A 72089-nucleotide genomic window follows, 5' to 3' on the forward strand; every position below is an offset into this window, starting at 1 on the left:
TCCTTCACATAGCAGATTTTAGAAACTCGTTCCCTTTCAAAACCTAAGTTCCATTAAAGGACCAATCATCAGTGATCTCCAAAGGAGAGGTTTCTTCAACACATCTCCGGTGAAGATGAGTACATCATTTATTATATTTTCTCAACTTTTTATCCCGCACCGAAGCGTTAAAAAATACTAATCACATCATGTCCATTTGCAAATACATCATCCTTGGTGTTGATTTATTAGGTTTTCAGGCGCTTCTGACTTTATGCACGTGTCATTTTGTTTGACATGCAAAGATAACTCTTGTCATAAAAAGATAACTCTTGTTCGTTAAACGTGCTTCATCATGTGCATCCTTGACATTCGAGTCATCCAGACTGAATCACTGACAATTACCTGCCTGGTTTTATACATTTCAGACATTTTCTTTTATATTTAAAAAATTATGAACGTTGCACGAAATTCAAACGTAGGCATTCCAAATGTGCCAGTTGTGAAATGACCAAATAGACTGAGCCATACATTTTAGTATTTTATTTCATGTTTGCTTCAACTTGAGTCATGTCTAATGATCTATGATCAGTATTATTGCACCTATAAATCAGCTCTTGTAAAATGTAAGCCCTATTTCTGGCTTTATTTTGAGTGAAATCTATTCATATCCCTGTAGTTACATGAAATTTTTCCACTAGAGTTACATTTGTGTCTGAGTAAGTCAATGTTTTATATGTTGTCTCTAATTATGTACACATGTGAAAACAACTGGGTATTCTGGATGGTAGAAAAGATTTCGTAACTGCTCTTCTTCGTCGGTCGTCTCCAATGCATTTTGGCATATTATTTACAGTGAAATACAACACCCAGGGAATACTCTATGCTTAATAAATTGTCTCCTGCTGTTATTAACAAGCCACCAGAACAACCATCTATGACAGGTACTTTTAGTGTTAGAAATATGAAACGTTTCGTCAATGCTCTAAACGCATACACGATTTCAGATATATGTCAAACTTTGCCATTTTTATGGATGATTCAGATGATCCATTTCATATACCTAGACACCACGTCGTATTTAAATCGAACTTTATTTTCGCCAATTTATGTCTATATTTTTCTTTCTTTCTTATTTTCGGACTAGTTGTAGATTTGCTTCGTAAAGTTGAAGAGGTCTTCGGGTTGCGCTGTAAATTTGTACCGGATATTTGATTTCTTGTATAAGAACTATGTAATTTATTCCTTCTTGATACAGTGTTGTCTTAGCCATCTTGCATTCAGGCTTGATGCTGACTGTTTCCATGTTATCGTCGTTGAATGTAATCTTAACTCTCTCCCTCTCTCTCTCTCTCTCTCTCTCTCTCTCTCTCTCTCTATATATATATATATATATATATATATATATATATAGTTAAACATTGTGGTAAATCCTTTTTTACTTGATATCTTAAAACTAACAATTTTGTGTTCTTAGAAGGTATTCTACAGCAGTACTAGCCTTGAGCACAGAATGATTCCGTCTAAGCGCAAAAACACAAATAGGTTTTATATCTTCATAAGGATTATATTTCTTTCATGCTATCATCATAAAATATTTATAAAATCTCTCTAAAAATTGTTGAAATCAATATAATGCAGATTTCTTCCAATGTTTGTTATAGATTTGTCAAATTATACCTTTGCTGACTAGAATTTGTTTTATTATTTATTTATTTCAGTGGTGCCTTCGTTAAAGAGGTGTGTTGAAGGAACATCATACTTGTACCAGAGTGGGTTGCTTTACAAAATTACTGCCCGCTAGAATTGTCAATATAGTTTTTGAAAATAGTTGTTGTATCCTGAAGCTACTAATAGTTGTAATTGTCATTTTTTTGTCTTGAGTTATTGTATGCCAACACAAGAAGCTAATGTAATACAGACAAGTAACTTCCAACACTGAACGTTTTTCTACATGGTTATTTTGAAGATATCGAATTGAGCTACTGATAAGTAAATGTTCAATTTAGGCAAATGAATTCAATTTCTAATAATTTTAATAATATACATTTATACTGGAAAGTAGATGTTAAATTTAGGCAAATTCAATTTCTTCTACATTGACATTTAAAGGAAGATAAAAAATGTAACACGTAGCTTGATTATTGATACATCACCCAAAATATACATATACAAGCATTTGTTTCAGTTAGTGTATATTTAGCGTTTGTTTTTCAAAAGCTATCGCGAATCAAATTATACTAGGAAATAATGCGTACGAATACATTCTATCGAGTCTCCTATATCATTGTGGAACAAAATTTTACACAGAATGAATCTCTTCAGATCTATATTTATCCTTTTCGGTATCATTGAGATTTATTATTTGTACTTTTCCCAGTATCTTTTGACATCTATATTTGTACTTTTCCCAGTATATTTTGAGATCTATATTTTTACTTTTGTACATTGTCTTTTTTGACATCTATATTTGTACTTTTGTACAGTGTCTTTTTGACATCTATATTTGTACGTTTGTACAATATCTTTTGCCTTCCATATCTGCACTTTTGTACAGATTCTTTGAACTACTGATACTATGGAAATAACATAATTAAACAAGAAGGCTTCCTTGATAGTGTTGATGTACTTCTTTCTTCCCCCATCATGAAACATTAAGGGGAACTGGAGTGTTAAGTCTGGAAGATCAATTGTATATAATCTGCCATCGATTTCAGATCACCACTCTTCCTTTTCTGCATGGGGCAACAGTGCTTGCATTTTCTGGCATGTTTATTTCAACCGTAATCAACATCTTTGGAAAGATATAAAAACGGTCGGCCTGGTGTCAGGATAATATGGCTGGGTGGGACATCATGCTACATGTCTGCGGCACGATGTCCCAGTGCTAAGCATCACTGTAAACTGCCACACTACAATTATCGTAGCGATATGACTAAAAAATTGTTAAAGCTACGTTAAAAATCAAAATCGCACACACACACACACACACACACACACACACACACATATCTTTGGATAAGTTTCTAAACAAACCAGAAGTAAACAGACGGGTACAGTGTGTGTGTGTGTCTCTGTGTGTGTGTGTCTGTGTGTGTGTGTGTGAGAGAGAGAGAGAGAGAGAGAGAGAGAGAGATTGCTGCATAATTATCAGGAACAACTTGGTCATTGAGCAAGTAGAAAGTTGATTTTTAATTTTCCTGATTGAAGTGTTGGGTATCATAAAACTTGCTGAGATCTAATCTTACTTTTAACTAAGATATTCTAAGTTTTCATATCTTGCTTTTGGAAGTAAAAAATTATACCAAGCTTGGAAATTTTTTGCCACAATTTGCTTGTTTGTGATATTAAGTTAAAATTCAATAATTATTGATTAAGCAGTTGTGACAACTACGTGTTTTCGAGCGCATTTACGAAATCAATATTGTGTCGAGTCACAAATATCCACGTGGACAGATGTTTCATCGACTGATGACACACATATTAAATTAGAAGAGGACGGGACATATATACTTAACTCTGAAACAAGTATCAGCATCAAACGATAAGTACTGTTAATATCACACATAACAAACCAACAGGACGAAAGTCGAAACAAAGAAGTTAGTTTGAAGGCATCACCATACTGAAGTATTTGAATTATATTTAAATATTTTGGAATATTTAATGCCAAGGATAAACTCTTTAAACAGAAGAATCAGGTTTCCATAGAGTAAAACCAAATTGATTGACCTGTTGTTGTCTGGTAGATTCTTATTCATCAAGACATTGTATAGACGACATGATGTTGGCAACTATGCACATAGTACTATTGTTGTTTATGTCTAATGTCTTCGGAAAAGCGACAACAGGTAAGTATTGAAAAACAGCTGCTACTATCACCCCACCCTACCTCTCTCTCTCTCTCTCTCTCTCTCTCTCTCTCTCTCTCTCTCTCCTTAATTTATATTATTGATAATCATAACAACTTAGCACTTTTTAAAATAGTAATCCCGTTCCAAAAGCCAAAAATCTAGATTTGAAATGTCAGTTTTGCAGAATTGAAAAATCCGAGATCTTTACAGGTGTTGAATGCGTGGAATAGGATACCAGTATTTACGGGTGTTTACCTCGCAAAATAGGATACCAGTCCTCAATATGCCATTTGGTAGAATCGGATACCAGTTCTCAACATGCATTGGGTAGAGCAGGGCACCAGTCCTCAATATGAATTTGGTAGAATAGGATACCAGTCCTCAATATGCATTTGACTCCAGGTGGAATCTCCTCGAATGTAGCTATTTCAGAGAACAATGAAATCAACTACTACCGGAACACATCTATACCAGAACAAATGTACGAAAGTTTAAAGAGTTATTATGTTCTGAAAAACTTGATGTTTTAAGAAACCTATCTCAAATGATTGATATTATTTCATCAAAATTTCGTTAATTTAAAATAATCATTACTCGATGTGTTCATTGTTTGTTTTTGGTGTTTTCTTCTTCTTCTTTTTCTCCCGTTTATTTTTTTCTTCTTCTTCTTTTCTTTTTTTAAGAAAGAGGAAATTACCAAAGGTTCGTCACTGTAAAATAATGAGATTGCTATAGATTAATTTGTGTCTCATATTTAGTAATTATGACCTGTCTCTCCAAATATATCAGTATCTCATTTGTTTTATTAGTTTCAACATGATCTTATTTCATTGAAGTAGTGACTGTAATAACGATGTCAATCTGAGTTACGTTGCATTTACTGTGAGAGAAAAAATTAAATCCTCCATGGCCAATGTACATGCATGAAGTGAGATACACGTATTGTACCCAATATGTTGCATATTGTAACCTGAGTGTACTATAAATGTTTGTCTTCTCTTGTCTCGAGGTGGAGGCAACTAATTGCTTGAAAGATGGCCAGTGTAGCAAACATTACTAACAGGTAATGATAACACGTTTTGCCCGATATTGTCTTTAACAGATTTTCTCCATACAGCATTTACAAATATTTCAAATAATGAACATCAACAACCATAAACTTACATAAGTTGAGGATGATATGAAGGCTTAAACAACAAAAAGTAATTCGCGATTATTGTAATTAAAAGTCAGTCAAATAACAGCTTACATCAATACGTGGTAATCTGCTCCCTCCTTCTGACCACATTCATATGTATATTCCCGCTACCACTTCCTCCTCATCCTCTGTCTTTTTGTCCCCCCCCCTCCTAAACCTTCTATTATTATTATTATTATTATTATTCCCAGGTCCCTGTGAAGGGATGAACTGTCTCCATGGGGTTTTAATGCACGATGACAATGAGCAGGGTGACAGTCACGTGGCAGAGGACCAATATTTGCGCTTCAAAGGAGTCATGGATACTCAAAAGGAGCAAGCTGGACCTCTTGATGCCGAGGAAAACTTACATGGAGTTCTGATGCACGGCGACGAAACACCTGGAAAGCATCACGAGGAGAAACAGGATTTGTTACCAGAGCTTACGTCCCAGGCAGGCCCGACTGATTTGAACGACTATATGCATGAAGTGTTAATGCACAACGAGGAGGAACCAAAAAGGCATGCATCAGACAGTGAAAGTGCAGAAAGCAAGGGGCCACCAAGTCCACCCAATGATGAACAATTAATGCACGGTGTTCTCATGCACGGTGATGCCGCGCATGTGCATGATGACGTAAAAAGTGAAGAGGAGGCTGCTGATAAAAAAGCAGGGCCACATGATTCGGAGGGACTTATGCACGGGTTGCTGATGCATGGTGATGTTAATCAAGGTCACGATCATGGTCCAGCCGATGGCTGGGACGATAAAACCACGACAGGTAAAGCTGGACCGGAAGACAGTCAAGAACTCATGCACGGCATTCTGATGCACGGAGACGCTAATAAAGGTACAGAACACGAGCACGACAAGAGTGGAGAATACATTGAACAAAAAGAAACTGGTCCTTTCCCAGAAGATCTACACGGGATTCTCATGCATGGGGATTCGGAGCCAGGTCATGACCACACCAAGGAGGATCAGACTAAAAAACACGAGGTATTTAGAGATATTTCAAAAATTCTTGAGATGGACATTGACAAAGATCTGTTGAAAATCGTTGAAATTAAAAATATTCTTCAAAAGAACCAAGAAGAATATCAGCAGTGGTTAAACAATAACCCTGGCGACCCGAAGGGGAACAGTTACCCATATATTTCGGACTCCTTGTACAATGATATACAGCTAATGAAGAAGCGATACCTAGAACAGGAACATGACAGTTCTGACGATGACTACTTAAGTGATAAGACAAAAGAAATTCCCTTCACCGCTGAAGATGCGACCCGCCAGCTTGACCCCGATAAAACTGAACACGATCCAAGTGAGGACGCAAGACACGATCTGGAACTTATAGGAAACACGGACCCTATTAATGCCAGACATAAAATTCACCTGGAGATGAAGAAAAGGTTGCATCAGGATTAAAAGTGTTTCCCTTCTATGTAGATAAGCCACTCGGCCATATATCATCCGAAATCTAGAAGCCTTTTCGATACAATTAATGTTTTAATTTCAATGCAAAGTGTACCAACGTAACTTCGATGCAAAGAGTACCAACATAACTTCAACGCTGATACAAAGGTAATAATAAGAGCACATGAACATATCAATGTATAATGTGATATGTCTAGAATGGCAATAAGTACAATGGACAAGTTGCTAAACTTATTTTCTTTCCATAAAAATATAACAATGACCTTGATGACAATTTCTTACCCCAAGGTGTATCCGATACGTGTCATGTACATCATCATTTTGAATGGTTAAAATCTAGCTTTGTGCAGCGTACAGCTTGTACACATGAGGCGAAGACATTTAGGCGAACACTCGTCAGGAAAGTAATTATGATCTTTGTAATTATAAAGTAAATGTATAAAGCGAAAATTAGATTTAGGTACATACATACATACATACATACATACATACATACAATACATACATACATGTGTACAATGTCGTTCTACGTTATAAAGTTTACATTTATTTTAAATTTTAGTTTATCTTCTTTATCGGTTTGTGAATATTCAGCTGTCAAAAACTGTTTGATCTGTAATTGGTAAATGCTTTGTACATTGTGATAATTATTGGAAGTTGTGATAATTTTTTTCGTAAAGTCATTTTTACTTGATAAGGTTTTACAATAAAAACTCGGTAATGGAATTCGAGTTTCTACTTTTTGTGACCTCGTGGTTATATCAGTGCTCCATCATCAACAATATTCAGATCTGTAAAAGTGAATTAGGATTTAAGTGAGACATTTTGTTTTGTAATTGCAAATTTCGTTCATGCAGTCTGATAGTTTATGTTTATGAACTAATTTTTGGGGTATACAGAGCATAATTCGCCCCACCCCCACCCCTCGCTATCTCGTATGGAATTGATCAGTTCTTTTTATCTATTGATACTTAATTAGTAAATACGGAAATTTATTAATGCAATGTAACTGTTAGGAATTGAGAGAGAGAGGGAGAGAGAGAGAGAGAGAATATTTTTCGAGGGGCAGGGCACGCACCCCATGTGTCCCCAGTTTAATCAGGCCCTGACTTTTGGTCGGACTCCATTATCAATATCAAGTACTAAGTAGCTATGCAACTGGCGAATCGGAAATCAAATTTGGCAATTGAAAGCAAAAGGCGTGCAGGGTTATGTAAAATGGAGAAAATTAGAAGTGTGCATTAAAATTATACTGCACACCAGTCCCCTCGGCCATTTATTCTCATATCTGTTTGGACTTGAACACAACGTATTATTGAAACAATTAGATCACGCAATTCAAACCCTAGCTCAAAATCATGTTTTCAGGAAGGGCGACATTGCAATGTTTGTCCAAGCAAGTTTTCAGGAAGGGCGATATTGTGTCTGCAATATTATGTATAGTCGGTTAATCAAGAATTTCTATGAACATTTTTGTTTATATTTTGCAATTATCAGACCTCTAACTCATTTGCATGAAAAATGTAATGCTCTCCCCACCACCTCTGAAATTTCCACATATTTAATGAATTATTGGTATAATACCTTCATACTAAAATGGGGATGTCACCATATGTTGACGCGAGCGTCAGCTGGCCACATGACAAAGGATATGAAACAATTTTCCGTTTACATGTGTCTACTTCTTTAAACAATGCAACCAGCTGTTGCATGGTTTATTTATGTGTATGCAGCGGGCTTTTAAACATGTGACGTCAGCAGAGCAAGCCCATTAAGCTTAGGATGTATAACAACACGTGGGATATACAATAGACCCCTTGAAAACACCAGAGGGCATCTCGGTGCAACTCACTTCTGGGTAGTTCAATCAATTAAGATGGCAGATGTAGATCAAGAAAATGTGACAGACCGCTCACACTATGCAAGCAGGATCGATATCTCACTATCTTAAAGAGAAATTCTATCAATATTTGATTAATTGTTTTACATCCTTTTTTTTTCTTCACTAACTTGCGCTGCTTCCCAGCTTTCAAATAAATATTCTTTGCCCATTTCAGAACTTCATTATTTTTCCATTACTACCTTATGCTCTAGTTTGTATTATTTGATCGTGCGAAAGTGTATCGCTGCGTAAAAAGTTCTTGCAATTTATCTCGCTTGAAGAATAATGAAAATATGTTTATTTTTTTACATTTTCAATCATAGCAGTTAATGGAGGTTGAACGACAACGAGAAAAAAAATTCTAACTTCTTAAGGTTCTTTTATATTGATTTAGACTGTTGCTTTTCTATAAATGTTATTTATATTTTTCATGAAATAACTTGAGTTTTTTTTTCAAAATGCACAAATGTCAACCACGCTTGAACAGACAGGCGCACGTACGAGTCTCCTTGATGATTATTTTAATTTTATTTCCTTGAACGGTTGGAAATTTTAGAGTATACAATTTGGAGAAATATCGATGTTAAACATACTATGCATGTATAGGACATGTGTGGCTCTCACCTATGTGCCTGTCTGTCTGTATGTATGTCTGTCTCCTTTCATCTGGTGCATGGGTATGTATATCCTCAAATGAATGTGTGTTCGCATACGTATATTACATAAACATACTTCTGGTTAAAAACGTGTATAAGAAGATGCTAAGGTAGAAAGAGTGACTGATAGATAAAGACAACAAATATGAATATTTGGGAGTATCCATTTATTACTGACTTGTAGAATATGTTCTTACAAGCAGTCTCTTTTTTAAATCATACTGTTTGTAATTTTACATCCGGTCACGTGGATCAGTATTGATTTAAAAGGCGAACCAAAGTAATATGACGGAATCTGTGAAATAATTGGATCTTTAAAACTTACATATTTGATGCAAGGAAAGTTAAACAGAATTAAACTAATTTTAAGAAGGCTGTTTTAAATGAATTTGCTGATGGCAATCATATATTTTTTTCTAAAGACCCCAGCAAATTTGAGAGTTGTTACATGTCAGCATAAGCAAAGAAAAATCATGCTGAAAGTTATTGCATGTACCGTCCGATACTTAATGTTTCAAAAGTATAAAAAAATGAAACAAAATATAACGTCATTGGGCATGTTATTTAATTATTTATCTTTATGATAGCTAATATAATTATTGCTTTGTTAAGTTTCTCTGAATACATTCAAATACTGTGTTCCTTTTTTGTTTTTTAAGGAAACTTTTCTGGTTTAAAATATTCAACATTACAAATCAGCTGACGTATCGAATTCGTGTTATAATTTTCTTATCGAACTTGTGTTATAGCTTTCTTAACTCGTGTTATAAACGAACTATTAGCCTTGCGAAAGTAAGTGAGAAAGAAGGATATATTAACATATGAAAAATGCAAATTGTTGAGATTGTTTTCGTTAAAGTTATATAGCCAAAAATGTGCAATAAATGTGTAAAATAGGAGAGCAAAGTGAAATGTTCCTACAAATGTATCTGAAATTATGGATAATGAATCTATATTATCAGGTATGGACAGTGCATTTAATTTAATTATTTGATATCATTTAAGTATGGAAAGTAAATATTATTTAATTATCTGATATAATGTAAGTATGGACACTGAATCTAATTATCTGATTTAATGTCTATAATTATTCTCCCAGTATGAACAAAAGATGTTTGTCATATATAATTGATTCATTGGTTTAACCATAATGATCTGTAGTACAGCTAAGATTCCTTCCTTTGTTGACTTTATGTTTCGCTAACCAAGTGTAGAACGGTGAACCATCCGGAACTTTAAAAAAAATTGTGGACATGCGCATTGGAGCTAAGGGAGGTAATCTTAGGCCCTACGATCAGTAGGTATCACGGTACCAATTGTTTTTTCATATACCTCAATACTAATTTTTGTGAAATAAATATACTTTTTATCCTACCTCAGTATGCATGTCACACACTGTCATAGAGAACAATGCTAGATTGTCAATTTGACAATGACATAACCAGGTACTCCATTGCATTTAAGAGAGATAACTCTACTGGAACTATACAGGGGTAAGAGTTATCTAGTCACAAAAGGCACATTTTCAGCCATGTGTACCATATTTTTAAAAAATCATACAAAATACAAAATATGATCTAGATAGAAATTAACATAAACTCACATGTTGCCAAGAGGCTCAACTTTTGTTAATGCCTAACAGAAAGTACAACTCTTACATAATGCACCAATCACAGCTAGTGTTGTTCTTTATTTCGGAATGCAATCTTCCTGCAACTTAAGCTCCACCCACCTGGACTTGCGCAATTGGTACCGTTATACCAGTAACTCCGTTGCAACCGTGAAACCCCCTATAGAGCTAGGATGTATAACGTTTAATTTTAGGCTTGCACATGCGTCGCAAATCTTCAATGACCATCTTAAAAATGTCTACCTGTAGATTACGACGTTTTTAGAAGAAAAAAAACCAACGTGTAACATGTTACTCTGATGTTCTAATCTATCGGCCGCTATCGGCCATCGTACAAAACTGTTGTGTATGCAACTATTTCCATGCCTTTTAATGGACCGTGTTGATACTGGCAGAGGTTACTGACACCAGTTTAACAGGTTTCTGTGGTTTGTCGTCGAACTAAGTTAGTTTTTCAGAGTTGTGTCCCTTTGCATTGTAAGCAATATATACATCAGTTTATTTTATACTAGGCAGCGAACTACTGGATTTCCTAAGTGAAATGAATGCTATAATTCACTGGAGTGAAATACGATAAATATTTCGAATGCCGCGTCGATAACGTTTTAACCAAGAGTCTGGGCTATTTATAAACGCCTAATTCGTGTAGTGGCAATAAGTGGCTGCCACTCATTCAAATTCAATATAAAAATGTGCAAATCTTGTTTTCTTCCGTTTTTTGAATGTGCTGTCTTGCCTTGAATTAGGAAGGAAAATTATGTTATCACTGATATAATTATGCGAATATACACAAAATAGCAAACGTCGCGGTAGAATTGCTGCAAGAAATCCGCCATGTATTTGTTAACTACATTGCTAGCCAATACATGGGCATTAAAAAAAAGGGTTTTGCTCTTATTGATTAACGGATCGCGAGTGAACAACTCCAGTGTTTTCACCCTCTCGATGGAATATATCCGTTAATAAGTCGCTTCAAGCAAATATCATCCCTACAATTACTGCTTTTAAGCACAACATGAAACACACAGGAAAAGTGATTCGCTGTTGTCCGGCTTAAATTGCCAAGCCATGGATGGTAACTAGTACGTCCTGTGTTTCTGGTTAGTTGGTCGTATGAGGCGCCGTAGAGGACAAAATCTGGTCAAAATCAGAACGTTGCCCTTGAAATTTTAATGTCATATGTCCAGAATTCCAATTTCACGTGTTGTATCAAAAATGCTTGTCCCTAAAGTTCCATTTTCTAGGTCGAGTCTACATATTGTATCTGTTGAATTAAACAGTAGTGGTTGAAAGTTATATTTTCTATGCTGAGGTTTTAGATTGTGTCGTTTGAATTACACGGCGTTGGTTGAAATTTCAATGTCATACGTCGAGAATTCCTAATTTACATTAGGTTCAAAGAATTTATGTTGAAAATTCCATTTCATATGTTGAGTTTTTAGATTTCATGTGTTGAATTACACAGCGCTGGTTACAATTTCGACGTCCAATGTCGAGTTTTTAGATTGTATCTTCTGAAATTTTAATGTCATATGTCGAGAGTTTCAATTTAACATGCTGAATCACATTGATTGTGCAAAATGTTCCATTTGGTATGTTGGGTTTTTAGATCGTATATGTTGAATTACACAACGGTGGTTGGACATTTTATTGTGTTTGTCAGAATTGCTATTTTGTTACTATGAATTTCTTCGCTAGAGGTCGCTCTCGTGAACGGACCGCGTTATTTTTAAACAACGAGGCTGCTTCTCGTTGCTTTGAAATTCAGCAGATGAAATCAAAATACTCGCTATATGAAATGGAACTTTCATCACAAACAGTTACATACAACGTGTGAATGATCGATTCTATACATATGGTATTGACATTTCAACCACCGCTATGTAATTCAAAATATAGACTGTAAAGCGTCGACATAGGAAATAGAACTTTAAACCACCACTGTAAAATTCAACTTATAAAATCTAGAATCTCGATCTAGAAAATAGAACTTTAAGGACATACAATTTGATCCAACACGTGATATTGGATTTCTCGACATACGACATCGAAATTGCAACTGCAATTTCTCATTGGACCAGCTTATGTCCGCTATTGTGTCTCATATGTTCGTGTAACTGTACATAGCGTACAAACAAAGGTCAACTTTACATGATCTGTATCACCCAATTGCTTTTCAGTACATCACAGTACAATGCCGCCTAAGCAAGCGAGTGGGAGCAAATTTGTATTTGTATTATTTGTTTTGTCACTGTAGTGATTTCGCAGTATTCATTGCATGTCTACAGTGTACACAGTATTTCGCATTTGCTTGGATTTCATATACAAGCTTGAGCTAGAGAGAGCTATACTTACTGGTAGCCAAAAGCACTTTGTAGTATCCATATTTAAGTGATACATACATATGTATCACACGTTTATTTAGAGAGATTGCTCTTATTTCAGACTACATTTTTGGCTGTTGACAACAATTTAACTTTTAAATCAAATATTTTGAAACGAGACAGTGAAATTACTGTGTGAAAACTCATACATTATTGAGTAGTTTGGACGTGTCAAGTAATTTTAAAATTGTGGGACTCACGTTTTGAGTACAGCAAGTGAGTGAAGCTCAAAACCAAACCACAATGGCAAAAAATCTTAACAATTATTTTAAGATAACAGTGGGAGAAGATGATCAGGGAAGTGGTATCTTAGATTTGTATACCAGTCTGATCAGAGAAGTCGTATCTTAGAACTGTATACCAGTCGGAGGACATATATCGACTCTCAGAACAAAGCATTCGACGGCACCTTCAACAAACATTGTTTCAGTGCGTGCACAGTGTATTAGTGCATAGAACCTGACGTCACATGAGCAAAATAATTATAATATTATCTTCAAAGCGTGGCGTCGTTTTTCTTTACTTTTTATTGATTTGCTTGCATTCTCGAACACCATAGCAACAACTGGTTTAAAACGCCGTTCGCGTAAACCAGAGGTGGGCAAACTTTCCAGTGCAAGTGCCGCATACACAAATTTACACCTTGTCGCGGGCCGCATAGTTCATTAAGTAAAATAATTAATATTTGAAATAGCAAAAACAAAAGGTTTTTCTAAATAACATCTAATTAATTTTCAGTTGTTAATATGTTGTTAATATTTGAAAACTTAAACTTAAACTTCAAAAGAAGCACATTTATTTGATAAACAGAGTAACATAAACAGAGTCAGTGCGAATGATGACTTGTTCCTAGGCCGCATGAAAACCCTTGGCGGGCCGCATGAAAGCCTTTGGCGGATGCGGCCCGCGGGCAGTAGTTTGCCCACCCCTGAGTCGTAAACATATGGACACATACAGATAAATGCTACATCTATTTTTTCATGTATCTGAATGGAAATTCTTCAAGAGAAATAAAAGCTTTATTACTTTCAAACAAATACTTATGTTACTTTGTTCTAAGTATTACAATGTAACTACACTGAAGCAATTTGCATGGAATAAAATATACAGCTTAGGATTACAGTTATTTCTATTTTTGGAAAGTTCATGTTGGACATTGAAAATTGGTGTGTTTTTAAACGTGTTGTGTATGTTTGTGTGTGTTTCGTACGTGCTTTTGTGTGTGCTTATGCGTTTTGTGTGTTATTGTACGTGTTGTGTTTGTTTTATGTCTCTTTGTGTGTTTATATAGGGTTATCACCTATGACATCGAATGATAACTTACACTGGCGAATTATAGAAGCAAATATATATTTTGCTCACATAAGTGACATAACAACACAACAATTAAACTGACTAAAATGTACTCAACAAGTTGATATTCTGCACATAAGGACAAACAACAAATTCTTTTTATCATAAAAAACCGATAACAAATAAAAATATAGATATATACATTGTTAAAATATTCAAAACTAACAATAAAATATAAATGTGATTCATAAATAGCAAAAACAAAAATAATTTACAGTTGTGATTATTGTAAGTTTCCTTTTATACTAAGTTTAATAAAATCAGAAAAATTGCTTAAAAACTGAACGTTAGGATGCTGTTACCCAAATGTGCAAGTGATGATCTTACCGAATCATTGAACTCATGATCTTACCGAATCAAACGACTACATTTAACTCATGTAGAATCGAACGACTACACTGAACTCATGGTATTACAGAATCAAACGAATACATTAAACTCATGATCTTACCGAATCAAACGACTACACTGAACTCATGATCTTACCGAATCAAACGACTACATCTAACTCATGTAGAATCAAACGACTACATTGAACTCATGATATTACCGAATCAAACGACTACATTAAACTCATGATCTTACCGAATCAAACGACTACACTGAACTCATGATCTTACCGAATCAAACGACTACACTGAACTCATGATCTTACCGAATCAAACGACTACACTGAATTCATGATCTTACCGAATCAAACGACTACATCTAACTCATGTAGAATCAAACGACTACATTGAACTCATGATATTACCGAATCAAACGACTACATTAAACTCATGATCTTACCGAATCAAACGACTACATTAAACTCTTGATCTTACCGAATCAAACGACTACATCTAACTCATGTAGAATCAACCGACTACATTGAACTCATGATATTACCGAATCAAACGACTACATTAAACTCATGCTCTTACCGAATCAAACGACTACATTAAACTCATGATTTTACCGATTCAAACGACTACATTGAACTCATGATCTTACCGAATCAAACGACTACATCTAACTCATGTAGAATCAAACGACTACATTGAACTCATGATCTTACCGAATCAAACGACTACATTGAACTCATGATCTTACCGAAGCAAACGACTACATTAAACTCATGATATTACCGAATCAAACGACTACATTGAACTCATGATCTTACCGAAGCAAACGACTACATTGAACTCATGTAGAATCAAACGACTACATTAAACTCATGATCTTACCGAATCAAAGGATTACATTGAACTCATGATATTACCAAATCAAACGACTATATTGAACTCATGTAGAATCAAACGACTACATTGAACTCATGATATTACCGAATCAAATGACTACATCGAACTCATGTAGAATCAAACGACTACATTGAACTCATGATATTACCGAATCAAATGACTACATTAAACTCTTGATATTACCGAATCAAACGACTACATTGAACTCATGATATTACCGAATCAAATGACTATATTAAACTCATGATCTTACCGAAGCAAACGACTACATTGAACTCAAGTAGAATCAAACGACTACATTAAACTCATGATATTACCGAATCAAACGACTACATTGAACTCATGTAGAAATAAATAAGGACACAATAAGAAAACATTCACTGCGTGGATGCTTCATTGTCAATACTCTTGCAGAAGTAAATAAGAACACAATAAGAAAACATTCACTGCGTGCACAGTAGAAGTAAATAAGAACACGATAAGAAAATATCCGCTGAGTGCATGCTTCATTATCAATACTCCTGTAGAAGTAAATAAGTAACAATAAGAAAACATTCACTGCGTGCATGTTTCATTGTCAATATTCCTGTAGAAGTAAATAAGTACACAAAAAGAAAACATTCACTATGTACATGATTCATTGTTAATACTCATGGGTCACATTACTCTTCTAATGCTACAAATATCAACTCTTGTATGTTTGTAAGGCGAGACTGAAATTAGATGAAGTGGTTGTACAGTGATACTGATACTAGAATTAGATGAAGTGGTTGTACAGTGATACTAGAATTAGATGAAGTGGTTGTACAGTGATGCTAGAATTAGATGAAGTGGTTGCACAGTGATACTAGAATTAGATGAAGTGGTTGTACAGTGATACTAGAATTAGATGAAGTGGTTGTACAGTGATACTAGTATTAGATGAAGTGGTTGCACAGTGATACTAGAATTAGATGAAATGGTTGTACAGTGATACTAGAATTAGATGAAGTGGTTGTACAGTGATACTAGTATTAGATGAAGTGGTTGTACAGTGATACTAGTATTAGATGAAGTGGTTGTACAGTGATACTAGAATTAGATGAAGTGGTTATACAGTGCTACTAGAATTAGATGAAGTGGTTGTACAGTGATACTAGAATTAGATGAAGTGGTTGTACAGTGATACTAGAATCAGATGAAGTGGTTGCACAGTGATACTAGTATTAGATGAAGTGGTTATACAGTGATACTAGAATTAGATGAAGTGGTTATACAGTGATACTAGAATTAGATGAAGTGGTTGTACAGTGATACTAGAATTAGATGAAGTGGTTGTACAGTAATACTAGAATTAGATGAAGTGGCTGCACAGTGATACTAGAATTAGATGAAGTGGTTGTACAGTGATACTAGTATTAGATGAAGTGGTTGCACAGTGATACTAGAATTAGATGAAGTGGTTGCACAGTGATACTAGAATTAGATGAAATCGCTGTACAGTGATACTAGAATTAGATGAAGTGGTTGTACAGTGATACTAGTATTAGATGAAGTGGTTGTACAGTGATACTAGAATTAGATGAAGTGGTTATACAGTGATACTAGAATTAGATGAAGTGGTTGTACAGTGATACTAGAATTAGATGAAGTGGTTATACAGTGATACTAGAATTAGATGAAGTGGTTGTACAGTGATACTAGAATTAGATGAAGTGGTTGTACAGTGATACTAGTATTAGATGAAGTGGTTGCACAGTGATACTAGTATTAGATGAAGTGGTTATACAGTGATACTAGAATTAGATGAAGTGGTTGTACAGTAATACTAGAATTAGATGAAGTGGTTGTACAGTGATACTAGTATTAGATGAAGTGGTTGTACAGTGATACTAGAATTAGATGAAGTGCTTGTACATTGATACTAGTATTAGATGAAGTGGTTGTACAGTGATACTAGTATTAGATGAAGTGTTTATACAGTGATACTAGAATTAGATGAAGTGATTGTACAGTGATACTAGAATTAGATGAAGTGGTTGTACAGTGATACTAGTATTAGATGAAGTGATTGTACATTGATACTAGCATTAGATGAAGTAGTTATACAGTGATACTAGAATTAGATGAAGTGCTTGTACATTGATACTAGTATTAGATGAAGTGGTTGTACAGTGATACTAGAATTAGATGAAGTGGTTGTACAGTGATACTAGTATTAGATGAAGTAGTTATACAGTGATACTAGAATTAGATGAAGTGCTTGTACATTGATACTAGTATTAGATGAAGTGTTGTACAGTGATACTAGAATTAGATGAAGTGGTTGTACAGTGATACTAGTATTAGATGAAGTAGTTATACAGTGATGCTAGAATTAGATGAAGTGCTTGTACATTGATACTAGTATTAGATGAAGTGGTTGTACAGTGATACTAGAATTAGATGAAGTGGTTGTACAGTGATACTAGAATTAGATGAAGTAGTTATACAGTGATACTAGAATTAGATGAAGTGCTTGTACATTGATACTAGTATTAGATGAAGTGGTTGTACAGTGATACTAGAATTAGATGAAGTGGTTGTACAGTGATGCTAGTATTAGATGAAGTAGTTATACAGTGATACTAGAATTAGATGAAGTGCTTGTACATTGATACTAGTATTAGATGAAGTGGTTGCACAGTGATACTAGAATTAGATGAAGTGGTTATACAGTGATACTAGTATTAGATGAAGTAGTTATACAGTGATACTAGAATTAGATGAAGTGCTTGTGCACTGATACTAGAATTAGATGAAGTAGTTATACAGTGATACTAGAATTAGATGAAGTGCTTGTACAGTGATACTAGTATTAGATGAAGTGGTTGTACAGTGATACTAGAATTAGATGAAGTGGTTGTACAGTGATACTTGAATTAGATGAAGTGGTTATACAGTGATACTAGAATTAGATGAAGTGATTGTACAGTGATACTAGAATTAGATGAAGTGGTTGTACAGTGATACTAGAATTAGATGAAGTGGTTGTACAGTGATACTAGAACTAGATGAAGTAGTTATACAGTGATACTAGAATTAGATGAAGTGGTTATACAGTGATACTAGAATTAGATGAAGTGGTTATACAGTGATACTAGAATTAGATGAAGTGGTTGTACAGTGATACTAGTATTAGATGAAGTGGTTATACAGTGATACTAGAATTAGATGAAGTGGTTATACAGTGATACTAGAATTAGATGAAGTGGTTGTACAGTGATACTAGAATTAGATGAAGTGGTTGTACAGTGATAGTAGTATTAGATGAAGTAGTTATACAGTGATACTAGAATTAGATGAAGTGCTTGTACATTGATACTAGTATTAGATGAAGTGGTTATACATTACAATTTTATACATTGGATACAAGATTCTCACTAAAAGCTTGTAACAGAGGTTTGTTTTAGTAGAGTTATTCATTGAAGCACTGCGAATGCTATCAGAATTGTGTTTATACAACATGGCTTTGACGATTAACATTGGTAACATTAAGAGAAACCTAAACTATATCAACTTTCGCGATTTGGCGCACGAATTTAGTTTTTTCATTATTCATTAAAAAAAATCCTGTTTGTGGACAATGAATTTTTTAATCGAAATAATAACATTCGTGCATTACTTGCTGCCTGTATCAACGTTTCCAATTTACCGGAGAATATAGCTTGACAAACTCATAAGGACGACCTTAGGCCTGAAGCGCGGGGCACCCTCAAGAGCGGAGCCTGGGGCGGTCGCCCCACTTGCCACCCCAAAACGCCGTTCATGGCCATTGATATCAGGTTTTAGTGATGTCTCTTCAAGGGAAATTGCTTTTAGGCTGTAGTGGTGTCTCTACAAGTGCCATTACTATCAGGCTGTAGTTGTGTCTCTACAAATTTCATTGATATCAAGCTATTTTGGTGTGTCTAAAAGCGCCATTGATATCAAGCTGTAATGGTGGCCCCGCAGCTTACTTACTTGCAGGAAACATAGGGAAATTGACATTGGATTGTAATCGTGTCCCTACAGCTTGTTTCTTGCAGGATACATAGGGACATTGACATTGGATTGTAATAGTGTCCCTACAGCTTGTTTCTTGCAGGATACATAGGGACATCGACACTGGATTGTAATAGTGTCCCTACAGTTTACTTCCTGCGGTAAACCTGTAATATGACATTTTCATATCTGTTGTATTCATTACCTGTCACGAGAGCATGCAAAATCTATTTTATAATTCCTCACACTTACATATAAATAACAATATGTGTGTTTGGTAGTTCAGAAGAAAACAACGAATTTCAGGTTCTGTTCGGAAACCTTGTCTGTTGACAACTACAACCCCTTTGCATTGGATTAGTTAGCGAATGTCTTTAGAACGTGAGTCACTTTGGTTTTCGGTCTGATTTGCAAAACCAATCCCTATAAGACTCAAATTTAAAATTCATCTAACCAGAAGAAAGCAGACAAAAAATATTTTATACTGCATGCGTCAACATATGCGCAATGTTGTCCATGTGTTCATTACGCGAATGTAAATGTTGTGTCAAACATGTCAATGGGATCACGTGTTGAAACTCTATCATGTTAGAACTCGTAGCAATACCAGAAAACCTAAACTTTGATTTGAGAAGTTAAGTTAACGTTTAGAACAGTGCAGTCTCCCAGGGAGCTAATACATTATACAATTTAGACCAAAAATCCTTAAATTATATTTCCTAGATAAAATCAGCAATTTTTAAACGCGTCGTGTCTTTCAAGAACAATTGAACACTTTGTGCTTCACTTTTTTGCGGCGAATTATAGGACAGTTATTTTCACCGCTCATTGGCGCATCGTCAGGTTTATGATTCACGACAGGTATCGGTTTTGTGTCCTCCTGCTCAAAGATCCCGCTCACAGCGCTTGACCTCTTTGATAACGGAAAATGGTCTTGACTTGCTGATTCTGCTTGATTACTCTTTACCCTTACTAACTTGGCCTTATGTGATGATACGAAAGCAACTTTATTCTTCTCGTTCCTATCTCTATCGATCGAATAATTGGTTTCTTCCGCCATATTTGATTCGCCACCTTTCACGCCAGATGATCGTCGGTGGGCAATTGCAGTAGATCGGTTGCTGAAATCATTAATCTCCTCGTTGTTTTTCAACATTAATTCTTGCTGATCTACCTTCATTTCATATATTTGTTTGGATTCCGTTAGAACTTCTCGACTTGTTTCAATCATTGACTCTGTACGCATGACCCCTTGGTGCTGTCGAATGATAGAAGTTATGTTCTGATGCTTTCTGCTTCCAACTGAACTTTCATTTGAGTGTTCATTACTTTTAACAGAGGCAATATCTATAGATCTATCAACGATGACACCGCCAGATTGTTGGCCAAAGGACTTACGGCTGATGTCGTCGTGAGGTGCCTTTGTGCTCCTGGTCGTTTCAATTATTTCTTTCTGAGATTGTTTGGTTTCAACCACAGTTTTCTCCTGCTTTGGTAAACTCAAGGGCTGTCGGCTCTTTAGCGATTGTTGATTGGTGGTCTTTTTCGATTGTGTAGTCTTCCGTTCAGTGGATGACAGGCTGATGGCTCTAATCGACTGTTGTTTTATTTTGAGACTAGGTGATCGCTGTGAAGTGACTACGGAACTTTCTATACTGCTTCGCCGCAGAGTGGTAAAGAAAGTGGATTGGATATCGGCCGACATTCGCCTTTTCTTATTTTTCAAAAGTAATACAGAATCCATTGCCGCCCTTATTTCTTCTATTTGGGTGTCTTCATCCTCCACAGTGTTAGGCAAGCCGGCAGACATTCTCGAAGACGAAGAATCCACCTCTGAGGAACTAGTAGGTGTAATCTGGTGTGCAACTTCCACTTGTGGATATCCCAGTGGAGAATGCGAGTTTCCTCTCGATTTTCCACTTGTACCGTCTTCTAATTCCTCCAGCAACTTGTTTTCAGACAAGTACTGTGTGTGTGTATCTTGGTTTACTGACTGGTTTTCAGATTCGTTATCTGGTACGTGTTGAAAACCGTCATTGACTAACCCAGCGCTACTTTTATCGACTGAAAAATGTTCTAGATCTTGCTTCTGTACGAGTTTATTTTGCTTTCTCATTAGCCGTTTTTTCCGAATGTAGATCTTTAATTTGTAGATACAATAGATGGAGCAGCAACCACCATATACAAGAATAAATAACGGTATAACAAGGAGCATAGCCGTATTATTATTATCATCGAAGAAGGCGCTATTCTTTGCTCCATCTTTAGTTCCGTTTACGTTTCGTTTGCTTCTTCTCAGAACGTAAATTCCACTATGATCTGTTTGCCGTTGCCTCTTATCTTTTGGCCCATGCCTGTGTTTATTAACATACTCATATGTTAATTTCGTAGATGATCCATTTACTGATTTCAGATTAGCTTGATTTACATCTCCACTCTCCTGACTTTTAAAAATTTGCACCTTTCTTAAATCACGCAGTTCATCTGAAGCTGTCCTATCTATTGCGAAAGTGGTATGACGCGATGTGTGTAATCGAGTCAATTTCCGTTTGAACTCGTTGGCACCTGTTATGGCTTTTAATGTGATTGATGTTCTCCCATCATTGTTTTCAGCGATATTCGCACGTGTGGAGCGACTTGTGGCGTTCTTGGATGATGATTCAAGTTTTGTCAGTAAGGCTGAAAATTAAACAAAGTCGAAATTAATATTTGCAATTCAAAAGTTCTATTATAAACACTCACGCACAAAACGTTTAATGTGATACTATAATTTATCGGATTTCACCACAATGGCAATAAAAACAATAGAAAGTATTAAAACGACTAGTCCATAAATTTAATCTTTTCATATGTACAGATACATGAGGAATGAACACTTTTGTCGTTTCATATGCGTAGATGTTCGAGGAAAGATAAATAATATCTCTTTCTTAAATTTAAACACATCGAAAGAGGAGATCCATGAACATGCGACCTTGCTTGCAAGCCCATCACCTGAGAAACTAAGCCCCAGCTATTGAAAACTAGAGTATATAAAACAACACATAGTAATACAAATTAGCATAAATATCTCACAATAATGAGAAGGTATGAAAGCTGCACACCCAAAATAGCTTCGTAAGAGCTTAAATCAACACACCAATACCTCTATGAGAGCTTAAATCAGTACCCAAATACCTCCTTGGCAGCTTAAATCAACACACAAATACCTCCCTGCGATCTTATATCAACACTCCAATACCTCCATGGGAGCTTAAATCAACATACAAATACCTCCCTGTGAGCTTAAATAAGCACACAAACACCTCCAGGAGAACTTAAATCAAAACACCAATACCTTCCTGAGAGCTTAAATCAACACCCCAATACCTCCCTGAGAGATTAAAAGAACATAAAAGCTTAGTGATACCCCATAATGTGGTAGTTTTAACGACAATAACTTCATTATTTTCATCCTGCGTAATGTAATAGAATGATTTGTGCCATGGAAAGGCACGTGATAAGTATAGTATTCATCCAAATGCGTTCTTCACTCTGATGATAACAGCCTTTCAGAAGAAAGGAACTATAATACAACGAATCATAAGACGGTTGTCAAAAGCTTCCTTTTCTGGTATTTGATTATATTTATCGCAAAGGAAGTGTTACTTCCTCTGCAAGAAAATGAATGATTTTTTCTTCTTCAAAAGCTGCCATGCATGTAACAAACTCAAGCCTATGTTCTTCCTTCCTTTAAATTTCTAGCAATGTACAATGCCTTCTGCTTCATTGATGTTTGTCAGCAGCACAGAGTTTTACAAAATGACATTTACACACAATACAAATTAAATATACTTAATATCTTGTTGTTGTTGGCTTGACTTCGCTTACGAAGATTAGGAAGTGGTATGTCCATGTATATTGCACGTTCGCTGGTGGCTGACGAGCCCTATACGTGACAGGCACGTCTGTCTACAGAGGCTGCAGGGGAATGTCTGGGTTGTGGTGGGTGCTGCCGATGGTTCCCGGTTTTTTCTTCGCCATCGTTTTTCCTCCAAGATGGCCATTCTGACAGCGGCCTGGTGATCTGTACGTCGCCAGCTTTCACGGTCAGCAGCTTGTGATGCCCATTGGTGGTGATCGATGCCACAGGTGGTAAGGGTCCTTTTCAAGGTGTCTTTATTTCTCTTTCGATGTGCCCCTCTATCACGGTGGCCATTTGACAGTTCACACTACAGTGCGATCTTTGGCAGGCGATGATCCTCCATCCTGGACACGTGCCCTGTCCAGCGAAGCTGTATCTTCATGAGCGTGGCCTCAACGCTGGTGATCCCTGCTTGTTTGAGGACTTCAGTGTTGGTGACGAAGTCACTCCAGTGGACGTTGAGGATGGTGCGGAGGCAGCGCTGATGTCAAGCATTCAAGGAGGTGGAGGTGACGGCTGCAGGTGACCCAAGATTCGGCGCCATATAGGAGGGTGGCCAGTACGACAGCTCTGTAGACGCTGATCTTTGTATCTCTCTTGAGACTGGCGTTGTGCCAGATTCGTTTATAGAGTCTGCCGAAGGTGCTGTTTGCCCTGGCCAGTCTGTTGTCTATTTTTGTCGATCTTGGCATTAGAGGATATCACACATCCTAGGTAGGTGAACAGGTGGACTATGTTCATCTCTGTCTGATCAATGAAGATGCTTGGTGGTCGGTGCTCTTCCTTGGGAGTAGACTGATGAAGTACCTCAGTTTTCTTTATGTTGACCTCAGGACCAAAGAGCTGGCAAGCTTCTACAAAGCAGGATGTTACGCGCTGTAAGGCATCTTCAGTGTGGGCAGCAAAGGCGACGTCGTCTTCAAAGAGAAGTTCTCTAATCAGTTTTTCCAAGGTCTTGGTGTGGGCATGAATTCGCCTTTAATTGAAGAGGTTGCATCAGTCCGAAATCGGATATAGATGCCATCTTCGTCATCAAGGTCTACTGTTGCTTTTTGGAGCATCATGCTGAAGAAGATTGAGAACAGTGTGGAGGCTAACACGCAGCCCTGCTTCACGCCATTTGCAATGGGGAAGGTCTGTGACAGGTCGTTATTGTTTCTGACCTGACCAAGCTGGTCTTCATGTAGTTGGATGACCATGGTAAGGAATTTAGGAGGACAACCGATCTTTTCAAGGATTTTCCACAGTCCAGTTTTCTGATCCAAGTATCAAATGCCTTCGTCAGGTCCACAAATGTGATGTACAGTCCTTTGTTTTGTTCTCGGCATTTCTCTGGATCTGTCTCAGGATGAACACCATATCAGTTGTGTCCCTATTGGCTCTGAAGCTGCAGTGACTCTCTTGAGCATGTTCTTCTGCAATGGTGGGCACCAGTCTGTTCAGCAAAACTCTAGCAAGGATTTTGCCTGCAATGGAGAGCAGAGTTATTCCACGGTAGTTTGAGCAGTCAGACTTTTCCCCCTTGTTTTTGTACATGGTGACAAGGTGATGATGACTGCATATCGGAGGTCTTGTGGAAGTTTCCCGCAGCAAACGAAGAACTCGTGCAGTTTGGTGTGCAATGCTAGGCCTCCTCTCTTTCATATCTCTGGTGGGATACCATCTTTTCCTGCAGCCTTTCATGTCTTCAGCTGTTCTATGGCTTTTACAGTCTCTTGCAGTGTGGGTGCCCCATCAAGTTCCATCTTAGGTGGCTCTTGTGAGATGCGATCAATAGCTGCCTCCTGGTCTGTACGGCTAGTGCTGAAGAGGGTGTGGAAGTGCTCTGACCAGCGATTCCCTGTCAGTGAGTAGCTCTTGGCTATATGCACTCCGTAGGGGCTCTGTATTTGGACCATACACTAACTCAGCGTTTCAAAGAACCCTTTGTAGTCATCAGTGTCAGCGTACAGCTGGTTTCTTTCTGCAATCTTTGTCCATCATTCATTTTGTATGTCTCGGAGACTGCACTGGAGGGATCTGCAGATAAAGCGGAAGGCCGCTTTCTTCTGTGGACAGGATGATTGTGCGAGATGGGCTTGATACGCTGATCTCTTTTTGGCAAGCAGTTCTTGGATTTCTTGGTTGTTTTCATCCAACCAGTCTTAGTTTTTCTTAGTAGTGAATCCAATGATTGCTTCTGAGTTTGCAGAATGGCAGCCTTGATTGATTGCACATCTCTTCCGGAGGTAGATCTGGTGCAAACAAAATTACGTTCTTCAAGTCTAGACTGCAGGCTCTCTTGAAAATCTGCCATGATGTCTTCAGACAACAGGCTTTTGATCTGGAGCTTCCTTTTCGGGGTACCTCCTGGTTGTCTGGGCCTGGGCTTGAAGTGGAAGTCGAGCTTGCATCGGACAAGACGATGGTCTGTGTGGCACTCTGAACTGGGCATCATTCTGGTACGAAGGACATCTTTTAAGTCCCTCTGGCGTACTATGATGTAATCTATTAGGTGCCAGTGTTTTGATCAATGATGCATCCAGGTAGTTTTCAGGCTGTCTTTCTGCTGAAGTACGGTGTTTGTGATGGTGAACTGTAATTTTGCGCAAAATTCAAGAAGCAGACGCCCATTGTCATTGCTGCCACCCACGCCATGTTTCCCAAGGACGGCTTTCCAGGCTTCTGAGTCTAGGCCCACTCTGACATTGCAATCTCCGAGGATGATTATTTTGTCGCTCACTGGGACGCTCTTGATAAATATGCACAGGTCACCGTAGAATTTATCCTTTTCAGAAGGATCTGCTTGGAGTGTTGGAGCATATACACTGAAGAGTGTGGCGTGTTGTTGGGTCCCTAACGGGAGACGCATGGACATGATGCGGTCGTTGTGACCAGTGGGAAGGTTCGTTATCTTGGTGGCGATTGAGCCCTTGACCATGAAACCGACGCCTGAAAGTCGTTTTTCAGTTTTTGGTTTTCCTGACCAGTACAGGGTGTATCCAGCACCGAGTTCTCTCAAACTTCCCTCCTCTGAAAGGCGGACTTCACTAAGTGCAGCAATGTCAACAGCAAGGCGAGAGAGTTTGTGTGCGATTAAGGCAGAGCGTCGTTCTGGTCTGTTGCTGTCGGTTGAGTCTAGCATTGTTCTGATGTTCCAACAAGCCAGTTTTAGTCTGTCTAGTCTTAAGATAAATCATGGACAAAACCCAACACACATTACAAATTAAATATATATAACATACACTCATGGACAAAACCCAACACACAGTACAAATTAAATATACATAACATATAATCATGGACAAAACCCAACACACAGTACAAATTAAATATATATAACATACACTCATGGACAAAACCCAACACACAGTACAAATTAAAAATACATAACATATAATCATGGACAAAAGCCACAAACATAATATGCATAACAAATGAATTTCTTGTGTGATTCATTTCATACTTCCAATTCAAGTTTATTAAATTTCATTTTCACAATGACTTTTCTGTCTGATTCATTTTATTCTTCCATTAACAGATTGCGTTGAAGGAAAACTTTGGAAAACCTTAGATACATTTATGATTAATTATTTGAACTATATTTCGAAGGTTCAAGCGGTAGTATTAGGTCAGATCACTCCGCTATACTCGTAAAGTTGTTGTGTATCTTCGACGCAGGTCAAGCACTTCATAGTTCTTACGATATTGCTAGAAAGGTATGACTGAAGGGAGATGAACCCTGGTTGGGATTGTCTTCCATTGCTGGAATGTAAACACTATGGATGACAAAGCAGAACACGGAGTCCGACCGGAATATATTTAACTGAATCTAATACATATCACACTGAGACCAACCGGAATATGTTAAATTGAATCTAATACATATCACCCTGAGACCGACCGGAATCTGTTAAATTGAATTTAATACATATCACACTGAGACCGACCGGAATCTGTTAAATTGAATCTAATACATATCACACTGAGACCGACCGGAATCTGTTAAATTGAATCTAATACATATCACACTGAGACTGACCGGAATATGTTAAACGGAATCTAATGCATATCACAAACGTCAAATGAACATATTTTGGTTGAAATTAAACTTCAGCTATTTTTTCATATATATTATTTCATAAAATGGATGGTCAAATCGAAACAGCCTATCACAATTTGATGTTACTAGTATTTGTTCAAATAAATAAAAATGTACAAACAGCTAAATTGAGTGCACTCTCTCTGTATCTCTCTCTCTCTCTCTCTCTCTCTCTCTCTCTGTAACCTTATGATTTAAATAATGAAAATAATTTTTCTTCATTCCTATGTTAGGCTAGCTTTTTACACAAACTCATTGCGTGTACAGGAACACAAAACACCACATAAAGAAATTAAAATTCCAATTGTTACAACATGAATTATATAAGAATATATGTATTGTATGTTTTCCTTTTCTCGGTAAACAACAAAATAACCAAACAATTGAAAAGTGAGCAAATATGGATACCTGACATAATTCATTTTCTTTTTCATTAGAGTGACTACATTTGTAAACGTATAAGTAACATGCTGACTATATCTACCGTTCTTTTTGGTCGATGTTGTGGAAATACAGACAGATAAATACAGGTGTGCAGATTGACCTAAATTATATTGTGGACGATGCCATGTATGTCCAGTTCTGTAATCATTCTTAATTTTTAAAAATAGCTATGGTAAGTAAAAAAAAAAGTGTAGCAAGCAGAAAGTTGATTGCATAAACCTTAACGGTAGCTTAATTAATGTGCCATCTTAATGAAATCATTTTGAACCTGCGACCATTTTAACTTTAGAAGAAAGGAACGTTTTATTTTAAAAGATCTAATTGTATGTTTGAGAGGGAGGGGAGGGAGGGAAGGAGGATGGTGTGAGTGTGGTATTAACGGTTGTAAAAAATTCGCATTAGATCAAAACATTTGACAAATAAGTAGCGATCACATTTTTGCTAGATTGTGCAATGGGAATCGTATACGAACATAAATGCCAATTTAGTTGTTTCTTTATCTGAAGACTACAAAAAGTATATAATTGTTTGTTTAAAACTGATGTAGATTAACGCACCTGTTTCCAAGACAAGTTATAATTTAAAAAGTAAAAGAACTAATCATGTAGAAATGTATTCCAGAGACAATTCAATTTAAAACAACAAACGAAGAAAATTCTAAGCAAAAATCAATTTCATCTCTTTATTTGCTTTCGAGGAAAACGGAAATTTTTTACGTGTTGAGGATCACTGACCCATTACTAGATTTCAAGATTTACATTTGGAGATAAGTTTCATCCGGCTTTCTTTTCTTCCAAATCTTTTATAAAAGTGTAGTTATATAGCACACACTTTTAGTCTAGAATAATACATATATGAATGGTAGCAAAAAATGAAAAGAAGAAACTGCTGCAGCTAAGGGTGATAAGAAAGAAAGAAAGAAAGAATGAAACGAAAGAAATAAAGAGAGAAAGAAAGAAAGAAAGCAAGAAAGAATGAAAGAATGAAAGAAAGAAAGAAAGAAAGAAAGAAAAATCATGAATAAAACTTGGAAAATAAATAATGAATAACTACAACTTCTTCCGGAAGGAAACAATTTTAACCCGTTGCTGTATTTACACGATGTGCCGAATCACTTCGTATGGTTTGATTGCAGTATTTCGTTACTTAGTTCGTTCTCAAAAACTCCAACAAACAAATTTATCTATACCTACATTATAATTAACATGCAGTTAACAATTCATACCTTTTCCAGTTTCATGTAGGTCTCGAATTCTCCATGGAAAATTCAATATTTTAACATTCCCTACAGCTTTCTTCAGTGTTGCAAGCAATCGTCTGCCTCAACAACAAAACAACTTTCATAATGTATGGCAGCCTGGATTCCATACAATTCGTGGATTTGCTTTTGTTTTTTTTTTTATACACAACCAATACTCATTAATCCTATCCTTTCTCATAATACGCGACCGAGCCCTAATTTGGATTAATGAATCAAAAATCAATGTTGAAATAGGTTTTATTTCCCTTAGCCTTTATCATTTGCAATAATTATGAATCAATATCATTTGACATCAACGATAGATTTTGTAACAGGCTACGCATACAGACATATATTTGTCATCGTCAAATTTATTCTGTACAAGAATAAGGAATTTGATGTCTAAATTATAATTAAACGTCGTATTATTGGCTAAACATCTTTCAATAAGTGTGATATAAATACTGTCCTTGTTGAGTTAAAGCTATTCATTTGGAGCCAGTGTTAAATTAAAATTGGGGTAATAAGAACACGGTCATTTCATGCTAGTAATTTGATCTACCTTCATTCAGGAAGGAAAGAAAATTACTGGATTCCAATACTAAGTCAATAAAATGAAAAATATGAAATTAACAAAAATTAAAGGTAAAAAAAAATGAAAACAATGGTTTTCTATGGTTATGAAAGTATAAGAACACCTGAGGCAGTCACTAGAAAGCAAATAAAATAAATTACCGTAATTCGTGGGAGGGGGGATCAGGAAAAATGGCCGGTATTTAATATATAGTTGTCATTTATAATCTCTAGGTGTCTGCTTTCTTTATATGCTTGCCATGTATATAACTTTGTTTGATTGTACGATTATATCAATCACATTGGCGCAGATCGTACATCATATCAGAGAAACTCGACACTCCAAAATTGCTGGAGAAAGACAGATACATAAATTTACCCTTGTTAGTGGCGCAATATCTCTGCAGATATATCAAAGTTAACACGCATTATTGTCACAGTGTATTGATTGTATTTTTAGCTTTCTGTTGTTATCGACTGCAAATAATTATTCCCTTCATTTTGGCCAAAAAAAATAATTTCCGAATGGAACAAAATAGCATTTCCGCATGGAACAAAATAAAATTTCCGACCACGGGGTAAGTACGTTCAGCGCACTGACCTTAACGTCTAATTTTCGATACAAGCATTACAAACATGTACAAGCAAATGAATGAAATGCCTGAATATAAAAATATGTTGTGATACAAAAACAAAACCTGCTATTTTAAAATCCCGAAAAAATCAGATGCTACTTTTCCCAAAGTTAGCGAAACAATAACATATCATTGAAACATATTATTATGTAACACAAACACACTTCTAAATAATTACTTATATCTGCCAAAGCTCTGTAACAAGCATTAGGATTTGTTAAAATCTCATTACGTGACACAGAAATCTACCAGTTATTAGTACCAGAAACTATATTAATGCGCATTTCTTGTTTGCTTGAAAATATTTTTAAACAATCGTTGTACATAGTTCTGTTATTTATTACTTCATATTCCTTATTATTTTGTAACTTGGAACTAAAATACGGCAGTTCGAGCCATTTTAATCGATTTTTAAGCTTGGGACGTTTACGAATCCAGCTAAACAAGAAACTCAGCTCTTCAATTACGTCTAGGATTAAATTGCAAATCTGTATACCCCTCCCCCCCAAAAAAAAAATAGAAAAGAGAAAGCTACGGCATATAATAATTATTCAATATTGTTCGGCTTATTTGTGGAAGGGCTTCTGTTTTAGGTTCGGCTTATTTGTGGAAGGGCTTATGTTTTAGGTTCGGCTTACTTGTGGAAGGGCTTATGTTTTAGGTTCGGTTTATTTGTGAGTATAAGTCAATTTTAGGTAGACGTACTTATGGAAAAAATAAAAACATCGGTGTTTGGTAAGTAACAGGCTTATTGAGAAATATTTCCGATGTACATTTCAAGAACTTAACGGTAATATTGAATTGTATAAGTTTTGAGGAACACGTTCGTTTAATTTGATGTTATTCGTGATTTTACGATTAGATTTCCCCCACATAGTTCAAGTAATATATATTCTGAGAAGACACCAGACTATCTCAGTAAGTATACATCAATGCATTCAAAGCCTGAATAAATAGTATTAGGCACTTGTCGTTAGAGACTGTCTGACTTTTCAAAGCAAAACGGTGTGAGGATTGGAAAACTTATTTTCAAGACAAAGATTACGTTTGATGCCGAATTCATTTCAAGTTTTTATGTATTATGTATTGCGATTTGTCTTTGTCCACAATTGATAGTTGGAGTTTGACCTACCTGACTAATATTATTAGATTGTAAACAACATTATGTAGCTATTTTCTGGCTGTAGGTTATGTATTAAGATTATTATTATTTGTAGGTAGACATGTTTACATGGTTTTGAGTTCAAGACACATCTTTGATTTAAACCCTAGAGGATTCCAAAAACCAATTTTTGTTTACAGTTTGATATAAATTTCCATCATGATGACTATCATCCTGGTTCTCTTATTGTGACTTAGGTTTATATATTAGGTTTTCTTATATAGATCCGACTTGTGGAATCAGTCTATTAGCAGTGTTCAATTTCTATTTGAGAGTTACGCAGTACTCATTAATAGTTTCGGACTAAATAATATTTTTGGAATTATTGTGAATTATTATGAATTAATTTAGTGACATTTTGGATTATATCAGTTGGATTTATCAAGACTCTCAGCACATTAACACTATTCCAGGGTATTCGTACATCAGCACCTTGAAATTAGCCTTCCTTCGGAATACTATTGGAATTCATTTCGAATAACCAGATACCATTATTTCCGGAGGTATGTTTATTGATAAAAAGAAATAGAACACTCGATGGATTTTCAAAGCTTGGAATCAATATCATTCAGTATTTTTATGTTTATGTCCTGAATTTGGCAAGGTGATGTAAAAGAAAACAGAACGATTGGTGTTTATTACAGTTTAAAGAAGTGATTTTCTGGTCCTTGAAATAATGACAATTACAAACACCTTTATGACCAACTATGTGCCCTGTGCTTTTATTAACTTCGAAAATTTAACTTTTGTTGATAATCAAGTTCCCGGATGGGAATGAGATATAATAATACATACAAGCAAGAAGCAAACACTTAGTTTGAATTCACATTAAACGTGAACATCATCAAAATAATGCATATCAGAAAGCACACGAAATAAAAAATATAGCTACTTGCTATACGCATGTGTGGTCCGTGTGCAGTAATTTTACAAATCATGGACAATTTGGTTAGCATTAAAACCCATGTATCAATATACGTAATGGGTAATTTGGATAGCATGCATTACCCGTGTAAAACAGGCTTGATGGATAAACTGCGTAGCATACAAAGCCGTGTACGAACAAATATCATGTATAATTTGCGTAGCATCCAAAACCCCAGCATGAACATACATCAAGGAAAAGTATAGATGAAGATCCAGATATCTACTTATTTTGTCGAAATAAAGTAAAAACAAATTTTTCAAATATGTGTAAGTTAAAGTGTCTATCTGGTCTCTCTGTTAAAGAAATGTCAGTCCTACAGATAATGTGTGTTACAGAGAAGAGTTCTACACGTAATCTGTGTAAAAGAAACGACAGTTCTACAGTTTTATCTGTTAAAGAAACGACTGCATTACATATAGCCCGTGTTAAAGAAATGACAGTTCCGTTGATAATCGGTGTTAAAGAGATGACAGTCCTACAGATAATGTGTTATAGAGACGATTTCTACACGTAATCTGTGTTAAAGAAACGACAGTTCTGCAAATAATCGGTGTTTAAGAAACAACATCTGTACAAATATTCTGTTACAGAAAAGACAGTACTATAGATAATGTGTGTTAAAGAAAAGATTCTGCAGAAAATCTGTCTTAAGGACTCGACAGTTCTGCAGATAATCGGAGTTAAAGAAACGAAAGTTCTAATCTGTGTTAAATTTCTACAGATAATCTGTGTTAAAGAAACGAATGTATTACCAATCAGCGTAAAAGAAACAGCAGTTCTACAAATATTCTGTATTGCAGTTTTTGTTGTTGTTGTTGTTGTAGCGTTTAACGCCATTTTTCAGCACAAGATAGGCTATACATGGCGGCCAGTATTAATAGTGGAGGAAGAACCCGGGAAAACCCCGTAAAGAAACACCGACCCACGAGAAGCTACTGGCAAGCTTTCTCATATACCCACTAGAGTCTGTGTTAAAGAAACGACTCTTCTGCAGATAATCTTAGATTTAAACATCTGAATCTACCTAAATATATAATATATGACTAAGGTAAAAGTGACGAATATAATTTGACCGCTCCGGTGGCCTTGTGGTTAGAGCGTCCGCCTCGTATGCGGAACGTCGTGGGTTCTAATCCCGGTCGAACCATACAGCTGGCTCCCCAGGCGCTCAGCATTAAGTGGTTAGTGTTAGGACTGGTCGGCCTGGTGTCAGGATAATGGGACATCACTATAAACTGCCACACAGCAGACATCGAAGCGATATTACTGAAATATTGTTAAAATTACGTTAAAAATGCAAATCACACACACGACCACACTAATATAATTTAGAGTGATAATCATTTTGTTTTTACGTTTTCAGCATAAACATTTGTTTAATATTCATGCATATTTCTTTATGTGCCTGTTTTTCAATTTTGTAAAACATTTGTACGAGCTCCCATATTAAAAAAAAACCATCTTGATTAACCCAAAATCATTGTCAATCCACTGCAATTTATCCATCTTTTTCGAGTGATCTGAGGTCTTCTCGTTTTCTCCGAACCACACTTCTGTATTTTTTTCTAAATCCTGTTCAGAAAGGTAAATCACTTGCGACAATCTCATTTAAAGGTCTCGGGTCTCTCTCTTTATTTGTAACGAGTAGCTGTTTGGCGACTCGAATCCATCTTCAATCTACTGAAAACATATGACGCATTAATGTCTATGATAATATAAATATCTTCCACTGCGTATCACATATTTTCATCAGTTTCTTCCTACAATTGCAGCCTCCTCTTGCTTACCTATCACAGAAAGCTGCCTTCCAGACTGTGGTCATATTTCTTTGGATTCGCGACCATCTTAAAGTTAGGAAACAACCCCAAAATTGTAGGATATGGCAGAGAAAATAAAAAGATCAGTAAACTTTAGTAAAGTCGGCTATGATACCAGTCCAAGAGTCCCTATGGTCGACAGGGTTTTACAGTATGATCTTTGCTCGGTATTGTTACGACTCTAAAGAAGTAAACCAAGTAAAAGAAAAGAGCGAAAACCAACATGTTTTGGGGAAATTCAACAAATAATTTATTTTCATAGAATACAAAGTGAAAATTTAAAAATAACTTACAGTATTGTGATTTAAATATCAAATAGCCCTAAAAGTTATATCACAAATCCAGAATTATAGAGCATTCCAAATGAATTCCAGTGGCGTTCCTAATAAAGTCCAATCTATTGTGCTGATGTGCATATAATCTTGAATAATGTTAATATGCTAACAGTATTGATGTATCACAATGATATAATCCAAAACGTCTTCAAAAAATGTCACAGTAATTCTAAAATTATTACATTGTTCTAAAGTTTATGAGTACTTTGTAATTCCATTGACTAATTGAAATAAATAAATCCTCTCAAATGATAATTGAACACAATTAAACGATTGTCTACACTAAAGATGTTTAAGAGAGGAATAATACTTCTGTTATCCACTGCCCTATATAAAAACTAATACACAATGTCAGAACCAGGAGGAAAGCGAAATGTTCAATTCCAGATCGTTATGACTCGTATATAAAGTCCGGTCCTTTAGCAACCAGCCAACTAGGGAAAAACCAATGGTCTAAACTCAAATCTTATCGAATTCGTCAGAACATCTACACCCTTAAAGGTCAAACGCCAGAAATACATGTTTACTAACATAAAATGACATCATCCCAAATTACAAACCCACAGTGGAAAAAATTAGCTATTTAATATGTTGTCTAATACATATCTGTACATTCTACAATCATGAATCAAATTGAAACACATAATATAGATATTCATAACAATATCGTAATTGTTCTTCTCCAATATCTTGTACCTCACTATCATTTATCTATGTTACGTCACACGCATATATCTGCAGGTGCCCATTGTGCTGTGCTTGCAGCTGAAGGCCATTTTGCAGAACGTTATTTGTCTATCGATCGGCGTTATATTTATTAATACGTTTAACAGAAACAAAAAGCTGTGACCATTTCACCTACCTATCTACCTACATTAGCGCTTATTCAGGTCAGCCACTTGCAACACTGTAGCCATTATTCCCCTAGTGTCCAGTACAGTGACGTCATTGAAGTTGGAAATATTGAGACTATACCTATAGACTTGGGTTTTTTTCACAGGTCGTTGCTACAAATAGATACTAGGTTAGTTCATAAGACTCCCCAACAAGATGAGATTATAAATAGATAGTGGGATTTTCCAAGGAATGTCCTACTATTGGTGAATATGAAGAGATACTATCGTTTTTCCACATAGTATTTTTGGTAGTGTAAGAGATATAGCCTTTTTTGTGATATTTTATCGCCTTCTCTTACATTTTAAGCTAACACAGTGACGTTTGGATAGTTAGTATGATTTAATGGATGGTATAGTGGGTGTAATGCATAGTAGTTGTTGTGGTATAAGGGATTGATATTTTTTGCGATTTCATCTCCTTCTCTTACATTCTAAGCGAAGACAAGGCATTTTGGATAGTGAGCATGATATGTTGGATAGCATAGCGGTGTGATGGATAATATTTTGGTGGTGTAATGGATAGTCTTTTTGTGAAAATTCATCTTCTTCGTTTACATTCGAATCTAACACATACCATTTTGAGTGTGTATGTGTGTGTGTGTGTGTGTGCGTGTGTGTGTGTTTTTTTCCTTAACAAACACTTTGGCCATACACTCATGAGTGTTTGTGAATGTGGAGTAGTGTCACAATAAACACTAACAACTTTGCTGAGGTGATTGAAGGTGATGGTGTGTTTTGTAGATAAAAACATTCCTTCTCCACTATGTATTGATATAAAGTATGATGGTTTTGTTAGTATGAATGTGTTGTTTTGTATATATATATAAATATTTTAGGTTAGCACTCTCATCCCTGTGGATTGTTTGGCAGGTGATATGGGTAGTTGGTGAGAGGGGATGTTTTCCTTCATGTCCGTGCTTGAGACATATAAAGTGGAGCGTTCGGCATTCGCGCATTGAACCTTGAATACAAAATGGCGACAAATCACATTGATATTACGAAGACGTTGCAAGAGGCAATAGATGACGTGGGGATGGTGGAGGAATTTTTTATAAGATTGGAGTATGGTGCCTATAGTCTTCACAGGCTCAAGATGGAGATAAACATTTTAAAAAAGACGAAGGAAAGACTGAGACAGTTATTGAAACAGGAAAAGGAGGAAGAACAGGATAAATAGAATGAGAACCTGGTATGAAAAATAGAAAAAGAAGAGAAGAATGAGAAGAGGAAGAAAGAGACGGAGGAGGAGAAAGAGGAGAAGAAAAAGAAGTCTGTAGGAGAGAAAATAAAATCACGGTGGAAGAAAAGAAGAAATTAGAAAACAGAAGAAACCCAAAGCCCATTCAGGGCCACTCATATGTCTCGAAAAGAATTTTACTTTCTTTGCCATACTTGTGTGTATTTGTTTTGTGTTTGTGTACGTGTTATGTTTGTGTCTTTGTTTGTTTGTCTATGTTTGTGTCTATCCAGTTTATATTCCTCCCGCCAGGCGATATTTGTGTTCTTATTTTTTAAGAACGATCAGTACCGCGCGGAAGTCCATTCCCGCGCCGCCAAGCGTTATAGCTTTTTTCCGCTGTCACTGTTTGGTCCGACTGAGGTCAGTCACTTGCAACATTGTTGCCAATGTCCAGTACCGTGATGTCACCCCACCTGTTCCATTCCTATTGTCCGTATACAGACCCAATATTTTTTTGACACTATACAGTCCCAGTATTTTTTGTTGCTATACAGTGCCATTATTCCCCATGTAAAATTTCCCTTGTCGTTATATCGTCCCACGATCTTTTTGACTGGGATTTCCATTGTCGCTATATCGTCCCCATTAACTACTAACCTGTACTCGAATGTTATGTGAATCCTGTTTGTTCTTCACCAAATGAACATAACTGCTATAAAAATTAATTTGAATAAGCATCCAGCTTTCAAAAATAACTCAGATTAGCAATACCCCTGCTGTTATCGAGATGTGGAACATTACCTTTATTTCACAAAATGTGTAATGTACACTTTGCCCCACATTCCCAGATTAGATCATTGTAACAATTAAGATAAAATTGTCCACATTCCTAGATCAGGTTAACATAGCAAATAATATCAAACTTTTACACATTTTTGAATCAGGCCAGTATAACATATAAGATGAAAATATCCCATATTCCTAGAACAAGGTCATTATAACAAATAAGATTAAACTGACTGACATCTCTGAATCAGACTAGTATAACAAATTAGATCAAACTGTCTGACATTCCTGAATCAGACCAGTCTAACAAATACGATCAAACTGTTCCACATTCCTGAATTAGATCAGAATAACAAATAAAATCAAACTGACATTACTGAATCAGACAAATAAAATTATATAATTTTGTAAGCAAAGGGAAAATGTTGATTTGGAAGCTTTCAAATTATCCTTTAAAGAGTCTTATCAGGTTTATTGTCTTTCAAAGATTGTATTGCCAATATAAGCTTATCCCTATTACAAGGTTTATTGTCATTAGATTCTAGTGCCCTTAGACTGTATCCCTATTACAAGGTTTATTGTCTTTCAAAGATTGTATTGCCCTTAGACTCGTATCCCTATTACAAGGTTTATTGTCATACTTAGATTCTAGTGCCCTTAGACTGTATCCCTATTACAAGGTTTATTGTCTTTCAAAGATTGTGTTGCCCTTAGACTCGTATCCCTATTACAAGGTTTATTGTCATACTTAGATTATAGTGCCCTTAGACTGTATCCCTATTACAAGATTTATTGTCTTTCAAAGATTGTATTGCCCTTAGACTCGTATCCCTATTACAAGGTTTATTGTCATACTTAGATTCTAGTGCCCTTAGACTCGTATCTCTATTCAAGGTTTATCGTCATTCTTAGAGTTTAGTACCCTCAGACTCGTATCCCTATTACAAGGTTTATTGTCTTTCAAAGACTGTATTGCCCGTAGACTCGTATCCCTATTACAAGGTTTATTGTCTTTCAAAGATTGTATTGCCCATTGACTCGTATCCCTATTACAAGGTTTATTGTCATTCTTAGAGTTTAGTACCCTTAGACTCATATCCCTTTTACAATGTTTATTGTCATTCTTAGAGTTTAGTACGATTAGACTGACTCGTATCTACATTACAAGGTTTATTGTCATTCTTTTTATTCTAGTGCCCTTAGACTCGTATCTCTATTCAAGGTTTATTGTCATTCCTAGAGTTTAGTACCCTTAGACTAGTATCCCTATTACAAAGTTTATTATCATTCTTAGATTCTAGTGCCCTTAGACTGTATCCCTATTACAAGGTTTATTGTCATTCTTAGATTCTAGTACCCTTAGACTCGTATCTCTATTCAAGGTTTATTGTCATTCTTAGAGTTTAGTACCCTTAGACTCGTATCCCTGTTACAAGGTTTACTGTCTTTCAAAATTGCATTGCCCTTAGACTCGTACAACTATTACAATGTTAATTGTCTTTCAGTGATTTAACTTCCCTTTAGACTCGTATGCCTGTTACAAGTATTTTCGCTCAAAAAGTCATCGCCTCTTAGACTCGTACTACTATTACAAGGTTCGTTGTATTTCATTATTTAAATTCTCCTTAGACTCGTATCCCTGTTACAAGGTTTATTGTCTTTCAAAAAAATGCATTGCTCTTAGACTCGTACAACTATTACAAGGTTTATTATCTTTCACAAATGCATTGCTCTTAGACTCGTACAGCTATTACAAGGTTTATTGTCTTTCAAAATTTCATTGCCCTTAGACTCGTACAACTAATACAAGGTTGATTGTCTTTCAAAACTTTCATTTCCTCATTAGACTAGTATCCCTATTACAAGGTTTATTGCCTTTCAAAATTTCATTGCCCCTTAGACTCGTGTCCCAGTTACAAGATTGTCTTTCACAGATTTTATTGTCCTAAGACTCGTATACCAATTACAAGTGTTTATTTCCAAGATTTTATTGACCTAAGACTCGTGTCCCAATTACAAGGTTGTCTTTCAAAGATTTTATTGACCTAAGACTCGTATCCCAATTACAACTGTGTATAAAGACTCGTGTCCCAATTACAGGGTTGTCTTTCAAAGGTTTTATTGACCTAAGAGCAGCCTGCTCACGTATAGGTATGTTAAGGTGACTGTTACCATGAGGGACAGCCTCATCAGGAACATATTCATTGTGGTCTCAAATATCAAGGTCTTGAACGCGTTCACAGAAAGTCTATAATTATATATTATTAAAAACATCTGTAGAGTTTTTGCACTTGTTCCAAAATAACCCTGTCAATATTATCTGACATGGAATATAGCCTAGTTCATTATTTTGAACGACACAGGGAGATATTCAGGCTTGAAAATTACCGTCTAGATGTCTCTATTTTAGCTGCGATCGTGAAATTCCTATCTGGTTCAATCAGTGTTTTATAATTACAGGGCCTTTGTTTGATTTGATTGATGAGACACGCTGTTTTATTTAAGGACAATGAAAAGGTTATACCAGTGCATACTAATTATTTCCCGATTCGATTATCTATAAGTTTAAACCTGCCAAACTCAAGTAATTATTTGTTTATTTACGTTTTCTTGTCATGGATCTTTTTCCGGAAGTTTAGACGAGATGCAAAAGATTGTAAGTAAAATATTGAAGGTGTAGACGGTTTTCGGTAATAAAAAGATCGACAATTATTAATTAAATCTTTGCGAGATTGGATGGCTATTACACTCAATAAAAGAACTGAGGAAATCAGGTAGTTGTAGAGAAATTAACTCGTGCACTGTTATCATTGACTTGTATTGTCCTTAGCTGTTATATTGAAACCAGTACAACTTTTAATCAGTTGCCGGGATCTTTGACCGACTTTACAATAAGGTATCCATTGCCATCCATTGGTGAACACTTAGTTATGGCTTTCAGTGCAAGAATCATACTTTGCAAATGAATCATTCAATCCTGGTGAGCTCAGGGCACAAATTAAAGAGGTATCGATGAGAACGAGAGAGGAAAGAAACGAAACACAAACCCCTATCTCTCTCTCTCTCTCTCTCTCTCTCTGTATGTCCGTATCCATCTGTGCTTAAATGGCGGATATTCAGTGATACTGTGTTACATCTATAACTGTAAACGGGTGTTATCTGCTATTGTAGTTATTTGATAATTGTTTGTTTGACTTTAGAAGTATCGGTATCTACTAAATCTTTTTATTTGTTTTGAATAGATTTCATAGATAGAAGTGATCTTTATGATAAATAGGTGATCTCAAGTATTTGTAAACAGATAAAGAAAGAAGGGAAAGTTGTCAAAGAAGGATGAAAAGAGAACTATAATAGAGAAAAGTGGACGAAAGAAAGAATAGTTTAATATCATCTCCATCTTCTATAATTACATGATTTTCCTGTTGTACTGATAGTGCTCAAAGTCGGTTGTTATTCTTAATAAAATTATTAATAAAATGGACACTGTATATCATAGCATATGGACAAGTTTAGAAATACAAGTCTGGAACTATCTGCATATTTGTTTGGAACTCAACAATTAGAATCTACTCCACATTATCCTTTGAGCTTAATAAAAATGCAGAATATGATTCGCTTTCTTCTGACTAGAATGGCGCATAATTATCAACATAATAAAGCAATTTTTGATTCTTCATGAATGTTTTAAATTGAAGACCTTTAATTGTTTACTTATATATACTACATCAAATAACGTTGAATATTACTACTTATACTTACAAGTATTTAGTGGTGGCACGTACTTTACGATTACGTGGACGTATTTACAATGAATTTAACTGCATCAGCATTCCAACGTAATGAAACATAATACTGTATCGTCGTTGTAGTCGCGATTCCAGCAGACTTCTTCTTGCAACCAAAACGGGCAATTGTGCATTTCAACATAATATATTTTACCACAACCTAATTTCTAGTTTCTTCTAATGTCGGAAATCGCAGATCATAAAGACATTATATATCGTAGGATTCGACGTCTTGATCAGTTTTTCAAACACCTACATTTACATGAAATCCTAATTTAGAAAATGAACCCTGTGCTGGTCTTAGATCTTGTGTTATGTCTTTGCCGAACTCAGTAAGGTACAATTGAAACATCTCTAATCTTTCTGTGAGCGGAACACACACACACACACACGCGCGCGCGCTCCAATATATAGGTCTACACATATAAAACCTACATTTACCAGAAATCCTGATTTAGAAAACAAAACCTGTGCTCGTCTCAGATTTTGTGATATGTCTTTGCAGACAACCCCAAGCCAATATATAGGTCTACACGTATAAAACAATGTAAATATATGACGAGTCCAGTTTTGAATGCAAACAGGCACAGTGTTTTCATGTGTGCATAGCTATGGCGTTTCGAGAAATGGCATGTATGATTAAAGAACTACCCACGATCAAAGATTGAGTATAGGTATTGTCTACTAACAACAATGTACATCGTGACACGCGAAGAGAACAGTCATGCTTCATTTCGGGAAGTATATTTATGACGACTGCACAAAATGACCGTATAAATCTCATTGTAAAGTATAAATATGTTTTGGGGCAACCAACTATCACGAGTGTCCATTGTCAGACACTTTGTGTCCATTGTCAGAAACTTCGAGTTCATCGTCGGACACTTTGTGTCCATTGTTAGACACATTTGTGTCCATTGTTAGACACTGAGTCCATTCTCAAACACGTTGAGTCCATTGTCAGACACTTCATGCTTTTATGAATGGTGTGAAGCTTCTTCTAAGAACTACACTTGCTGTTGGACATTCACTGGCGATAGATGGGGTTGGTGGAACAGAATCCTGTGTCATCAAGAGGGAAGCGTCAGCAGAGACAGCCAGTCATGGCTTTCAACGAGTGACGCGACGATTGTGCGTCTTACAAGAACTAGTTGCGTGTCAATAAGGTTTTGAAGATTGAAGAAATTGCGAAATAACTCAGGGTTTTAAATCAAACGTATTTGACCCCAACATATAAGAGTGATATTCTAGTTAGGAACATGCATGCTGAACATGAAACTCTGAAATCCGAAAATACTAAAGTAAGAAAAAGATTCGAAACCCTTGAGAACAAAAATGACAAACTTAAAGCAAAGTCTGGATAAAGTATATGTAACTTTATATTGAATATATGGGAGTTAGACCTAAGAACGATTGCTTGTTGAAACGGAATTGTTATCTTCAATGTCATACAGCTGACAAACAATTAGAAAACTGTGTCAGATAATTCGGAAATATCAATATTGTTTTCGATCATAAGGATGAGGGGTGGGGAGAAAACATTTAGAGAAAATTTTAAATTCATAAATTGTTGTAGTCATTATGATATTTTAGCTTTTTGTAAAACATTGGGCATGCGTACAAATACGTTCGCTTTCTGTGAAACCTTGGGCATGCGTACAAATGCTTTTTCAATTTTTTTTGGCGGGTTATTTAATTTATAATTCTATTAGAGAAATTATAAAGCCTCAAAGGAGGTAGGAAACTAGTCCATTGGACTGTCCGCTTTCATTCAAGCCGGGATATAGTATTGTTGGGTGTCCATGCTTATTAAATGTCCGAGACAGCCTGGATGCGTATTCGTTTTTGTTAAAGCTAGGATGATAGTCTGGTGGAGTATCCATTTTATTAAAGAAGTATTTTCAGACCTGGGTAGTAGACAGAATAATTGAACACCAAGACGAAGGTGTCATATTATTCTTGGAAAGACCTGATAAGTTACGAGGTATTATTTTGTTCTTCTTTTTACATATCCCTAAAATATTCACAGTTCTATGAAAACACTGTTGGGATAAAGGCATATTTCAGGAAAAATTAAAAAGTACCACCTAGGTCCATCAAATTTTGCCGATGTCATACCCTATTACAGTCTTTCTTTACTAGTCACCAAACGTTTTCTACTAATCACCAACTATTTTCTGCTAGTCACCAAATATTTTCTTCTATACATCTAAGGTTTTCTACTAGTCATTAAATGTTTTCGTTTAGTCAGCAAAGGCTTTCTACGACTAGCAGTAATACTAGTCACCCAAACGTTTTAAGTACGTCTGGACAAATCGCTTCACTATTATGCAAATGGCGCTGGCAGATCTGGGTCTGATATATACGGGAGTTTTATACATTAGATGTTGAAATTACTGGCCGACGATTGAAAAGCGGAGACAACTTATTAATAAGGATAAATAGATATGTCCCTTCAGAACACTTCTAATAGAAAATGAATGATATTTTATTTTCGTTTGTCACAAGAAAGATGATATGAGGAAGACATATATATCTATATGAAACTTGCTACAAATTCCATAAGTCGAAAATATAAATTACGTTTGATATTTACAAATGTTTACAAGATTTCAGAACCTCAAAATACAGAACACATTGCAAAGGCATAAACCAAACAGGAATCTAATACATTTTAAAGTCACTAAGCATACGGAAATCTATTAAATTTAAAGGCATTAAACATAAAAGAATCTGATACATATTAAAGGTATTCACAAAAAAGTAACATAATATATTAAAAAGGCATAACACAGCCGGCAAGAGGATACATTAACAAGGCATAACCCAACCGGCCACATGATACGCTTAAAAGGCATATAACCCAAACGGCATCATGATTTTGGGCCTTTCCCATCAAACAGGGCATTTTAATCAGAACGCAACCTTATCTTGTAATGTTGTGTTTCTATTATAGTGAATATACAGTGGCAACGTAAACTTGTTAACGCATTGACGAGAATACACAGTGACCGCGTCTAATCGTTGAAGCAACTGACGTGGATACAAAGGGATATGGTATAATTGTTAATACAATTGACATGGATACATAGGAATATTGTATACTTGTTAGTGCAGTTGACGTGGATATACAGGGACAGCGTATATTTGTTAATATAATCGACATGGATGCACAGGGACATTGTATACTTGTTAGTGAAATTGACGTGGATACAGTGAGTACGCATATGCTTGTTAATGCAGTTGAGGTGGATATACAATGGCAGCGTACACTTGTCAATGTAATTGAAGTGGATACACAGGGACATCGTATACTTGTTAGTGAAATTGACGTGGATACACAGTGAGTGAGAGCATATGTCATACCTGCCCTGACCCATGCAACTTCATATGCCGTCTTTTGTGGAATTTTCGCAAGAAGGGAAGACAACATAAAAAGGTACTGACGCCACTGATAACGAAGCAAGCCAAACTAAAAGTTTTTTGTTCTTGTTTGTTTTGTTGTTGTTTTTTTTTTAAAAAAAGAAAGAAACTGGATATAATACAGCCGCTTAAACGATGTATGAATCGGATAGTGCCTAAGAAAGAAAGAGGGACAGGTGAATGCAGTTACTGTATGTATATGATCAACGCTAATTAATTTTGGATATTTTCTACTGCTAAAACGAAAAAGATACATTCCCACAGGGTAGCTAAAGCAATCAAGGCCGTAAAACGTATACGTATATAAAGAGTGCCTCAAAAGAGGAACATATACGAAATATAGATAGCCTGTTGCTGTGACCTGTATTCCATAGGTACCTCCTTCCAGTAAGAAAGTGATGCGATGCAAATAAACCACAGGGCACACAAAAAGAAAAACCTTAATGGCTACAACAGCAATTAAGGCCGTGCAAACGTCACCTTCTCATCTATTGCTATCCAGGCTCCAATAGAAAAAGCAAGATGGTGCAACTTCCATTCCCATTATCTGCTTTGTCTTTTTCTTGTACTTCCGTATCGGCAAGACATTGACGTCATTAACATTGATTGATACAGGTGTCACCATTTTATTGCAAGGATCGCATAGAATATGCACGGTAATATAACAATAATTTACAAAATAAGTTCGATAGAAAATATATCGACTGATCTATTTTTATATATCAATTAGCAGTGCAAAATATATTTATCGATTCCTCTTGTGAGACAAATTTATTTCTTAACGACCTGTTAGTACTCATAAACGTACAACATGAACAAGAATGAGCAAGATTGGAGGACGTAGAAAATATTGTAACGATCCAGGGGTTTTACTTGACGCAGCGATGTCAAACCCTGGCTGGATTCCGCAAGAAGTCATAAGTTTCCCCTAATTCCAGATTATTCCATACAACTTATGTTGTAAATTAGAAAGCCCAACATGTCCATTCTATAAATAATTTTACTCTAATTAATACAAGACCACAGATCTTACAACTTTCCGATTGTCTATCAACCGCACATCTGCATGGTTTCTCTTCATTAACTTTCCGTACCGTCAACATTCACTCCCTAAAACTATACAACTCCCCCTAATACAAGGAACTACTTTTACTACGCCACCTAAGGCCAGACAAATCATGGTTTTAAGACACATTTTCACTGTAAAATTGCATCACATTTGCCACCATGGCAACATAAACGGTACCTGCCAACGACGGAACAGTCCCTTCTCGTTCATTCCATTGGGTAATATTCCAATCTCCATTGTTAAATACTGCATCTGAGTCACACGATCAATATACACAAAAAGATTTTAAGGGGTGGGGGGGTATGAACTGACCTGAATGAACCAAAATTAAACAATCTCATTATGGAAACTCACTAACACTTCACTCCCTGGCGTTTGCTGCTATCCTAATAATTGGCTAATTTTATCGGGCTGAGAAATATTTCCACAGGCCTGAGTTCCCATAATCAAACAAGTAATCACAAAATCTACAAATTTCTTAAAACGGAGTGCTATAACCAAATGCGCATACTCCAAATTTATTAAAATATGTATTGATTACTAAAAGGAAGGTACAAAAATATTACGAAACATGTACAAAAAACTATGCAAAATGCTGAATGATAGTTTTTTTTAGAAAGATATTTGCATAGAAAAGAATGAATACCCCGATAGATAGATAGATAGAGGTAGGTAGGTAGTTATGTAGGTAGGTAGATAGATAGGTAGGTAGATAGGTAGGTAGGTAGGTAGATAGGTCGATAGGTACGTAGGTAGGTAGGTGGGTAGGTAGGTAGGTAGATAGATAGGTAGGTAGGTAGATAGATAGATAGGTAGATTTATAGACAGACATACAGACAGACATACAGATAGATAGATAGATAGATAATACAGTTACCTAACTTGCCCCTCTTTTTATCGCCTTCCTCCTCAAATCTGATTGAATTTTTGTCCCTAACAACATACTAAATTTCAATAATAATATAAACTCCCAAACACGGACAATATTTCTGGAACAAACTTAAATTCTTTTTATAATGAGCTTTGACGTAAAAAAAAGCAATAGAAAACGACAAACCTTCCTTTTAATACTTCATAACAGGTTGTGTGCTTTGTGTTAGTTACGCAGTTGTGAAGTGAACTGTAGCAAAGTTCTGGTGTTCAGAAAATAATAAAATATAACCCACGACATAGGCCGAACGCAAATATCGGACTGTACGTAGTTGCTCAGTGCACATCGGAAAGAAGTAACAAAACCAGCACATACATCAACTGAAATAAATTATAGTATCGTTCAACTGTAATCAGAACCAATATAGAACGGATTTTATTACCGGAACAAGATTTAATTGCGATAGATATTGAACCGGAGTTATACAGACTTTAATTTTATCATGTACATCACCCCACCCACCCACCCCAGGTAGTGAACACAATATTTATGTCGCGTGTGCTACACAGCTAAATACTGAACCAAACTGTTGTCAAGACATGCCGCATAACTGCTACGTTTATTTCTTTCCGCATGCCCCTGGATTAATAACGCATGCATTAACACTTACATTTGTCTAAAGTCGGTACACATGTAGGTTGCTTTTTGGTCTAAATTTTGTCCATCTCGATACCAATATATCTTATCATTTACTATTGTGTAATTAAAGAAAATTCATTACTTTTTCATACCCATGTAAGGCAAACATGGTTTTAGTCGCACTTTCTACGTCACAAGTCATTGAAATCGAGTAAGCGTTAAACAAACAAACAAACAAATAAATCTTTCTCGGAACCAGACAGCCGTTAGGACGTTCATTTTACCTTGTACCTTAAGGTCATTGTAACGCGTGTCAGATCATCAGCTGTCAGAAAATAAAGCAACTACTTCCAAAACATCACTGTATCATAAAGTTCTATATCAGACCAAACATTACTATATCAGGTATTACTATATCCGACTCAATCATTAATAAATCAGATATTACTGAATCAGACCAAACATGACGATATCAGACCCAAACATTGCTATAACAGACCCACACATTGCTATATCAGACCAACCATTGCTATATCAGACCTAAACATTGCTATTACAGACCAAACAGTTCTATCAACCATTACTATATCCGACCCAATAATTGCTAAATCAGATATTACTATATCAGACCAAACATTGCTAAATCAGACCAAGCATTGCTATATCAGACCCAAACTTTGCTATATTGAACATTGCTATATCAGATCAAACATTACTATTATAAACCCCAAACATTGCTATAACAGACCAAACAGTACTATATCAAATCAAATATTATTATATCCGACCTCGCATCTGAGAGGTCGCGGAGTTCGAACCCCGGCCGAGTCATTCCAAAGACTTATAAAAATGGTACAAGCAGCTGCCTAGCTTGGCGCTCAGCATTAAGAGGTTAGTGATAGGACTGGTCAGTCTAGTGTCAGGATAATGTGACTGGGTGGGGCATCATGCTACATGTCTGGTGCATGATGCCTCATAGACATCCCTATAAAATGCCATATTGCAGACATCGAAGCGATATGACTGAATTTTTTACAGGTACGTTAAAACTCCAAAACACACACACACACACACACACACACACACACTATCATACAAAAATATTACTATATCACACATTACTGTATTAGACCAAATATACCACTGGTTAAAGAATTCTTGAGTTACAATTACTGTGAAAAAAATTATACCGTCCATAGCTGTTGTACTCGCATGCAAAGTGAGAAACTAATATTTTACCTTGGCTGTTGCATTCTGTAACCTGAGGGTAAAGAAGAATTTTCTTAAAGCGGAGGCCATCGTGTGAACAATGCATAATTAGACAAGCCAGGTCACTGGACCGGAGATTTAACATGACCAGTTGGTCGTTGTAAAAGGTGCATAGGGTTGACAAGTCTATCAAATTGACCAATTATTGATATTTAATTTTTAAAAGACTCGTTTTAAGCACCTGTTTGACTACATTCGTGAAAATAACATTTTCACACCTTTCCTTTCTGGCTTTGCTCCAGGTGCTTATATTGTTAATTGCTTGACATACCTGCATGCTATGTTTTATCAAGAAGCAGATTCCGGTAAAGAAATAAGAGTTGTATTCTGTAATATAAGTAAAGCTTTCGTTTGTATGTGGAATAATAGACTCGACCATAAATTGAAAGCTACTTGCCTCACAGGGGACAATTTAAAAAAGTCTTCTGTTTTAAACAGGAAACAAAGAGTGATACTCCAGAGGGGTGTTTTTCAGAGTGGAGGTGTATTGAAGTTGGTGTTCCTTAAGGATAAATTATTATTATTATTATTATTATTATTATTATCAATTGCTCAACCTAATAATCGAGAAAGCTGACTCGTACAAACGTCATTACGTTTTTCCTCAATTGACTGATCGTGACACAAATATGTAGATTATATAAAACAAAAGCATAATCAAGAACTAATGTTATACACAGACCCAAATTTCAACCCGACTGGAAATAATTACAAATTATATATGCGTCTCTTATACGACCTGTTCTGGAATATGGTAGTGTGGTTTGGAACACTTGCACATTATACTCGAAACAAAATTAGTATATGTTAAAGCTAGAGACTCGTCAAAGCGAATCCATGCACAACTTCAAACGCTTTATTGAGGGAGAAAGAAATTGCAAAATCTTCATGCCAAACCTACGACAAATTGCAAGTTACTTACTCAGCATTTATTTATATCTAAAAAATTATTGTTGGATCACCTCTTTGTAGATGTGGACTTGTGCAAAGTACACAACACTTCGTGCCTTTTGCAAGTTTTACAAAGAACAACCTTTTTAGTGCCTTACATCACATGGTTAGTTAATTTCAAAAACATCATAAGAAGAAAACATTCGGCGCTACAAGGAAGTACATATAATCTCACTTTTTCTTCTTTTCTTGTTCTTCCGATTTCATTCCTCCGCGTTTTCCAAACTCTATACGATTTACTAATAGTTTATCTTTTTATATTCTTTCTTTTCTTTATTCTCATTTTTTAACTCCCTCGTACTACCATGATAATGGGATTCAAGACCGCTATACCTGACTAAGGTCAAAACCTTATGTTCCTACATGACATAGACCATGAATGCACGAAGACTGTCTCATGTATGCAAACACGGAATCGCTCGACTTTATGAACGAGGATAGGTGGACTCACGTGGGCTACAATCAAAGACGCGCATGTATGAGAAGAAACTCAAAGAGGAAAAGGCATGTGTTAGGGAGCTGCAGTGCATTGAGCTAGTGGACAGATAGATATACACATGTAACCATTTGCTCCATGTATACTGCCTGTATATTTTTCGACCAAGACGGTTTAAAAATCAATCATGCTAATCGTTTTCTCTTAAACAGTCACCAAGTACAGTTTACTGATTGTATTGAGACTACTTTGTGTCACCGCGAGTAGTTCCGAGTAAACACGTATTCGCGAATGCAGCCACCACCCGCTACACTGGTTACTGTTATAGCCCGGAAAGGATGGCCCACTGGTATGCCTATAATGGCTAATGTAATCGCATATCCAGCAACATCAAGGCCAACTGTGGTCGCGGCTGCGATTCTGTAACTAGCATCTTCCACAACACACACGCGCTTAAATTTCGCGGGTGCTATTGGTGATTTCATCTCACAGCTGTTGTTCCGTTTCAATTATTTTTCTAGGTTGGTAGCTTTAAAGGTCCATCACATTTCGTCATTTAATATAACCAATGTGAATACAAATGATAGGCAGGCAGGCCCTGTCCAGACTCATTATGTGCGTTGGAAGACACACATGCACTTTTAAATAATTACCCTTTTTCTGGTGGAAGAGTTATGCAATCATATATAATATCGACGTTGGTAATATTTAAGTCTGTGGGGATTGCGCGTTGCTGGGGCCTGGCACAACGTTCATATATAGTCATGCTGATTTGCGACAGTGCTTGGTGTTTGAAACGATTGTTCTCATTTTCGCCCAAGAATGTTAAGACAGACAAGTGCATGCGTGTTCAATAACAGTCGATATTTGTCTCTTCATAGATGAGTCAATGTTGTCTCAATACAATTAACTGGCAAATTAACCAAGGTAGGTTGTTTGTGAATCCTACTTTACCGTTTTAGAAGAAGTTCCGTTGTGTGTTTTAGGCTTGTTGGTGAAGTCTGCTATAAAGCGTTCTCGCTGTGATAGCAATGATTCCAAGCTGATTTTGAGTAAGTAAAGACACACCAAGGCTGTCCTAATTGTCAATGACCATTTGTCCCTTGGTAAAATTATGTTAGAACTTTTATGAGGGTCTGTTAACGCCCTTTTTGTGCAAATATTGGTCGAAAAGCAGCACAAAATCGCCAAAGCTGTTTGCATACCCTGTCAGTCCACCCCACATCTCATTTATAAAATCGGCAGCATCTTCCACTTGTTGAAAGGTTCTTTTGTAACGGTGGTGTTGAATAAAACAGTAGCTGCCATCGAGGAACGCTCGCTCCCCGAGTTAAATAATCAACAACTCACATGGTAGTGCAAGCCCGTACGAGTCAAAATATAAACGATGTCTTGGCATGACCATGTCCTGTTGTCATATCCAGGTTGATGATTCAGGTTTCCCACAAGCGTTGAATCACTGATGCAAGTTCACCCAGGCTAATAGACACCTCGGAATCGACTAGTTTTGGCATCGCGAGCAAATAAAATTTGGTCACAGCAGAAGACCAATTACACTCGAAAACCTTTAGCTTAGACGGGATAGTCGAAAACCTTTTCCTGTTTTATTTGCCTGCTAGATACTACACGTCTACACGCTCCGCCTTCAACCACATTTTCAGAGACATTTCAGAAGGCTCCCAACACAGCTGCATTTGCATCAGCTGGAGCTGCGGCCATCAACAACCCTGGAAGCACTGCAAGGAATATAAATATTCCACCGTTCTTCTGAATTTGCGTCACATCAGATTTTGACGTCTATAATGTTACCGAAGTGTTTTTGTTTTGTTTGGCTGCACTGAGCTGATTGCGCTGCATTTACATTAGCCACAAGGGGACAATGTCCAGTTAACTTTGTCCGAGAACATTTCAGTGTGACCCCAAAATTATTTCTTACTGCACTCTTTATGCTTCCCAAGCTGGTTGTCGCTAAGACCAACCTTAATTTCGTGATATGACATTATTTCTCTTTGTACTGTTCAATTGCAAGTTTTAGAAAACCACTACAACGTTTCCACACGTGCGTCAATGACCATAAATTGATCACTCGAGCCCTGCAGCAACAGAAACGTAAAGAAGAGAATTACCTCAACCTACATGTACTCGAGATCAATGGCGTTTCCTCATACACACACTATAAAGTACACGCCAACCACAAACTGTTAACATGGTAGATATGTACACGAGAAAAGTAATACAATAGGGTACAAATGAATGAAGTCATGCTGGGAAATCAGTAATCCTGTGTCAACATTTTTATCTCGGTTTAGGTACGATAACAGCCGATGATACACACGAGCGACCTGATTGTTGTCAACGTTATGGGCAAGGTTTTCATTTGACCTCAGCAATACCCCAGTCACTGCCACTTTTTATAATATCATTGGATTGTCTGTGACTTGGAATACTATAAACTGGTGTCGTAGCTCGTTAATACCTTGTTAGGTACCTATTTGTCATGAAAATTCTCCTCGAATGGCACTGTGGTACGTGTCTTTGGTCATTGCAAACAACAGATGTTCCGCCAGACCACAAAAATGATGGTAATCGTTCTTCTTTGAACACTGATGGCAAAGGCACCATCACACCATTTTGCTCCGTTGGCGTTACAATTTCAGGTTAACGTAACCGTGTGCTTTGACCTGAAAAAGCCTTACAAAAGTCTGTACGATACCCGAATATGGGTGTAAGTGAAATCGTGCAGGAAAACAGAGAAATCGGATTAGCTGTTCTTCTTCCGTAAATTTGTGAATTTTTCTTATTTTTTCCACGTGCGGAAGGTCGGGGGTTTGAACCTCGACCGAGTCATACCAAAAACTTATAAAAATGGTACTTGCAGCTGCCTCGCTTGGCGCTCAGCATTAAGAGTTTAGTGTTAGGACTGTGTCAGCCTGGTGTCAGGATAATGTGACTGGGTGGGACATGATTCTACTTGTCTGAGGCATGATGCCCCAGTGCCACGCATCACTATAAACTGCCACATTGTAGACATCGTATCGATATGACTGTAAAATTGTTAAAGCTACGTCGTAAATGTAAATCACACACACACACGCACACACACACACTACGTTGTACCTCTAACAACAAAATTTATGGAATGAAATGTTTAAACTAATCAAATGTCGCTTGGACTTTAAATTCGTTATTGATCATAGTCGTAAGCCCTTTAAGTTAGGTTAATCGAACAGGTAACATCCAATTAAATAACAAACTTTTACATGTAGTGATTTCTTAGTTTATTATGGATGAAAACGTATAAGGTTAATGGGAATAAATACTTAATTATATATCAATTAATTAATAAATACTTAATTACATAGCAATACTCAAAACGAAACACACACGCATATAGGTCGCACACGCAACCAAATGCAAGCGAATTGGGGGTGACAGGAGACAACATGTTCAAATTTAATGAAACCCTCACGGACTATTAACCTCTCTTAAATCAGCCGAAGAGTTCATAACAGTGGTGGCTGGATTAGTGAGGTTGTACTATGCATATTTAATCGCGATCGGTAGAAGTATATATTAAGAATAGGTGATCACATTAGATGCACGAAAACTGATACATTGTATATTTTGAAATTAAAGACAGGTGATCACACTAGATACAAAAAACCTGACACACACATTGTATATTTTGAAATTATCCAATCGCGATCGGTAGATGTATATATCAAGGAAATTAGTGAAAGGTGGTCACACACACACACACACACACACACACACATATATATATATATATATATATATATATATATATATATATATATATATATATATATATATATATATATATGTGAGCTCTCACTCCTCTCGCAAAGAAATAAGTACTCTTGTTGTCGATTGTGGGATTTATGACAGTTGTATGAGGTACGATGAAAAAACCAGACTCGAAGAGTATTACTTTCCCGAAATATATTAACGTATTCAATCCATTTGTCTTTCACTTGCGTGAAAGACAAATCTCCGCACTGCTCGAGGTGTTGTATGACTCTCTCTCTCTAGCCTTGAGTAGTAATTCCCTAGCCTTTTATTAGTATCGCGGAGAGGTGGTTTTCATACACGTGACGCACGGGAATCATGCACCGCGATTGATCGCTCACTCGTTTGCTCACTCACAACAACCACGCACATTAGCACACGACGCAAGTCCCGGGTCACACACACACACACACACACACACACGTACATATATATATATATATATATATATATATATATATATATATATATATATATATATATATATATATATATATATATATATATATATATATTCTTGAAATTAATGGCAGGTGGTCAAATTAGATACGCCAAAAACTGTACATAATGAAATGAATGGCAGGTGATCACATTAGATACGCCAAAAACTGAAACATTGTACATTTTGTTGGTGAGAGAAGCTTTCTCATTAAAGACGTATGACGAATTTATGAGATCCTTTGAATTATTTTTTTATACAAATATTCCTGATAAAACTTCCCTCATTCGTCCCTATTTGAAGAGATGCCTTTTAGAGATTAGACGTATTTAAAGCAACAATAAAAATGATGTTAGTATTTTGTTTTAGGAACTTTAATCAATTATTTGCCATCATTTCTGAACAAGCTGTAAATTTTCTACTTCCATTCTGGTGCAAAATTGCAGAAGCAGCGACAATACGGAGTGTGGGGCGAAGGCTACAAACCGTGTCAGCTCACAGATAGTAAATTACGGATTGTCAATTTAATGTTGTTATACATTAATTTGTAAATGTGATTATTCATCTTATAGTTTATTTATTTGTTTGGCTGCTTCAATTTATGGATAACGTATGTAAACAAGCATTCCTATGTCTACTTCTATTATTTTCGTAGCTATGGAAAACGTATGTAAACAAGCATTCCAGTGTCTACTTCTATTATTTTCGTAGCTATGGAAAACGTATGTAAACAAGCATTCCAATGTCTACTTCTATTATTTTCGTAGCTATGAAAAACGTATGTAAACAAGCATTCCAGTGTCTACTTCTATTTTTTTCGTAGCTATGGAAAACGTATGTAAACAAGCATTCCATTGTCTACTTCTATTAGTTTCGTAGCTATGGAAAACGTATGTAAACAAGCATTCCAGTGTCTACTTCTATTATGTTCGTAGCTATGGAAAACGTATGTAAGCAAGCATTCCAGTGTCTACTTCTATTATTTTCGTAGCTATGGAAAACGTATGTAAACAAGCATTCCAATGTCTACTTCTATTATTTTCGTAGCTATGGAAAACGTATGTAAACAAGCATTCCAATGTCTACTTCTATTATTTTCGTAGCTTGAACTAATATTTGGGAAATTGCTAAATTTGAAATTAATAAAATAAATAAAGATCTATTAGCCATAATGTTTCCATTCACCGGAAACGATTTCTAAATGTTATGTCAAAGTTATGATTGCTCTTATTTTTATTTGTTCATAATGGAGTTCCAAGCAAATAATCCTAATGCAATAAATGACCTCTGACATCCACCAAGTCAGACATCATTAACACGTTCACTAGTGAATAACCCAAGATGCGTTCTGTGATGGCAATGATCTTAACGTTGCTTATAGGATTCCCATCTCTGTTATTTGCTTAAAGTTGGCGGCGGATGCAAAGCAACCAATATCATCGACATTTTCCACAATTGTTTTTATAGGTAATTCGACGACAAAGTACATTGAGGCCTACTCTCAAATATGACACATTATGGAATGAGACAGAGTAATAACTGAAACATTTCTTCCTGTAAACTCGCATTTTTTTGTGTTGGAGAAACACCCAAATTCATCCAAATGGCCTGTCTGAATATATTAAATTACTTTTTGGGTTCAAAACTATATCGGCATCAAAAATATGCAGAATGGCACACAATATCAAGGCAACCACCACATTTTGTCCCAAATTAGTAAATCATTCTCTGCCACCCGCATCAAATTAATCAACATCTTCACCCAACAAGGACTTCGGTAAATTACACTATATTTGACTGCAGATCAAAGCATTCAACTAATTCTGTTATCAACATATGTTCGTTTAAAAATTAAATTAAAATCTATTTCAAATTAGTTACTTTTGCCAAAAAATTAGTGCCATGATTACCTTGGATAAAGTTCAACTGATGATCTAGTTAATCGTAACTGGCTATCGTTATATTGCTAGCTAGATACATGGATATACACGTGCACACTATTTTTGTCAATATAGGTACTTGCATTATTATAGCTTACCTGTGCATATCCAGTTCAGACAGATCACTGTACATGTCAAGGTCAGGCAGACCATTTTTCTCCCGCATTTTGGTCCCATGCTTGTAGGTCGAATCCACTCGCCGTTATAGGAAATTATTTATTTCAAGAAGTTTTAATTCGTAAACCGTTAATCTTTCTCCGAGAGTCTTTATTCTTAAGAAAAATCAAGAACATATAAAATAAATATCTATGTATTTAATTTACTTGTTCATACTGATCATAATGAGTTCAAGAACCTGGTTTTGAAGATATTAATCAGATTTGCAACAATTATGTTTTGTGGAATAAATCCATGAAAACTATATCGTCACTTGAGTTGAATCCTCTTCGTTTGTTGCTGTATCCAGTTTTTTTTAAAAAAAGATTTCCTTCTGATCAATCTAACTGATAGCAAAGCAACACTGCTTTTTCGATTTCTGTTACAGTTGATATGGTACAAATTATTCCCTGTGATATTTTTAAAAACTTCTTCTGCATGGGTTGATTTATATTGTAAGTGACGACATCTTTTACAATCAGCATATAGAGCGAGATATTGTATGAAAACATGCACATATTCAGACGTTTTCTTTCTCCCAGATGACGAAAATCGCCATTATGTTCAATAAGATGTCTAGCTAAGGGTGACAATATATTTAAAAAGTATGTATCCTTCGAATATGTATAACTCCCAGGACCATTGAATATTTATAAATTATGCATTCTTCAAATATGTACAATTCCCATTTGAATGTCTCAGTTCTAACTCTGACAGATAATCTAATTTTTGGGCTCCATGATATTTGCACTTTCAATTCAATACAATATACTATATATTGTCTAACAAACCGACCCGTCCCTGCAACTGTTATCAACATATGTACATCTAACGACAGTATCGCTATTGACAAACGCAACAATTGTTTCAAGATTATTGCTTCTTCCTGAGTGTTGCTAAATTGAACAAAACCCAATGAACCCAACAAATAATCAATTCCAGATGGTTACTATGTCAAACCGTGCCAAGCCGTTTGCTGATCAAGTGCCAGATTGCATATCTATATTGCTTTCACAATATTTTGAATACTTTCAAGGAAGCCTTTACTTTCCCAACATAGTTCGAATATTCTCACATTTACCATACCTGCTGCTTTGGAGTGTTTCAAATCTACATTCAAATGTGAGCATCAAATATCTGTATACTTAACGTCAGGAATGGGAGATTCGATTGCATTGAGAAAGAATAGCATTTCCATTGGTCGGGAATTTTTCACATTCGATTCTTATCGCCTACTCCAGGACTTTCAAAAGCTTCAAATTCATGAAAATTTAATCAGATGAAATTTTCCGAGAAACATTTATGTGTGATTAAGCTGTGGTCGTTGGAGAATCAAATGCATTTCAAATGTTCACAGGTAATATGATCGGATATAAATAATACACGTTGCCAATGGCGTACACATGTAAAACAAATCCTTTGCAGCTAAACCTTTTGGATTCGGCTTGACCTATGTTATATATGATGTAAATTACGACATGTGGACTTACACGATCGTAATTTGATCAATAGCGGTTGAAAGAGAAACAAGAAACGGTAATGTAAGTACCTGCTTGCCAAAATATCAACAAATGACAAAGAAGCTGTAGAGAAGTCGAGTGCCAAAAAATAAACCCCTTCTTCCCCTGGTCATACCTTAATAATATTCTAATAACCCTTTCCATTCCTTAATAATATTCTAATAACCCTTTCCATTCCTTAATAATATTCTAATAACCTTTCCATTCCTTAATAATATTCTAATAACCCTTTCCATACCTTAATAATATTCTAATAACCCTTTCCATTCCTTAATGATATTCTAATAACCCTTTCCATACCTTAATAATATTCTAATAACCCTTTCCATACCTTAATAATATTCTAATAACCCTTTCCATTCCTTAATAATATTCTAATAACTGCAATTGCTAACAATCGTAGATGGAATTTCTAAACCAAAAAATCGAAACAAATCTTAGTGGATAAGTCATATAAGAATAATGACATCAAGCGGCTTAAACAAGGAAGGCCACAAAAGGCTCAAATTTGCAAATAAAATCAATATCTGTTTAGACTCCATTTTTTCACTTAAATTATTCGTTCATTTACTTAATTATTCCCTTTTTACCTATAATTACGGCTGTTTTGTATTTATTGTTGGTATTACTATCTATATTACAGAAAAAAACGAATTATCAAGGATATAGCATATGGTTTCCCCATTTCATTCCAAAACATAGATGGTGCTTTTCCTCTTTTTTTCATCGATCAATACAAACTATGTTGCCATTTTGTATGTTTGGAGTTCAAAGCATTTAGGTGCAATGTATCCATTGGAGTCGTTCGAAGTTTGTTAATACAGCCCTTTTCGTTGTGTCTATTGGGTTTTATGTAACTGTTTTTTAAATTGCCTTTGAGAAAGGCTCCCTGGGAGTTCTATGCGGCAATTGGGGACATATGATAACATATAGGTACAAGATGTAAAACATTTAAAGGAACATAACAGGAAATCTTATGTTAAATTTGCCCATGGGTTGACCTGTGAATGGCGTTTGTGGGCACAATATTAAATCCAATGTCAATTTGTTTTTACTTAGAGTCGATGTTAAAATATGTATGGGACACAACCATAATAGTAATGTCAAATGTTTAGATACTATCCAACATCTAGTTTTTTATAGATATAATTCAACAAACATCCAACTATTCAGCGCCTGCATTTTACACATGCTATAATCACATCATATGCTGTTTATACACGTGCTATGCTTACATGCATGCATGCATACATACATACATACATACATACATACATACATACTATTACGAGTCTATGCTCTTAAAATAAGAACAGAAAAGAGTGAAGACAACAAACCTTGTAAAATTTAACAAATAATTTATATCCCTAAAATACAAAGTGAAAAATGAGAAAAAAGAGCTTACGGTATTGCAAATTAAATCCAAAAATAATCCAAGAATTAAAGACACATGTCCTAGTAACAAAAAGTCCTGAATAGAACTCAGTTCAAGTCCTGAAGAGATCCAACATTGAAGGCGATGACGTGTCTGTTATGGTCTGCGAAGTGCTGATATGTCAGCAGTCTCTTGTTGAATCACAGAAGTAGTATTCCAGGTTTGAATTCAGTATAAATTCCAATGAATGTCTTTATCCAAGAATATTGTCAGCGCACTTTTCCTGAGAAAATAATCATTTGAGTTCAATAGTTTGAAGAAAATAAAATTCAGCCCAAACTGGTCGCAACATAATACAACTTAAATTGCTAGATTTTAAAGCACGACTGACAAAATCCCACAGACACAAGATAATATAGTTCTCTGTTTGACCTCAGGTCACAATTAGCATTTTCTAAAAACAACCGTTACCTAATGGAAAATAACATTCTAGAATGATCTAATGATCCTTGTTTTTTTTACAACACAATAGCCTACGAAATTCACTTAGGGAATCTCCAAAACTCTGACCCTGATCAACATATTTACTCCTTCTTTGTTTGCCTAAATGATAAACCTGATAACAAGCTCTTACACATAAAGAATAATTAAGTTATTATTAGTTGTTTACATAAATTAAATAAATTAAAAAAATTAAAAAAGTCAATCAGGTCAAATAGAAATGAATTCACTTTTGGACAAGGTCAAGTCCAGCAAACAATATTACATTACAATAACATGTAATGAAGTTTAAAAAAATCAAAACTAAAAAACGAACAATTAAATTAAATATATATAACAATACATACATACATACATACAAACACATACTATCATATACCCGTAGGCATGCAAGAGTTGGGGTGTTTATAGACACACTATACCCACACGCAAGGATACTATCATACACAAGCCAGGCACCGTTGTTTCTCCACAGTCATCCTTCTTTTCCATTAAGTTGTATATATGATGACCCATGAAGCATTCACATAGATAAGGTAGTATGAGGTGAACAGCATGCCTGAAACAATAGTTGAAGACTCTAAGATTGTATATACCTTGACTAATTGTCTCGATAATAAGTGACAAAATGAACATGTGTATCGTCTATGACCGGAATGAAACGGAACATACATACATACATACATACATACATACATATATATATATATATATATATATATATATATATATATATATATATATATATATATATATATATATATATATATATATGCAATAAACTGACAACGAACAGTGCAAAACTAATATCTTAACTAGCTTGAGCTCTTTCAATTCTTAATGAGTCTTTTTCAATAGCAAATGCAAACATAGACAAAAAAGTAAAACAGAAAAACCGTTGCGTTTGCAAAACTTGACATGAATATTTCTACAGGAATGAAACCTTTAAATTTATTATGTTTCAGTTAGTGCACTTCAGTTTGATGCGGATGCTGGAAAATCTTTTATATTGACCTAGAAATCGATGAGCCATAAAGACATCTGCTCTTTAATGTAAATTTATGTAAGCGCAAATTATATCCCGCATATTTCTTTGCTATAGTAGTAACTATAGGCTATTGGGTGACTAATAAGCAAATTTAGAGAATTATTTGTTAAAACAATGTGTCGGCTGCAAAAAGTTAATTAAAAAAATTTGTGCATGTTTGTCTTTTTCTAGTCTTCCTGGTTTAAACCGCTTTGTATTAATGTTCTACGGCAGCGTATCCAGTAAGATTCTTTTTCTTTCCTGGCTTAGGAACTCCAGTTGTGGTTGTGAGCAATTGCAATAAGTTGTTATATCACTGAAAGGGGTGGCCACGGGAGGAGAATTGTTCTGCGACTGGGCTTCTTTACTGATTCTTTCTCATCCAATGATATCTATGAAGGTTAATCCTGCTGTGTAGCTTTCCAGTTTCTCCGACATACGGAAGGCTAAAGATCTTACATGTGATGAGTTAAATTATTTTCTCTGTTTTGCACGTTTTGTTTGGACTATATATGTTCAGTTTTTCTCTAGTCACTGTGCTAGAAAATGTCCTTGTGTCTATCATAAGTTGACAGGTTTTGCACCTTTTATCTCCACAGGGGCCATATTTACTAGGGTGGTCTTGGTTAGTGATTGGCGTTAGCTTCGCCTTGACTAGGATGTCCTTGAAGATTTTGATCTCCGGTAGGCTACTAAGGTTTGTTCGGGAGGATGAACTTTAGTGCGTCACACGATTCCACGATGGGCCAGCGTTTCCCGATGATTAGATAAATGGTATCCTATCAGTCTTTTCCTTATCCCCATAGTTTAGTAGGTCATATTTTAAAGGAAGTTACAGAGCATAGTGTATTTACTCTGCAAGAAGAAGGAGACTTCAAAGGCTATGTAAATGTTGTATAAGTTATTGAATCCAAACTAGAATAAATGAAATCAGACGTTAAAATACATAACTATTGGTAGGGGATATAAGGAAAGAACAGATGCAACCGCAAAAGAGAAATTTCAAAATACAGTAGAAAGTGTTAAAAGTGATAAACGACAATTAATTGAATATTTAACAGAATGGGAGTGCAATTTAAGAGACAACATTAAATATTTAATTCAGCAAACAGAGAAAATTAGCATTAGGTGGATAAAAAGATCACTCAAAGAAAAGGTATAAAAATTACTGCTATTATCACAGCGATATGTTTGAAATATCAACTGGTATTGTAGCAACTCTGATTAAAGGGTGGTGGTGTCAAGTGTGGGTATTCTGGTGGTGGAAAAAGTAGTACAGAGTCATTTGTGAACCAGTTCAAACAGGTCATGAAAAACATTCCCGTCTATTTGTACAAGCTATCAAAAAAAAACAGGAGAAGCAGCATTCCCTGATATCAATGGTAGTCTATCAATTTATCTGATCAAATTATTCTAGCTTTAGTTGTCCTGTTTGCAGTTTTTGATCGGAGTGTAAATACTGCACCAGAAACAATAAAATATTAACTATAAGTTTGAATGTAAACTAGATTAGCGTCTTCAACCGTAAGTAAGTATAAATTTAAAATGATTTTTTGTGTTGTTTCTTAGTCTGTCTTTACATCACTTGAAGCTGTAGTGACAAGATTGTCGACATTTTAATAATTCTTTTATGTACTTTAACCCAATTCTCCATTTCTACTCTCTTGTGTATCTTTTGATAAATTGTTACAGACTGCTTAGCATCTACTGGAATCATATTTTATATCACATCGAAAACAATTATGTCAGTGTACAACTGAAATCAATCAAATACATTTTCAAGTTGTTGTATCCAACAATGCAACACATTTTTATCTCTGTATTATTCAAAAATAAAAATATATATCACCACAATCAGGTGCACAGCCGTGTCTAATTTTGGAATTTGAAACATTTTGCTGAAATCACATCCTATGTTTTCATCTGATTAAAATCAGTGTTGTCCTTCCATTAAAAAAATCTGTTTAACCACGTCTTGAACAGATGAAATAGGCTGTGAAACAGATGCTCTGTTTTGAACATGAAAACCTAAACTATAGATAGCCAGGATCTTGTATTCTAATTTACGTTTGCTATTACTTCAACTCTACAGCCATAACTGTCCCGTAAAACGTATGTCACGCCTATTTCCTTGTTCACTGTAATGAATTTGTTGTAAATATGATTTAACTGGCTCATCTTGAAATTCCAAATAAATCCACACAATCCCTTACATGTTGTTTGGTATCTCTCTTCAGAAGTTAAGTCCTGTCATTTATTATGCATCTCCAATAATGACTGGGACAAAAATAAACATTATTGCAGATTGTGCTAAATTGTTTGAAATATATGCTGTTATTCAAATTAAACACTTGCTCTATTTTGAAAGTAGAGATGAAATAAATCTACTTCACAATCATGAAACACTTTGATCTGCTTAATGTCAACAAGATAGTCTGCATCCAGCTCTTGATAATTTGATTTTACCAGAATTTTAAAACACACTCTGCATCCAACTGTTGCAATTCATATTACCCAAATAATTTGATTTTACCAGAATTTCATATCACACTCTGCATCCGGTGTTGTTACAATTTATATTACCCAAAAAATTTGATTTTACCAGAATTTCATATCACACTCTGCATCTGGTGTTGTTACAATTTATATTACCCAAATAATTTGATTTTACCAGAATTTCATATCACAGTCTGCATCTGGTGTTGTTACAATTCATATTAGTCAAATAATTTGATTTTAGCAGAATTTCATATCACACTCTGCATCCGGTGTTGTTACAATTTATATTACCCAAATAATTTGATTTTACCAGAATTTCATATCACACTCTGCATCCGGTGTTGTTACAATTTATATTACCCAAATAATTTGATTTTACCAGAATTTCATATCACACTCTGCGCATCCAGTGTTGTTACAATTCATATTAGTCAAAAAATTTGATTTTGGAAATTTCATATCACACATTGCTCTCTACATGTTAGCATAGTCATTGCCATATCCTAGAGTGTAGCTAACAATATGTTGAATGGTTTGCAACATGAAATTTTCTTTTCAGTGTACTGTATGTTAGTGTACATAAAATGGAATTTCATACCAGTCTTGTCTTATTGTCAGGGTGCATGTTTAACAGCATTGCATCTAAAAGAAACCTCTTGAATTATTTTAGATCTGATGATTGACTATGGAACCAAAGCTGCCTACACATTACAATACATTCACTACTTTTTAAATATTAAACATATCACCTTGTAATTATATTGTTTACTAGCCTTGTTTACAAAATAAATAGTGCTAATAAACTTTGATCGTCTTGTTCTTTGATTTGTAATGTTAATCAACTCATTTCGTTTCATCCCATTTTGAAGCTTTTTTGTATGGTAACTCAACCGGAAATACATATTACTGTGAACTTGTTTATATACCTTGTCATTATGTTCTAGATGTGCAAACTAATTGTTGCTGCTTATTGGTGTAATGCCATTCTTCATTACATGATAGCCGATCCATGGAGGCCAGAATAACTGGTGGAGGATGAACCTTGGAAAACCCCAGCAACAACCACCAACCCATAGGAATCTTGTGACAAGATGTCTCACATACCCACATTATCTGAGCCCAAGATTTAAACCCACACAGACAGAGGTGAGATTGCAGTGATCATTAAAAGTGAGTACTCTATATTACCTGGCCACCCAGGACCCCATTTTCAAGCTAGAGCACTGCATGTACATGTTAAATATTCAAAAATAATTTTCAAAACCAGCTGCCACATTGGACATATTGGATGACAGATTGGCACCATCAGAAGTCTTTTAGTGAAAACCTCATGTTGATAGATGTACGGAATATGGACAACAGACCACCCTAATATCATTCCTGGTTTATGGCCAGTAGAGCAAAATATATCTGACTGATTTGGATGGCAAGTACAGATATTAAATAGTGGCATTAAAGAACAAATAAACAGTCATGGAGTCTTTTATTATAAACCAATCACATGTACTAAATGGCAGTGCACTATGCAAAAGAAAACAATGGAAGCAAAAAGATTTTCAAAAGTATTATATCACATGAACATTACATGGATGAAATATTTGTCACCATCTTATTCAGAGTTATAAATAATAGTGAGTGTTATATATTAACACATGTTATACACAGAAAAGTAGGAAAAGGAATTTCTTTCCTTTTAAGTATCTGTGTGATGTCTCCATTAACTAAGCAGAAAACAGAGTGTGCAAAGTCTCCATTAACAAAGTGGAAAAATGAGTGAGCAATGTCTCCATTAACGCAGTGGTAAATTAAGTGTGTCATGTCTCTATTAACTAAGTGTTAAACAGAGTGCAACACTGAGTATGCAGTGTCTCCATTGATTAAGCAGTAACTGAGTGAATAATGTCTTCATTAATTAAGAAATAAACTAAGTGGAAAACCAAGTGTTCAATGTCTCCCTTAACCAAGTGTTAAACAGAGTGCAACACTGAGTGTTCAGTGTCATCTTTAACCAGGTGTTAAACTGAGTGTGCAGTGTCTCCTTTAACCAAGTGTTAAACTGAGTGTGCAATGTGTCCATTAACCAAGTGGTAAACTGAGTGTGCAATGTCTCCATTAACCATGTGGTAAACTAAATGTGAAATGTCTCCATTAACCACATGACAAACTGAGTGTGCAATGTCTCCATTAATTAAACCGTACACCGAGTTAGCAATGTCTCCATTAACCAAGTGTTAATTGAAATGTGCAATGTCTCCATTAACTAAATGGTAAACTGAGTGTGCAATGTCTCCATTAACTAAGTTGCAAACTGAGTGTGCAATGTCTCCATTAACTAAGTGGTAAACTGAGTGTGCAATCTCTCCATTAACCTTGCAATTAGCTAAGCGTCCAATGTTTCCATTAACTACGTGGTAAAATAAAGTGTGCAATATCTCTGTTAACTAATGGTGAACTGAGTGTGCAATGTCTCCATTAACTATGTGATAAATTGAGTGTGCAATGTCTCCATTAGCTAAGTGGTAAACTGAATGTGCAATGCCTCCATTAACTATGCAATAAACTGAGTGTGCAATGTCTCCTTTAACCATGTGATAAACTGAGTGTGCAATGTCTCCAATAACCAAGTGATAGGCTGAGTCAGTGCAATGTGTCCATTAACTACGTGTTAAACTGAGTGCAATGATTCCATTAACTAAGCGGCAAACTGAGTGTGCATTGTCTCCATTAACCAAGTGATAAAATGAGTGTGCAATGTCTCCATTGACTAAGTGATAGGCTGAGTGTGCAATGTCTCCATTAAATACGTGTTAAGCTGAGTGTAATGATTCCATTAACAATGTGGTAAACTGAGTGTGCAATGTCTCCATGAACCAACTGATAAAATGAGTGTGCAATGTCTCCATTAACTAAGTGATAGGTTGAGTGTGCAATGTCTCCATTAACCAAGTGATAAAATGAGTGTGCAATGTGTCCATTAACTAAATGATAAACTGAGTGCGATGGTTCCATTAACAAAGTGGTAAACTGAGTGTGCAATGTCTCCATTAACCAAGTGGAAACTGAGTGTGCAATGTCTCCATTAACCAAGTGGTAAACTGAGTGTGCAATGTCTCCATTAACCAAGTGATAAAATGAGTGTGCAATGTCTCCATTAACTAAGTGATAGGCTGAGTGTGCAATGTCTCTATTAACTACGTGTTAAACTGAATGCAATGATTCCATTAACTAAGTGATAGGCTGAGTGTGCAATGACTCCATTAACTACGTGTTAAGCTGAGTGTAATGATTCCATTAACACAGTGGTAAACTGAGTGTGCAATGTCTCCATTAACCAAGTGGTAAACTGAGTGTGCAATGTCTCCATTAACTAAGTGATAGGCTGAGTGTGCAATGTCTCCATTAACTAAGTTGAGTTACAGGGTAAGGATCATGCATTGGGTACTTCTTGTTAATTTCGTAAATGTAAAGTCTATTACTGAACTGTCACAACTTTTTGTATGAATCAGTCTAAAATCCAGTATTGAACTGTTACAAATTTTTATGCACCAGTCAATTTCCAATATTGCAATGTCACCCAATTTTATGCACCAGTCAAAAGTATAATATTGCACTGTCATCCAACTGTAACCACCAGTCAAAAGTCCAATATTGCACCATCACCCAATTGTATGCACCAGTCTTAAGTCCATTATAGAACTGTCACACATTTTCATGCATCAATCTAAAATCCATTACTGAATTGTCACCTAATATCATACATCAATCTAAAGTTCATTATTGAATTGTCACACATTTTCATACATCAATCTAAAATCCATTATTGAATTATCACACATTTTCATACATCAGTCTAAGGTCCATTATTGAATTGTCACACATTTTCATACATAAACATATTTTCTCTACTCTTCTTGTTGATTTCATAAATCTAAAGTCCATTATTGTATTGTCACACATTTTCATACATTAAAAATCCATTTTTGAACTGTCACATAGTTTCATACATCAATCAAATGAACATTATAACTGAACAGTCACACATTTTTATACATCAAATTATCAGACAGTAAGTAGTAAGGTGGATGATAAATCAAAACAGGCTTCTAATTTATGGATTGCAAATAACATGAAGGATGATAAATCAAGACAACACACATCTAACTGAGTATTTATTAGATTGCAAATAACATGAAGGATGACATATCAAGACAACATGCTTCGAATTTAGTATTTATGGATTGCAAATAACTCAAAAGATGATAAATCAAGACAACACACATCTGAGTATTTATGGATTGCAAGTAACATGAAGGATGATAAATCAAGACAACACACTTCTGAGTATTTATGGATTACAAGTAACACGAAGGATGATAAATCAAGACAACACACATGTGAGTATTTATTAATTGCAAGTAACAGGAAGGATGATAAATCAAGACAACACACTTCTGAATATTTATGGATTACAAGTAACACGAAGGATGATAAATCAAGACAACACACATCTGAGTATTTATTAATTGCAAGTAACACGAAGAATAATAAATCAAGACAACACACTTCTGAGTATTTATGGATTGCAAGTAACACGAAGGATGATAAATCAAGACAACACACATCTGAGTATTTATGGATTGTAAGTAACACAAAGGATGATAAATCAATAAGACACGCTTCTAACTGAATATTTATGGATTGTTTTTAATGTCATAGCAATCCAAAAAAAAATTATTCTAAAATTTGATGAAATTGGCAATGGATAGCTATTTGTTCCATTACTGTTTTATGTCATACATATGAATGTCATGTCACAGTTTGCTTTTATTTTACAAAATATTATTTAAGTATCTGCAATACCTCACAGTAATAAAATATTCTAGACTGAAATTCAATTTAGACTTTGGATTGAGGAGTATTGGTCTAGATTTTGTGCCTGGATGTTTCATATATCCCAATGAAACATAAAAAGGTCACAACAACCTACTTGAAAGGTCAGAGTTCTGTTACCTTTAACACACAATCAAGATCTGAACTTCACAATAATAAGTTTAAGCAAAACCACTAGGATGTGTAATACAGGCAAAAGTCAATTAGGTAAAGGGTAACAGTCCAAACCTCATTGGAACTGTACCATTTTCATTACAGCTTCTTCTCTTTGGATTGAACAGTGATGTGTTGGAAATGTGAATTTTACAAAAGTTCTAACAAAGGCCAATGACATATAAAATGTTAAGTCCCTGGGATGTAGTAGGGATCAGAGTTGTATAAAAATCTAAGAACTACAATTTTTTTTCTTCAGAAAAGCAATTATAAAAGGTGCACATTAAGCCAGACAATTTTGCAAAATTAAAGGTATTTTTTTAAATAATAAGTCTATGAAACAAGTAAGTACACTTTAGCAAATAACACAAAGAAACTAACCAGAAATGTGTTCACGAAACCTAAAGAGTATGAATTACCCATTAAGATGGAAAACTGGAACACTAGATTTCGTAACCACTGCAGAACCAAAAGTCCAAGTTTCAAATTTGTTTAAACTTTAGAAATGCTTTAAAAGTTTATGTAATTGTCCAAATATGATGAGATAATCAACATACAAAATTTGTCAAACTCAAGTTGTTTTACCTTTATTATGCAAACTAGACTTTCTATTTTTTAAAAATCCTATGTAATAACAAACATTAACAAGAGTCCTTTGAAGGAACTGACAATTTACAGGGCAAAAAGAATTTGCAGGAATTCAAGACCATTTTTTTCCTTTATTTACTGAGTTTATAACAAGATAACCAGGTTGGATTTCAGATTTACAACAGAACACTTTTGATGGTGAAACAAATACAATGTTTAATGATGAATGGCTTGAATGAGAAAAGAATTACGACTAATATGTGCATGTATAAGATCCAAATACTGGACAAATTAACTTAACTGGCACAAGCCTAATAATGCAACAAATACAAATAATGACCTTACACAGTACAAGGACAAAGGTGAATGATTCACAGTAATTTCACACGACAAAAAGAATGATGTGTTTTACTCAAAAAGTAAACACGAATTCACTCAAACAGTGACAAATGAGGTATTTTACTCAAAATAGTAAAATGATAAAAATAAAGGGACATATATCATACAAAATATCTTTAATCCCTAAACACTGGGTATTACAAATCCAAAAAGTAGCCCACGGCTAAAAGATTACATGTATGGAGTTACACACTCCATCACCAGCACACTTGGCTACCAGTCACAATTGACAGTCAAGCAGTCAGTATTCTAGGTAGTCACCAACCACCATTCAATTCCTTGGTCAATCATGCATTCAGTGCCCACCTTTTGGTCAGCAATGCTTGATCACCTGCTACTCGACCCGCAACACTATTCACTCATCTCTATGGCTGCTATGGTTCAGCTTTACTGCTGTTATGGTCAACTGCTATGGTTAGCTCTACAGCTGGTACCATGTCGACTCCTATCAGCTAAATATAAATCTAACACAATGTACTATGCACGACATGGGCATACACAATAAAATATAATGATGTTTTGCTATACAGATTACATTACTGGCACAATAATTACAAAACATTAAACAGGTTCATAAGTGAACCTACCCATGCCTGATAAGAATCCTATGGTACTAAATATTTTTAAAAATGCAACTTTACATTGCTAATATACATCTCTTGCTAAGTTACAAACAAGAATAGAAAATATTTGCATTATACCACGAAATATTGTACAATATAGATAAATGTCCCTTGGGTATCGTTGTACACAAAAGAACGAAACCTGAGTACATGTATTTAATAAATAAAGGGATTTATACAATTCTGTGACAGAGATTTGAAAAATTTTTGATATTCTTCAGCAATACACATAGTGGATGTCAGCTTGGTACCATTTTTATTTAGGATAAAGTAGACATCATTAGAAATCTTTTGGTGAAAACCCTATGCCATAATGATCATTAATTCACGGGAGTAGTGACAACAAGATTTTTAAGACAGTCATCATGACAGCCATATTGGATATTAGTGAAAACTCCATGATGATATCGCCATCCATTTGGACCGGACAGGAGTAGAAGTGGCCAGATTTAACATCTGAACAGCACCATTTACATTTAAGAACATTTATACATCATAATCAAGTTTTCAGTGAAAACCCCATGTTCATATGACCATGCATTCAGACAAGAAGCCATAACAAGATTTTCAACATGGCTGTCATAGTGGTCATCCTGGACATCTGATCAGCAACAGTCATTTCAGGAGGAGTAGTGAAAAAAAAAACATTTTCAAGTTGGCTGCAGTGATGGCCAAATTAGATGTCAGGTCTGCACCATTTTAACTTACAATCAACTGCACAGCATAAAAAGTCTTCCGTGAAAACCCCATGTTGATATGACCTTCATTTCAGTTATAAGGAGTAGCTACTGCAAGAGTTTCAAGATGGTCACTGTGGTGGACATATTGAATGTCCGATCAGCACCACTGTCATTTATGACCAACTAGACCATGGAATGAATGTGTGTGCAAATTTCAAGGCAAACTCCAAAATAGTTAAGGAGGATTAACATTAATAAGGTTTACAGACAACATCCCATACCAAAAGCACTTCTGGTCTATGACCAGTGGAGAAAAAACATTTAAAAATTGCTCTGAAAATCTAATCAAGTCATCAACATATTAACAAATTAATATAAATATGTCGACCAAATTTATTTTGCCTACCGCATACTAACAACAGTTTGTTTAATCATGCTAACAAAATCCAAAATCTGTCTACAAATGTGGGTTTTGTCTAATTATGCTAATATATGTCTAACTCATGTGGGTTTTGTCTAATTACGCCAACATCTGCCTACCTCAAGTGATTTTCACTTAATCATGCAAAGACCTTCCCAGTACCAGTAGGGTATGGTTGTACATTGCTGTGTAGGTACCAGTAGGGTATGGTTGTACATTACATGGTTTATAGATATCCTGTGTAGGTACCAGTATAGAATGGTTGTACATTACATGGTTTATATATCTATTGTGTATATACCAGTAGGGTAAGTTTGTACATTACATCGTATATACATTTGCTGTGTAGGTACAAGTAGACTGTGGTTGTACATTATATGGTTTATACAAATTTTATATAGGCACCAGTAGGACATGGTTGTACATTACAATGTGTATATATCCTCTGTGTAGGTACCAGTAGGGTAAGTTGTATATTACATGTATGTACCATTATGGTATTTGTTGTACATAACAAGGTTTTATATATATCTTCTGTGTAGGTACCAGCAGGGTATGGTTGTACATTACATGGTTTATACGTTTGCTGTGTAGGTACCAGTAGAGTATGGTTGTACATTACATGGTTTATACATCTGCTGTGTAGGTACCATTAGGGTATGGTTGTATACATGGTTTATACGTTTGCTGTGTAGGTACCAGTAGGGTATGGTTATACATTGCATGTATGTACCATTATTGTATTTGTTAAACATGGTTTATACATCCACTGTATAGGTACAGTACCAGTAGGGTAAATTTGTACATTACATGGTATATACATTTGCTGTGTAGGTACTAGTAGAGTGTGGTTGTACATTATATGGTTTATACAAATTTTATATAGGTACCAGTAGGGCATGGTTGTACATTACAATGTGTATAGATCCTCTGTGTAGGTACCAATAGGGTAAATTTGTACATTACATGGTTTATATGTTTGCTGTGTAGATACCAGTTGAATATAGTTGTACATTACATTGTTTATACATCTGCTGTGTAGGTACCA

The 72089-nt window shown here is 35.5% G+C and overlaps 2 protein-coding genes across 2 annotated transcripts; one reads left to right on the forward strand and one right to left on the reverse strand.

Annotated features, from left to right (window-relative positions):
* Nucleotides 1-3467: 3467 nt before the first annotated feature.
* Nucleotides 3468-8499, forward strand: LOC149798773 (uncharacterized). The gene is made up of 2 exons (XM_089957646.1): nucleotides 3468-3830; nucleotides 5223-8499. The coding sequence occupies exons 1-2, from the start codon at nucleotides 3761-3763 to the stop codon at nucleotides 6437-6439; spliced, it is 1287 nt and encodes a 428-aa protein (XP_089813772.1). The 5' UTR covers nucleotides 3468-3760; the 3' UTR covers nucleotides 6440-8499.
* Nucleotides 8500-26009: 17510 nt separating this feature from the next.
* On the reverse strand, nucleotides 26010-26624 carry LOC149798774 (protein CFDP2-like). The gene has a single exon (XM_089957292.1). The coding sequence runs from the start codon at nucleotides 26622-26624 to the stop codon at nucleotides 26010-26012; it is 615 nt and encodes a 204-aa protein (XP_089813418.1).
* Between the last annotated feature and the right edge of the window lie 45465 nt (nucleotides 26625-72089).

Source organism: Sinohyriopsis cumingii, chromosome 5 (assembly GCF_028554795.1).
Source record: "Sinohyriopsis cumingii isolate HCF-2022 chromosome 5, ASM2855479v2, whole genome shotgun sequence".
Classification (NCBI taxonomy): Eukaryota; Metazoa; Mollusca; class Bivalvia; order Unionida; family Unionidae; genus Sinohyriopsis; species Sinohyriopsis cumingii.

Excerpts from the sequence above, each read along its gene's own strand:
- LOC149798773 (XM_089957646.1), top strand. The coding sequence starts at position 3,761 with ATGATGTTGGCAACTATGCACATAGTACTATTGTTGTTTATGTCTAAT. Across the intron at positions 3,831-5,222 it reads CTTCGGAAAAGCGACAACAG|GTCCCTGTGAAGGGATGAAC; the intron begins GTAAGTATTGAA and ends TATTATTCCCAG.
- LOC149798774 (XM_089957292.1), bottom strand. The coding sequence starts at position 26,624 with ATGCTAGACTCAACCGACAGCAACAGACCAGAACGACGCTCTGCCTTA.